The sequence below is a fragment of the Melanerpes formicivorus genome, unplaced genomic scaffold, assembly GCF_026170545.1.
Source record: "Melanerpes formicivorus ecotype bairdi unplaced genomic scaffold, bMelFor1.0.p_v2 SCAF_2, whole genome shotgun sequence".
In the NCBI taxonomy this organism is placed as follows: domain Eukaryota; kingdom Metazoa; phylum Chordata; class Aves; order Piciformes; family Picidae; genus Melanerpes; species Melanerpes formicivorus.
The window spans coordinates 26,993,836-27,065,924 of record NW_027142354.1 but is presented as its reverse complement, the minus strand read 5'-3'; the positions used below and the strand labels follow the sequence as shown (position 1 = coordinate 27,065,924).

The window sequence follows — 72,089 nt, the reverse complement described above, 5'->3', positions numbered from 1 at the left end:
CAGCGCTAGTTTGGGCAACTGAGGCAAAGTTGTCTGGCTGCCAACCAGGGGGGACAGGTTCCTCTCTCAGGCAAATTACTCAATGATATTTTTAGCTGCAAATGCACTGTCTGATGCATTTAGCATTCAGCTTGTGGGGCCGCAGGACACATCACTGAAGCTCCTGCTAGGAGAAGTGACAGACGTGTAGGGTGACTGCTAAGTGTGAGCTCCCTTCTTGGGCAGCTGGCTGGGAGCAGATGAGGAGCCTGGCATTGCCAGGAACATTGCTTTCAAGTCTGGAAGCAGAGAGCCATGCAGGCAGACTTGCAGCACTAGTCCCCATAGCTGGTTTTGTGTATGTCACAGGATAAATAATTAGTTCCTTTGTTGGTAATAACATGATAATGAAAACTACGTCAGCTGCTGTTAACTACAAAAGGAGCCTTTCCAATCCCAAACCAAATGCCAAGCTGAGATGCCCCAGCCTTTCCTTCAGGCACAGGTTACCATGATGGGGTACAATCCATCTCTGTCACGCAGGTTGTCCAAGTTTACATTGTGACTTCAGCAATAGTGAGAGGAGCATGGACTATTCACCCAGCAATGTGGTGACCGAGGCAGTGGAAAGGTGGTCACTGGCCTTGGGAGGTACCAGAAAGATGCAAAATCACTTGCTCCATCCCCCTCATCCCACATAGAACTGAAACTTGCACTTCTGCAGGGCCATGCTCTGATCTCTGATTTCTTGTACTGAGCCTTCAGGCAGACTGCAGCTTCCCTCTCAGCAGGAATGAACAGGTGGTGAGAAAGCACGGGAACAAGACTTTAAATAAATGTCAAATAGGTGGTGGTATTTGTTGCACCTTTAACACAGCAGGAAGATAGAAAGCAGATGCTAACAGACCGGGTGACAAGATACCGATACCTGAATTACTCCTTACAAGGTTTCTGGTCTGTTAGAGCAACAGACCCAAGATCTTAAAATCCAGGCGAGACTATCAAGATAACCTAGTCAGTTCATCTATGTAACACAGCCCAGTAATTTCACTTCAGTTTTCATTCCACTAGCCTAAGTAATGTGTAGCTTAATTTTAGTAATCACAGAATCACAGATTTAGATCTGCTCCTGAATTACACAGGCTTCAAGTTATGGCAACTTTGCACCATCCTTCAGCAAATGCTTACAGCAGTTATCCCAGCTGTTAAAAACTTGCACCTCACTTCCTGTTCATACTTTGCTATTCCAAATTAAAACTTCTGGCTTGCCAAGCACTCTGTAACCTCCTGGGGAATTAAAAGTTCTGGGAAAGACCAAAATGCTCTCCTGTGAGTGTTCCAGCAACCATCGGAAGCCACGTCAGTGGCTGCTGGCCCCAGGGAAAGAGGTGGGGTGCAGCCTTGCAGAAACCTGCCACACTTGCTGCAGTGGGCTCTACAGGACTGCATGGGCTGGGTGCCGCTTCCTGCTCCTTATCAGAGCTTCTTTTAGTGTAGATCGGTATAGTTTAGGTCTCCTGCAGGAAAAGAAAGCTATTATAGTAACCTGACTGACCTGATAAAGATCCTTAGCAAATATTTCAGCAATGAGGTAGTCAAGTAAGATTGCTTCTTATTGCTGTGCCCTTACCTACACATATAAATATGTATGTTTATATGGACCCTTAACAAACAGTTTAGAGGTAAGGTGGCAGACTGGTTCTTACTACTGTGCACATACCTACATATGTAAATATATATATGTTTATGAGATGTGGTCATTCTGCCACTCCTTTCAAAGTTTTAAAAATCCTTTCCAGAGGGCTGGAGGAAGCTGTCCTGTTTCTAACATGCTGCAAATCTGCATTTCCTATTCATCTTATCTACTGTGCTGTACCGAAGCAGTCTCTGTTTCACATGCTAGCCCCCAGGGCCTCCATCCTCATTAGAAATCCTTTCCCAGGAGACTGGAGATGCAACAGCTGATCACAGATCCAGTAGCAACAGCCAGTGACCAAAGTCTCTGAGACCCTGAAACAAAAGCAAGAAACAATACAATGCAAAAGCTACCTTACAAGCAGGTTTCCTAATGCCTCAGTCCTGTTTGTCAGCCATGACAGTCACCACCCCTCTCAAACAGCTCGCAGGCATTAACTGCTGAAGAAAATAGTGGATGCTTATCATTGAAAAAAAAATCAGGCTTTGGGGATTCATCGGTAAGCAGTTTCCTCCTCAAGGAGCTATGCTGGCCCCAGAAGTTGCTAAAGTGTTTGGTTAACGCAGCCTGTCCTCAGAGCACAGCATCTGCCAGGCCCAGGTGATGCCTGGGGACAGGTGACAGCTGCGGGCAAGCTGGGGCATGGCAGGCTCTGCAGCAGTCCTGGCTCTGTCCCCAGCTTTCTAGTAGAGCATGCTGATCACCCAGGGACTTAAATCAGGGAAGGTTGTAAGGACTGTGGGTGTGGTAGGGTAGAAGGATCCCCTAACCCAAGGAAGGTGGTAAATTAATTTCCTGAGGCATGTAATTTTCTTGCAAGAGCACAGCTAGCTTGTCTGTGCCTTTCTGGTTTTATGAGAGGTAAATCAGCAGTCAGCACCCTCCAGGACCACCACCTGTCTGGTGGGTGGAGCTGCTGCACTCCAGTGCTTCAAACCATGAAAAGGAACAAGGAGCTCACTCCAGAGACAGTGACATTGTCAGCAGCCTGACTGCAGGTGCACTGCCTCAAGTGCTTCATCTCAGCAGGGCTGATGTGCCCTTGACGCCCAGCTGGTTGGGGCTAGCTCTCAGGGTGCCAGTGATGCCCTGCGCAGAGATGCCAGTGCTGTCCCATGCCAGGGTCTGCCTCAAGATTTCCCACACTCTCATGGCACCACCAAAACCTCACTAGCCCATGCTGCTCCTTGCTGCCTCAGTGCTCCTCACACACAGGAGCACAGGTAGATGAAACCTTCTTTTTTAAAAAATATGGGCATTAGGGAGTGTGCCTGCCGCTCATATGGTCCAAAAACCTGATTTATCCCGCTTCTTTATTTCTGATGGTGCCTGTGGGCAAACCCCACTGTCCCAGCAGCAAACCCCTCACAGCTCCCAACACCCTACAGCCCATGGGTAGTGAGAAACCAAAGGGCCTAAGCTTGTGCAAGAAGGTGCAGTTACAGCAACAAAACCACAGCTTATTTGATCTAAAAATTTTGGTGCCTCAGGAATTTAGCTGATTTGCCTGGGCTTTTTCAGCTATTTCTTTTTTGCCCCTGAATGCTTTCTAAGCACTGCCTGAAGTTTCTGGTTTGGTTTTTTTTTTTTTTGTTTTTTTTTTTTTGTTTTTTTTTTTTTTGCCATGCTACCTTCTGATAGTATTATGGAAATAATTTCTGGGCTGCATCAATGACCTATAATTTTTCTTGGGTTAAGCCTCATGTGAATGGCTTTCCTAGCTACAAATCTTAACTGTGCTCCTTACTAGGGTATTAAAACCTGTGCTGAAATCAGTGGTATCCTAAATTTATTTGTCCTATGGTTGCAATAAGCTGTGGAGCCTTGTACTTGTACTGTGCCTAACTCAATAGGACCTTGGCTGAAAACTGGGGATCTACCAAGTCCAATAAAAATAATACATAAAAATTTCATTTTGTATCAGGAATAGCAAAGCATTAAACTTGTATCCTTTTTAATATGCAACACATGTGAAAATCAGCTACAGGAGCAGAAACAGCTTTTCTGAGTTGTACTTTTCTATGTGGAGTTACTGCTTACCCTTCTTCTCACAGCAGGCAGAGGAACCTCAAAGAAGCAGGTCTTCTTCATGGATGAGACAAGTCCCCAGTCAGTGCTTTTAGTCTGTTTGAAACACACCACCACTAATCTTCAGTGGGGTCTGCTCAGCTGAGAAAACATTCTTCTTTTTGAGGATTAGGTCCAAATTCACATGAAGGTTTGTGGCTCTGTTATAAAAAGAAAGATGAATTAACTCCACCACCCCCCCACCCCCCAAAAAAAAAACCCCGACAACACAAACAACCACCAAACAACCCAAAACTAACAAACAATAGCATGGATTAATTTCTGTTTGGAGAAACAGATTGTAAGCTTTCCCTCAATATAAGGCTGGGCAGAGCTCAAAATTATACATCCCTAGAAACTTTCATTCATAGATGTCATGACTCTTTATTGAAGGGAATATGGTGAAATATTGTAGCTTCCATGAGATGAGGGAAAGCTTCCTGGAGATCAAACTCAGCACTGGTTAGGCCACACCTTGAGTACTGTGTCCAATTCTGGGCCCCTCAGTTTAAGAAGGACATTGAGACACTTGAACATGTCCAGAGGAGGGCAACAAGGCTGGTGAGAGGGCTCGAGCACAAGTCCTATGAGGAGAGGCCGAAGGAGCTGGGCTTGTTTAGCCTGGAGAAGAGGAGGCTCAGGGGAGACCTTATTGCCCTCTACAACTACCTGAAAGGAGGTTGTAGCCAGGTGGGGATTGGTCTCTTCTCCCAGGCAACCAGCACCAGAACAAGAGGACACAGTCTCAAGCTGTGCCAGGGGAAGTTTAGGCTCGAGGTGAGGAAAAAGTTCTTCACCGAGAGAGTTGTTAGCCATTGGAATGTGCTGCCCAGGGAGGTGGTGGAGCCCCCATCCCTGGAGGTGTTCAAGAGGGGATTGGACGTGGCACTTAGAGCCATGGTTTAGTAGTCATGAGGTGTTGGGTGACAGGTTGGACTTGATGATCTTTGAGGTCTTTTCCAACCTTGTTGATTCTGTGATTCTATGATTCTATGAAAGAGGCTCAGATAGCTTAAACGATTTCCTAAGGTTGTGGAAAAAGTACTGCACACACCCAGGATCTGAACTGACTCCCAGCCTTGGTAGGTCTGCTTATGAGCAAAGCTGTCCATCTCCTGGTACTCATGAAAACAGAGTGGGAAGCATTATCAAGAAGCTCATTAGAGAAGCTATTTTATATTCTCTTGTGTCTGTCCATCTCTTCAGCCCCATAAAAAAAACACAGGAAAGGTAGAATTCAAGCATGGGCTATATGAAAAGAGGAGGAGGAATTCAACTTCATACTAGGAAAAAATTTTGAGCAAAGGTTTAGAGTAGCTCTCGTTTACCCCCTTCCACTAGATCCTGGTCACTCTGAAAGGACTGGCTTGAATTAAACAGTTCTGGGGCTGTCCCCTGCACACAGTTTTTTACATTCCATTTCCTCCTTGCAGGACAGTGAGGGCTGTGACTGGCACCACAGGGAGTATGTGGCTGGAAAGCTAACAATGCAAGCTGCCGCTATCTCCATTTTTACTACATCCGATTAAGCAATAAATGGTTTTGGGGGAGGTGTGGAGGCACACAGATTATTATGCAAATCAGGTGGCTTTGCTAGCAGTGGGCTCCTACACTGGCTGAAATAGCACCGGTAGGATATTAGTGCAAATGTCACCTTTTTCCTCCATTAGTTATTGCCTCCCATCTCACTCATTGTGTAGTTTCCCATAGCTCAAAGCCGTGATTTCTCACAGACTCAGGAGTGCAAATGGATTTTAAAGAGGAATTTTAACAAAGCTTGAGTCAAAAACATGCTAACACATCTGGCGCTGGTGGCCAGGGAGCTTGATATATGGATAAACCCACTTAAAGGAGCCACCTTGACTTCTTCATCAAGAAATTTGTGCAGTCAAGACATAAACTAGTTCATGGAAATGCTCCAGACTAGAAAAGACTCCTACTTTTTGTAAGATGGCAGGCAGAGCTATCTAGAAGCAACAAGCTGAGAGCTCTGCTGGAAATCTGGGCCTTTACTAGCACTTAACTATTGTAAATTGAATGAAGGACTGACACTGAGAATTTTGAAACGCATTATTTCCCAAGTTGTTTTGTCCTCCTTGCTTACCTCAAAAGTGTATCTTCTGCTCCATGTCCTTAAATGAGAGGTGTGATAAGAAGTGTGATATGCTTGCCCCCATCCCTGTCACTAACCGTTGTTAGCAGACAAAAGCTATTGTTTGTTGCCACTGGTTATTGTTTGAGTGGTGGCAGCAGCCCCCAGCACCAGTCCTTGGCTCTGGGCCCTTTTTGTACTCAGCACAGTACTAACAATTGCACAGTCCCTTTCTGTATATGGCTACAATTAAAGACAGACATAGTTTCCTCTGTGTTTTCCCACAAGCCCCAGGAACAGACAAATACACAGGTTTGGCTGCAGGCACTCTGGAGATTGGACATGGCACTTGGACATGGCACTTGATGCCATGGTCTAGTAGTCATAAGGTCTTGGGTGACAGGTTGGACTTGATGATCGTTGAGGTCTTTTCCAACTTTGTTGATTCTATGATTCTATGAGATGTGGGACAGAGAAATTGTGACCCACTCTTATAGTACATAGCCTAGTCCAAGAACACTGCAATCTCTCAGGTGAAAAAAGGGTATTGCTCTGTTGTCTGCACTGGGGTATATCTGCTCCCTCAATTTCCAGATTAAATCCTCTGAGTTCATAGCATAGCTCAGTGAATTTTACTGCAAAGTCCCCATGTCTGCCCACAATACAAAACCAAAATTGATCTAACCTTGTCCAGATTTTGCAAAAGAAACATAACTGTCCTTGCCCAGCAATGCCAAGATCCAATTTCTGTGCACAAAGCTGAATGCAAACAAATCCAGCAAGACATCCTTGATAATAAGCCAGTCCAGGTAATTTGGTGATTTTTTGGAATATCCATAGCATGACTTCAAGATGCATGACGAAATCTGATCAAACTGTGTGGATTTGTTTGAATTTGTCTTAGAGTTTTGGGGGTCTGTTCAAACATGCAACTCAGAAGACAGTGAAGCCTGTGCTCTGAAACAGGGCCAGGAGTGCCACATGTATCTGCAAACCAAAGGTGCTGCTGCTCAGTATCTCTGGGGACAAATTATGTTCACAACTGTGAATAAACCTTCTGCTTTATCCAAAGATTATGCTTTGTTGTGCACCATACTTTGCTTTGCACCAAAACTGCCTAACTCGCCTCAGAGTAAAATAGAGAGAGAGAGGGAGAGAGAGAGAAAGAGGAGAATCTTTTCTTTCTGCAGTCAATAAGGAAGAATTTAATATTTTCCTCATGTGCCTAGGTGGGAGACTAAGGGCTATTTGCCTTTTTAGATTGCAAATTGAACTGGTTTTGGTTTGTCCCTTTGGGAGAAATGGAGTGCAGTGACTTTTTAAAATGTCAGGAGGCTGGTATAGGTGGACAATCCCCTTTGTTAGCAGGACATGATGAGTGGCCTTCACCCCTCACTCCCCATGCCCCCTCAAATCTCCAGCTTGCTATGATCCTCTCAGAACTCTGAGGTAAGAGAGAAATTTTAAAGGAAAATACATGGATTTTAGAGGCTTCTTGATGCTCTGAGAAGTTGTTCATGAAACAACAGCAAGGCAGTTTCAGAGTGTCCTTTCTTTCTCCTATTAAATGCCTTTACCCTCAGCAAGCAGTACAGTCCTCAGGTTCTGTGCAAACTGAAACTGCAATTGATTTGAGAGCCATGTTCAAACATAGTTCATGCTGGAAAGGTGCTATTGAGGAGTCTTCTGTGTAGTCTTACACTACATTAGGGCCATAAAACTGTTCTGAGGATTTGAACAAGTCTTTTGTGGGGGAAGGCTAAAAGAGTTGAGCTTGTCCAGCCTGGAGAAGAGAAGGTTCTGGGAAATCTTAAAGTGGCTTTCCAGTACTTAAAAGGAGCCTACAGGAAAGATGGGGAGGGACTTTTTATCAAAGAGTGTATTGATAGCATGAGGGCTAATAGTTTCAAACGGAAAGAGGGTAAATTTTTATTAGATATTAGGAAGAAATATTTTACTGAGAGGGTGGTGGGACTCTGGAACAGGTTGCCCAGAGGATTTGTGGATTTCCACCCTCTGGAAGTGTTCAAGGCTGGGTGGGATGGGCCTTTGAGCAAGCTGATCTAGTGGAAGGCGTCCCTGCCCATGGCAGGAGGGGTAAAAATAGGTAAAATTTCCTTTCAACACAAACAATTCTGTGATGCTATGATCTTCTGGTTCCACATGCCTGTGGTAGGTGTGTAACAGGCACAGCTCATGAAGGTGATGATGTACTTTGTGGTATCAACCTGCACCCACTACAGCCACCAACCTTGAGGTCCTGGTTACACCTCTGGCTTGACAAGAGTAATTCACTGATCTCCCTCAAGCTCCTGCCAGGGATGGTGGGGCCAATGAGATGATGGCACTGAGACCCCACACTGCTTGTGACTATCTTTTCCATTATCCCTAGGTGCTGTGCTGCTGGCTGGCTTGCTGGCCAGAGTGGAATGGCTTGGTCTTCCAGCTGCAGACCCCAGGGCACACCATTACACCTATCATCACCATTCAGGTGCCTCCGAATGCTATATTTCAGAATTCTGTATTTCACTTGGATGTCAACCAATTTAGCAGGCCTGAGGCAGAGGTCCCTGGTCAGGACCTTCCTCAATAACACAGATGGGCTTGATTGAAGACATGGTCCCAGCCTCAGTTCCCTGTTAGTCTTCTGAGACATGGACTGGGTTTAGTGAGAGAGCACAGTTTTTAGTTCAGTCACTGAGGTCTTCAAACTTCATGACTTGTTAGTACTTACCATCTGGGTCCAGTGAATCACAGTATTTAGTTTATTGATTTGTTTCAGCATCTCCTCTTTTAATATCTTGGATTCTTCTGATGCATAATTTTTATTAGTTGAATGTAGTAAGCCTCTCCAGCATCCTCTGTGGAAAAAAGTAGCGCTTAAAGGGATCAAATATCTCTTCTACTGTAAGATTACTGCTTTGTTTAATTGCTCTTCTTCCTGGTGACTCAGTGGGTAAATTTATTTTCCCATATATTTTAAGGAATAGGTACATATGTGTTTTATGATGATCTTGGTATTAGCACTTCCAATTAGTGTTTCTTACTTTACAGAATTTAAAAAAGACAAATTCTTTTTTCTAAAAATTCTATTTTTTTTTTTTTTTTTTTAATCTAAGAAGTCTAAATTCTTTCCATGTTGTGGGAGCCTCATGCTAAAATAAAAGCTGTGGTAAGCACCATATCTCTTGTACCTCCTGAGGTAGAAATCTTCCTCACCTGGTGATTCTTCATAAAAACCATCCCTCCCTCTCTTCATCCATCCATCCATCCATCCATCCATCCATCCATCCATCCATCCATCCATCCTCTGCCACCTCTGAGAACTCTTGAAACTATGACCCTCCTCTCCCACCTGCTCAGGGTCCTGGGACATCTTGTGTGATCTAGGTGCTGAGTCTAATGGTAATTTCTGGCAAACTACTGCATACCTGTGTATGTGTGTATGCATGTATATATATATATATGTATGTGTGTGTATATATATATATATATATATATATATGAAATCAAATCAAACATAAAACTAGTTAATTATTGGTGTAGTGTGATTTTAAAAGAGCCAGAAGCCAAACTGAAAACAGCTGTCAACCTTCAGTCAATCCCAAATTAATAATACAATGTGAGATGGGCCTCTAAAGGTTTTTTAATGTGTTTATATCTTGGTGTGATAAACATAGTCAAGAGAGACAAGATGGAAGAGGCAGGAAGCTTAACAGAGTTACTTTTCTGTAAAAAACAACTTGTGAAAACATCTGCGTGGCCCACAACTTCCCAGATGTTCTGTTTAACAGAGCACTTAACTTGTTTATATTTTGCCTAACACTGGAATTGTGGCAGATTATTTTTGTTGCAGGGTCTTTGCAACATTTTGTAGGTGGTCTTGTAAAAGAGAGCAGATATTTAACCCCCCCCACCTCCTTCTCCTTTGCCCTGGTTGTTTACACAGTGGAGCTTGGTACCAGTTCCCTCTGATAGTGTGTGCGTGGGGGGCCTGGGGCCTCAGCTATCACTCCACTTTTGCACCAGAGTCACTCTGTTGACTCTGCCATGAGGGCTGGAGGCCAGCTATGGTGCATATGTGAGATGGGATGATTCAGGCATTCGCTTCATCCTGGGATACCTGAAAGATGGCTTGAAATAATTATTTGCTGCCTTTGACTTTTTCACACCAGCAGCAATGGGGCACCATCCCAAACCTGAGTGCCTCATCCCTCTGAAGCCTGTGGGATGTCCTGTGTGAAAAAAAAAGTTCTCACTAAAAAAGGATTTGGCAGTCAAAGCCTGTATATACAGCTAACATCAGTGGGTTTCCTATTTGCATGATCTGAAGAACCATATATGTGTATCTTTCACTATATACAGTCATGGCTTTCAGTTGGGGGTGTTTTATTTCCAACATTTGCATGAAGCATCTGTGATCTTATCAGGTTGAAAATTTCTTGGGAACTGAAGGACTTTACTACCCCCAGAGAAACCCCACATCATCTCAACCCTATGTTATATATGTCACAATTGCAGCTCCACAGGCTTTTGAATGAGGCTGTTTCTTCTGCTTCTGGACAGACTTCTCCAGTTGAGTAAGCTTGGGGTAAACCACAACTGGATCAGTTTTTGGGTGACAGGTTCTCAAAGGAAAACCAAAAGGCTGGAGGAAATGATGTGGGCTGCTTTTTATGCTCACTTTATAGTTCTCACTGGAGCTGATGTTCTTTGTGTCCTACCCTAAAGGGTTATTCCTACAGTAGGAATATATTTACGGAAAGCTGTTAGAGCATGGCCCAAAGCGATGGGCAAAGTGAGGCTGGATATGTCTCTTGGGGAAGACTTGCACAGCTGTAGCTGGGACCTGTGTGCACTGCCCCTAGAAAGGTCAAACAGGATTTACCATAGATGTCGTATTGATCTTAGTGCTTGAACGTGTCTACATGATTGACAGAGTTACATCACATAAACTGAGAACTTGGGAAGTCTTGTATTACTTTAATCCATTTGCTTTCTGAGTGGTTTTGTTTTGTTTGGGGTTTCTTTGGTTTTTGTTGTTGTTTTTTGTGTGGGGTTTGGGTTTTTTTTTAATGTCAATTTATAATTAAGTAATCCTTACTGTACTGGATGAATTTTAATGAAAGATGTTGTAGAGATGTTCTAATTTTCCGATCTGATCTCTGCAAGCTGTGCTGATAATGTTCTACCCCTCTGACAAGACACACAGTTATAAAAAGTCATTTCTCCAGAGCCCTCTGTACTTCAGTGCCTGAATGCTGGAGCACAAGCTGCCCATAGTATACAGGGCTGGGATACAACTTAGCATATTGTCTAATCTACTGTTCACTCATGCTTTAAATTCACTGTATACACTGCAGCGTGTTCAGCCAGCTTTTTACATCAGTGTGCACAATGTTAGCTAAGTCCGCTCATTCTCTTTCTGGATCATTTTTGCAGGCAAGTTTTTGATTCGTTGATTGCTGTTTTTTTTCTTCTTCCTTATTCCCTTTTACAACCACTCCATTTGGTTTTCCCATGTGTGGGAAAAACATTGACTTTCAGTGCAAAAAGCTGCTCTGCAGGGAATGGTGCCTAATGCACCATATGGTGCAGGCAAAACATCTGTGAATCTCTGACACTGCAGTTCTGCTTCATGGGCCCAGGGTGCATTTCACATGCATGCTAAAAGGAAACAAATAGGACATGAACAATTTTCAGGAACCTTGGTGTGTGAGACACAGAATAAATTTGCTAGATGAGACTCTAAAAAAATATCAGATGTTACACTGTACTAAGCCAATTTCCCTAATGGATCTGTGTTGCCCCCATTACACTCCCTATCCCATTAAATTGCAACATCTATTTTCAATTGCCATCATGTATTGCTGAAAATAAATCTTAGCGACTGGAGATGGCTCATCTTACAATCTGTAGAAAGGTTAATTAAATGGTGTGTGGCACTGGCACTTGCTCCCTGTAGCCCAAACCCAGGGGTGACAGATTGCTGGGGGCGTGTGAACAGCTTCCTCACACAACCCACACGTCAGATAGCTGTACCAGGGGCAGTGTCCTGAGGATATGTCCACTTGGTAATAATTCTCCTTCTATGGGTAAAGTTATTGGCATGCACATAGGCTTTCTGGAAAAGAGAGTCCAGGTGTGGCTGTGAATTTCAGGTAACATTTTTGTGGTCTTTTTCTGACTTTTCAGGTGGCTCACTGGCCTGCTTACAAGTGCCTTTTTTTGTGTGTGTACTTGGCATGAAGATCTTTTGCGTGTAATGGTCATGGTAGCACCTTGCAGTGGTAGTGATGTGGATAGGAACTCAAGCTGAGACTACTGTGCACATTTAGCATGATCTCCCCTCTTTGTTTTGCCCACCTAGCAAGCTAGTGCTACATGTTGAGTGCCACTGGTGACATCGAGAACCCAGACACGTCTAAGGGTGACCTCACATTTAGCACATTTCACTGGGAGTGACGAGCCTAAGAATCAGCTGCTGGCTGTGTCACGGGGTGCATGTGCCATACTGTGTGCAGACTTTGTGTGTCAGACCTTGTGCAAGCTGCTGAAGCACATGTCTTGCTGAATGACTGACATCAGTGATCTATGGGGACCACAGAGTTTGTGAAACACTCGTGGTGTTCGCTTACCTCTCAGGGCCATTTGGCTCTGGCAGAGGAGAAGTGATAAGACACTGTAGTACAGGTAGGATTTGGTTTCTGGAAGGACCCCTTCATGGGGAATAAACACTGCAGTGCAGTGTAGGAAAGATCTGATCTCTACGCTTATGTACTGCTGTTCAAACAGGCTTGGCTTGAGGAAAGGAAGTACACCTCTGCTTATTGAGCACCATCACAGCAGAAATGTCACTCCTGCTGCAGATGCTTTTAGGCATGGTGATGTTGGCAAGACCACAACCCCACTGGGAAATGACCACCAGGGTAAATCCTTAAAACTTTATAATAGAGATTTAAAAAAAACAGGATTCAGGTGTTTTCAGACTGGTTAGATATTGAGGACTCTTCCTGAATTTTGCATCCAGGCACCAACACTAGCAAAGCATCCAGAGGCAGAGTCTGAAGTGTACAGGGAAGCCCATTCTTCCTTCCAACCACAATGAAGTGGAGGCTCTTCTGGAAGTACTCTGCAGTGATTGCTTTCCTCAAGAACTGTGATACTTTAAACAAGGAATTCCATTTTTGATCTGACAGACTCTGCTGTGGCTGTGCTTTGAAGGGGCTAGTGACCAAGAACACTGCACTGGAGGCACGCTATACATAACAGTGCAGAGTCAGAAAGAAAATCCAGACATTTCTTAACCGAAAAGTATAATCATAACCTTTAACTATGCAGACAGCAAATACCTGAGCAGACAAAGTAATTTCTACTACTTAGGACTGTAGTCCAGTTCTTGGACTGCCTTGTTGAGCCTTTTGCATTTGCAGCTTCCTCGACCTTTCTTTATTGCTCTGCTCAGCCATGTTTAAACAGGGAATGAATGTGGGAGTGCCTTAGGATTATTAAAGAGATTTAGGAGTAAAACTGTAGCCAAGACAGTGAGACAAACTCTGCTAAGTGACATCAGCCAAATGCCCCATTCCCACAGATACTTAAGCACACACAGGAATAATTGCCCTGCAGCTGGGTAGGCTCAAGGACAGATTCCTGTGTCAGCAGCAGCAGCAGCAATGGGCATCTCAGAGCTGTTGCATGGCTTTTCTCAGTGTTTGCACCCACAGTGAGCTGAAATGCTGTCCCAGAGTCTTTGAACAGCATATACTTCAGTGGAATTTGAATGCTGTGTGGGCCCTGACCTGCAGAGAGAGAAATTTTACCCTTTCTTAAATATGCTGTGCCCTGCCAGGTCCTGCTGTCTGGATGATTCTTGGGAAAAACTGGCCAGGCACAACATTTCCAATACGGATGTGTGGGGTTTGCTCACACTTGGCTTGCACATGGGCCACCCTGATCATAAGATCTCAGATAATTTCTTGAAAGGCAACTGATCAAAAAGCATTGCATGCATTCCCTGAACTCTCACCAGTGGCTGTTGCCTCAACAATCAAGAAGTGGTGTAAGGAGCTAGGAATGGTTGTAAGGCCTGTGAAGACTTGCTGTACATGACCAGGCTGAGACCATGGCCTGATGTTGGAGAGTTCACTACATAAGGCCTCCTGCAACCCAGGTGTACTAAACTTCCTGAGGTTAGTTTGGGGGGCACCAAGTCACTGTCCTCCCAGTCTCTGGTCCAGCACATGCAGCATCAGCCACTGCACACCTAACATCAGCTTTTCTCTCCCCTGGAGAAGAGCTTGAGTCTTGTACCAGGGATGCTGACAGTCCAGGAGTGTAGATGTGCCAGCGTACCATTTGTATTTTCTAGACTGGAGCTGCAGAGTGTGTTTACCTTGACTTAATAACAAGCACATTTAGGTTTCTATCATGGAAGGCTGAGGAGACTGATAAAACCAAGATCTGGTTCTTCCTGGACTGTAACACAAATGTTTCCTTTGGCTTTCTGTTTTATTGGCTCCATTCACAGTAGTCTCTAAGGATCCCATCAGAGGCCTCTGTACTTGTTGCATTCAGAGCAAGCATGGTTTCTACAGACAATTGCCTGCAGCTTGCAGAAGCACATTTGCCAAACCACACGTAATAAATCAAAACACAATTTCCAAGTGCTAGAATGGGCAAAACCTACATCTTACAATGCACTCTTTCCAGGAGAATTTTTTGGTCTTGTGTTTTCAGGAACGTACAATTAGAAGGAAGAAAACAGATAGGTAGTACAGACAATAAATGGTGCAGGTAAGTGGCTCATTGACTTTATCTGGTTAAAAAAAGTAATCATTTTACAATTGCCAGTTACAGTTTTTAGGAGCTGCCTCATACAGTCTTTAGGAGCTGCTTTAGTAGCTGCCTAGCACATGGGAGTTCCCACAAGCAACTAAGCAAATTCAGTTACAATTCCACATCACCTTTCAGAAGTAAATTTCCTTCAGGAAAAACAAAACAAAATAAAACAAAGCCCCAAACTGTCTTCTTTCTAGATACAATCAATCCTCACAGGAAAAAGAAATCAAAGATAAGGTTGGTCATAGTTTTTGTAAGGTTATAATAAATATGGTTTTCTACCTCTTAGGAAGGAAAGACCTCTTAGGTCTCTTTTCATATAATAACAAAACTTCTTATAGCCTGAAAATTGATTTAGCACTGTCTTAATGTTTTTAACATCGTATTGCAGAAGGTACTTACTGAAAAGATCTGAAAGCCAATAGACTGTGTATTTGATTTTTAAAAAATCCTCAAGCATAAAAGCTGGGAGTATTGGAAAAGCCTCCATTTATTACTTTCAGTTCTCTTTTTCAACTGACATCTGAAACTAAGTGATTTCTCCCTCTGTTTTCATCAGAGATTGCAGCAAGATGTTTCCTTTTGCCTGTCACTGCCTGTAACTCTTCAGGGTTAGAATTTTCAATAGGTGATGTAAAGTTATACCATCCTGCAGCATTAATTCTTTAAAACTGCCTTGTATGGCATCTTCTGACAGCTCCACAGCCAGACTTTTTGTTTGCATCTCAGTTGTCCCTTTTCAGGGTGCAGGCTTCTAGAAATTCACATGACACCTCCAGTTGCAATCTGCAGAGCACAGCTCTGGCAACTGATTTGTCACAGGATGTGTGTGAACCAGAAGGTGCCCTGGGTCTATCTGGTCACCACCTTTCATTAAATAAATGTTAACAGGCTGAAATTGGGCCCCCTCTCCCTCATTGTTATAGGCAAGGTTTGCAATGCAGACCTGCACTTTTGTCTTAGGAAGAATCCTCAGTTAAACCCATGTCATCCTTTCCTATCATGAGCATCCTTTTGGTCTGAGTCCTTGGGAATTTCACAGTTTGCATTTTGCAGTCCCAAACCCTGCTGCAATAACACCCTTCTTTCATTTAGGAGGCCAAAAAACATATATCAAATTTAAGCACACAAGTGTGGCAGACATATTCTTCCTTAATTTTCTGAAATAGTTTTCAGGAATTCTCACATTGTTGGTGGGAATGCAGTGTAGAGCCAACTGTCTAGAATTTTAAGTTATCCTGTAGCTGACACTTAATTAATTATTGTGGAATACATATAAATTAGCTATCAAATACCTCATTCATACCTGTTAATTTTCTGCTCTCTCTAAGACATTTAGAATTCCTGTAGATGACAAATGTCCTGCCAGGGCTATGCTGGTACACTCAGCTTCTGCAAGTGGGTCTGTAAAAGGCGGTAGGTTCCCATATACTGAAGCAGGAGATAGGGTCTTGTGCCTGCATCCTCTCCTACAGTACAGCTTCAGGCATATTCCTCTCCAGGGCTTTGGTGTGACTAACTGACAATGGCAGAGAAGATGGGGAATACTGTCTGTAAGGGAGTATTGAAGCATTCCCCTCCTTTGCAAACAAGTCAGAGAAAGTTTTTGCCTTACACAGTGACAAACACCAAAGATAACCCCGCTTGTGATCTTTGTCTCAGACAAGAGTTAGTGTGCAAGAAAATTGAGAAGACAGCAAATTTGCTGGTGCTGCAAAGCTGGCAGGAGCTGAGTGAGCCTAGGAGGCAATAGGCTCTATCCCAGCCTTTCCCTCTCTATCAGATGAGGAGCTGAAAGGGTGTTTCCAGATGTGATCCCTTCAAACAGCCCATCAGATTTCAAAGCTTATTATGTTTTCTTTCCCCTTCTCTCTCTTTCAGTGCCTTTTCCCCACCACCAGATTATCTAACATCTTCCGTTTAAAGTGATTAACAATAATGAGATCCTTGTTGAACTTTTGCTTTTTCCAAGAGAAATTCTGTCTGCCACAGGGTGAGCTGCCTCCCCATAGGGACCATGAAATCTGGTGATGTTACTCTGCCACAGCATGATCCTGGGTCTTTCAATTGCCTCCTGGCATTCCTGAAACCATTGGCCAGAGGAGATAATCTATATTCCTTTCATGGGCTCTTTGGGTTTTCTGGGGGTTTCTTTTTTTCTTTTTTTTTTTTTTTTTTTTTTTCTCCTAGCTGCCAGATGAGTAGGAGAGAGGTGACCTGGCAGAGAGAAGGCAAGGGGACTGACACCACTGGGAGTTTGGCTTGTAGCTGCTGGATGATGCCTGTGGGATCAGTTCTAATATCTGCCATTGGATGCTCCCAGTGCTTGAGGAGGAGCTGGGCATATGGGATGGAGAATGCAAGCCAGAAGATACTCCCTCTGTCCAACAAACAATGTATTTATTTGCTTTTATTATTTTCAAAAAGCCACAATTTCTGGAGTCATCAAAGAATGTGAGGAATGCCCAGTTGAGGCAGGAAAATCTGAAACCCTGAATGCATAGGGTTCAGCCTCTCCTCTTTCCCCCTCCATCCTCTCAAAAGAGAATCAAGGCACGAAACTGGCCAGGGATGCTTGTGCCCTGAGCACGCAAGGCTCTCCTTGTGGCCCTGTTACTACCACTTCCTTGAGGGTATCTCCTAGGTCAGTAGGGGAGGAAGAGAAGGACAGCTGAGGGCCTTGGTTGGGCACTCCTTCTCCAGATTTCTTTCTGGGGTGTCAGAGGACCAGTTTCCCTCTGCCTCCCCCAGCCCTGAGCTCAGATGGCTCTGGATTTAACCCCACACCCTTTGGAGCTGCTCCCCATGATCTGTGTACCTCAAAGTGCCAGGGCAGCCCCCACATCCCTCAGTCCCCATGGCAGGCCTCTCTGCAGCTAATTGCTAACATCTGTCTGGAAGACCATTTCAGCCATCTGCAAAATCCAGGGTGGGGATCTTTAGGTTTCCCTTAAGAAACCAGTTTCTTTCAGGATGGGATTATACATGTCCTTGAGCCATAAGAACATGCAGATATTGCCTGGCCAGACTAGCCCCACCACTCACCAGGGCAAGATCAATTACCTTCTTTTCTCACTTATTTATTATAGGGTGGGGAAGAGTCTGTGTTTCTGCTCTCTCTTTGTATTCACACGCAGGACTCACAGGCAGCAGAAGCAGGAGATCTGCACACTTGCACCAGGTTTCTGATCGCCAAAACCGGACATTTTCCGAGCTGAAGGGCAGGTGCAGACCTCCACCCTCAGACATTAAACCAGAAGCACCTGGTCTTACTTCTGCTTTTTTGCAGCTCTATTACAGAACTATCTGTCTGGAGGTGGTAACAAAATTTGTGCCACAGGGTTATTCTGTAGCCCTTCTCCTGTGCCTCCTGAAGCACTGAATCATGGAAAGAGACCATTGTTGCTGCCTCTGTGGGCAGGGGAAAGCAGGCACAGAGAGGTGCGCAGCTGCCCACAGCAAAAGCAGGAACAGGGTTCACTTGCCTTGGCTCTCAGTCCTGTGAGAACTTCCTTTTTCTTCCCACTCACCTTCACCAACCTATCAGACAGGCATATCCTCTGTTACCTTTCCAGTTATTGTTTTTCTTCCCTCCAGAGACTTGCAGAACTCCATGACCAGGGCTGGAGGTGATGTAAGACAGCTCATAAGACACAAATGGCAGCAAAGCATGCATCTCAGAGTACAGCATTATTCACAGAGCATTGTGAAAGGGAGTATGCTTCACTTTGCCTTGATTTCAGGACTTCAGCATTTCCTTCTGTTCTAGATAGGAATGAGAGGGAAAAAAACACCACCACCCAAATCCAAAAAAGTAGCCCTCCTAAAAAACCAAACAAAAAAAATCCCCACACATCTCCATGATAGATACCAAAAAGCTATTTTAGTTTGACTGAAGTGTTTTGTGTCACTTCTGTCATTTCAGTTAATAACACGGTACAGTAGAGATAATAACTCTTAAAAAGCAGTCACATTACAAAGCTGCTCCTGAGAAATCAAAATAATTTGACTCTGTGACAATATCGAAGCCTTCCATTTTCCCTGCTCTCAATCTTCTCACTGCTCCCGTTTTTCACAGAACACAGTGGGTTTTGTTCAAGAGAGCTGTGCTCCCAGCAGCTCAGCTACAGTTGTCATGCCTGGCTCTAACTGCATATTCATAAAATAAAGATGAAGATTTAAAAGCTTATATGATGTGACATGATCTGGATAGTTTCTCTCTGTTAAAAATCTGTCCTATCCCAAATCCTCCTGTCTCTCAGAGCCTTCCCACATTATTGGTTGTTATTGCATTAGAGTTGTCTCTGATCCTCTGTCTGTATTTATGTCCATATCTATGTCCTCTACATGCCTATTTCTTCCTGAATTTCATCTAGTAAAAAATACTCAGGCGGGGTAGCCTATTCTGGCAGAGCAGCACTTGACTATGCCCTCAGACTTCCCTTGCTATTCACAAAGCGAGAGATGTCTTCTTCAACCTGCATAACTCAACTAATAGCTGGGCTTGTACATTACTGATCAGAAAATCAATGAGGTCTTCTATAGACAACTTGAAGTAGCCTCATGATCACATGCTCTGATCATGTGGGACTTCAGCCAACCTTATATTTGCTGGAAAAACAGCATGGCGAGGCACAAAGAGTCCAGGAGGTTCCTGCAGTGCATTGATGATAACTTTTTGACACAGATAGTGGAGGACCCTACAAGGAGAACAGCACTGCTGGACCTTGTGCTAATGAACAAAGAAGATCTGCTTTGGGATGTAAAGGTTGGAGGCAGTGATGGTGGAGTTCAGAATCACACAAGGATGTATCAGGGTAATAAGCAGGGACTGCAACCCTGGACTTCAGGAGAGAAAACTTTGACCTCTTCAAAGACCTACTTGGAGGAATCCTGTGCGTTAGGACTATAGAATATAGGGGGAACAAAGAGAGCTGGTTAATATTCAAGAACCACTTCCTCCAAGGTCATGAGTGAGGCTGTGCTTGGAGTTTTCTGCCTGCTTGTGGCCCCCCAGTTCAGCAGAAGCAGGAAACTACTGTAAAAAGTCCAACAGATGGCTAGGAAGATGATGAGGGGACTGGATCATCTCTTTTAGAAGGAGAGGCTGAGAGACTTGGTGCTCTTTAGCCTGGAAAGAGAAGACTGAGAAGGCATCTTATAAATGCATATAAATATTTACAAGACTGAGGTCATGAGGATGGGGCTGGCCTCTTTTTAGTGGTGATCAGCGATAGAACAAGAGGCTATGGGCACAAACTAGAACACAGGAGATTTCATTTGAACTTGAGGAGAAACTCCTTTCATTTGAGGGTGATGGAGAACTGGAACAGGCTGCTCAGAGAGATTGTTGAGTCTCCTTCTCTGGAGACTTTCAAAACCATCCTGGATGTGCTTCTGTGCAACCTGGTGTAGGCAAACCTGCACTAGCAGGTGAGCTGGACTAGATGATGTCCAGAAGTCCCATCCAACCCCAACCCTTCTGTGATTCTGTGATTCTGTCACCCATGGTGATGTTCTGAGCCAAGCAGAAACACATCTGAGCTTCATATCTGAACTTTATAGCTTGATATTCAATCTTTGAACTCTCATCAGAGGGCAAAAACTAGTGCTGGGCAAAAGGGATATGGATAACATACTGGTACCAGCCACACCATTAAGAAACTTTTTAGAAGATAAATTCTTTAGAAGAAGACTTTTGAAGATAAATACCTGTTAGTAGCTGCTAGCTGTTGTTGGCTTCTACATAGAGCTCCATGCAAAATTCTGTTGTGTCAAGACCCCAAAGTGGATGCCTTTCTAGAGGCTTAGCGTTAGAAATTTGTACCAGATTCTCATGAATCCTAAGTGTTGGAAGGTGATGGACTTGCCATTGAGTCTTCACAGGCTTTCTGCTTCTCTGCAAAAGGCTCCAGAACTTCTGTCCAAAAGGATATCATGGACTATGCAAAGCACAGAAATACTGCAGTGCTGCAAAAACTGTGGGAAAGAGACTCTCGTTGGACTTTAATCTTCCCTTGACATGTGGCTGACGTGTTCCCTGTTGCCCAAGTCCTTTCCTATGAAAGGATTACTTTATCAAAGAGCTCTTTTCTTCATTAAATTAAAAAAAAAAAAAAAATCAAACCAAACTAACCAAGACCATAGTTTATTTTGTTTCATGCTATGGGTTTATTTTAAATGTATTAGATTTGCTTTTATAAAAAAAAAAAATGCTATAACTGATAACGAGTGCATGTGGATCTTTTCAGTTTAATGATTTGTTTACATTGAGCACTAGTTTGCCTGCAAAGTGTGTGTTTTAAATTACTCTATTTTAAACCAAATATTAACCACTGTGTGTGAGAGAGAGAGAAGGAGAAAAGGAGATGAGAGGGAGCTGGATGATGAGGACCACGTTGTGTGCTGCATTGTTGACACGTACCTCGCCTACTTCTGCTCCTGTACCATTACTGCTGCTCTGCTCCACCACTCTTAAGATGATAGTCTGAATTTGCTGCAACATAACATGAGGTTTGTGCCACAAAATGCACCACCTCTGTAAAAAGGGAGCAAAGAAGAAGCTCTTTTCTCTGTTCGGTCCAGAGGCACTTGGGATAGTGTCTGGAATCTGAATGAGCACTACTGCAGGACCTGGTTACTTGTGACCTGAAGAATGGTAGTGTCACCATATGACGGCAGACATGTAGGCAAGAAAGCTGCTTGTAGTCCTTCACTCTGGTCCAGGACTATTCCAGATGTGATAGGGTCCTTTACTCTGTGGAGGAACCCAATTCAGAAGAATATAGATACACATTAAAAATACTGTTGCAGTCCCATTCCTGGTGAGTTCACTTTTCCCTGGAGCTCGCACTGCTCATTCACCTTCAGTGACTCATGGTGTGTGTGTCCTCACCAGCTCTGTGCCTGGGATCGCAGGTGCAGGACCCTACACTCGCCTTTGTTGAACTTCTTTAGATTCTTGCCCAACTCTCCATCCTATTCAGGTCTTGCTGAATGGCAGCACTGTCTTCTGGTGTGTCAGCCACTTCTTCCAGCTTTGTACCATCAGCAGACTTGCTGAGAATAGACTCTCTTCCTTCATCCAGTTCATTGATGAGTATGTTGTACCAGACTGCAGCCAGTATTGTCCCCTGGGGAACACCTCTAGCTACAGTCATCCAGAGAGGTTGTGCACCATTGATCACAATCCTCTGAGCTCTGTCATCCGGCCAGTTTTCAATCTATCTCACTGTCCACTCATCTAACCCACACTTCCTAAGTTTACCTGTGAGGATGCTATGAAAGACAGAGTCAAAGGTTTTACTGAAGTTGAAAACATTCATTGTTCTCTCCTCATCTACCCATCTACCCCTCATCTCATTCAGCAGCAGGCCCACATTTTCCCCAGTCTTCCTTTTGCTACTGATGTACTTGAAAAAGCTCTTCTTCTTGTGCTTTACGTGCCTTGTAGAATTAATTCCAAGTGTGCTTCAGTCTTTCTGATTTCATCCTTGCATACTCTGATGACATTCTAATAATTCTCAAGTGGCCAGCCCCTTTTCCCACATTCTGTGAACTTTCTGCTTCCAGTTGGGTTTTTCTAGAAGCTCCTTGCTCATCCATGCAGGTCTCCTGCCTCCCCAGCTGGATTTCTTAGTCATAGGGAAATGTCCATATCCCTATGCCCCTATCCATATATCATGAAATATCCATATCATGAATTTCGATGTGCTACTTCATCTAAAATATTATTTGTCACCAAGTTACCATTTCTGCTATGAATGTGCTGTTCACATCTCTGATGGGAACAGGTGAAAAAATGCTTTCACCTTTGGGGCTGCGGTAGGGGAGGGGGCAGAGGCAGTGTTGTAGTTCTCAGTCCAGGAGCAGAGTTTGAAGGGATTGTCAGATCCTGCTGCACTAGATCTTCATCCAGAAGCAGATATAAATTTATCCTACAGTTACAGAACTGTGGGTGCCTGGCAAGGTCCTTTTCAGAGCCAAAGCATGCTTGAAGCAGCCTGTCTCATAGAGGAGAAGCTGTTCCTGGTCTTTCCTTAAACACATGACAGTAATACAAAGCCCCAAAATGGCTTTCCAGCCTGCATCCAAAGGTTTTTCTTGCTTAAGCTGAAACGACTTCAAAGGCAGCAAATCCAAGACATTTCTAAATCTCCTCAGTCTCTTTCTAAACACAAACCTGACATGTTACAGAATGTTTCCTGTCTGTTGGACACATACCCCCAGTGTTAAGTGAACACTAATATCACAAATTGAATCCCCTGGAACATCTCCAGGCTGCCTAGAAAACATGACCTGGACTTGAATTGCATCCTTTAAAACCAGAAACAATGCCTCTTGCAAGCACAAATAACATGGGTTTTAGTGTCTTCCAAAAGGAATCTCAGCTCTAGTCTAGAGCTAGCCTTACACATCATTTCATGTCCACAGCATAAACTTCTCTGGCTGTTACTACTTCACCACTTGGCAATAAATTCAGCCTTATAAAGTACATGTTGTCCATCAGAGGAAACTTATGAAACTAAGTGACTTCTGAAGGGAAAGGTAGAAGCAGAACAGAGCCCATGTTTACAGGTCCAGGCAGACCTTGATATAAAATAATTCCTTTTTTGTTAATGCTGCCACACAGATCCTAGTCTATGTCTTTGGCTCATTATTCTTCTGTTTATCATCAGATGCGTCAACTGAATTTAGCATCACTGTGTGCTTTATTATTGTCATAACACTAATTCCAGCCATGGCTCCATTGTGTTGAGTACAGCAGAAGAAGGTTGTCTTTGCCCCAGGGAGCCTTGTTACTCAAATGCAAGACAAGAGGAAGTAGATAGTCATAGGCATATTACTACAAGTGGACAGAAGCAAACACTGGTTTGTGGTGTCTACAGACCAGACATGCCATTCTACAACCCTTGGTCTAGTAGCAATGCTCTGTTCAAACCTTTCGCAGCAATGGGTGAAAATGTATTGCAGTCTTCTAGTTTTTAGCAAGGTAAATTAATGGAGAATGTGCTGGCAAGGAGGGACAGAGCACAGAGAAGTTTTGTGTTCCTAATTGCTGCCAAACATACAAGGCCGGTGCTGAGGTGTCATGACCCCCACCAGCGTCCTTGTGCTACTTCAGGAGAGGGTGCCCACCAGCCTGCTCACCCACACATCCTGCAAAGGTGGCAGAGGCATAAGAAGGAGTGAAGACTTCAACAAGGAGGGAAAGTCATCTCTTTGCTGGGACACTGAGCAGAACTGTGGGAAATTACTGGTCTGCAGCTCCCTGTACTTGGCACTACTATGTGTTTGCTTTTCCTCCATGCGGTGAGTGGGTTTCTCACCAGCTGGAGCAGTGAGGTGAGCAGAGGACTTGAAGTTTTCACCACTGTCCCTCAAAAATAAAAAATCTCTTTGAGATTTTGGAACAAGCCAAACCTTGCTATTTCTTTAAAGGGTCCTCATACTGCTTCCATTTCCAACAGACTCTATATAAAAATAACAGCATAATGAACACAGTGGGGCACTCTGGCAGACCAACTCCATGGCTGCTTTGCTATGCCCAACAAGGGAGTTTCAGGGAAGCTCTGCTCCCACCACAGGATGAACTCTCCAGAATGTTCAGCATCCAGCAGCTCCTGGGATGCTGCTTCTGGCCCATTTTTAGGAAACACGGGTGCTCTTTTACAACCCTAGCCTCTAGTTTTGGGCTTGTGGTGGGAAAGGATGACATTTTTTGCAAATCATTTCTTGCAGAGGTGAATCATAAGGGAAGGTGTTTGGAAGGTTTCAGGGAGCAATCATAGTGCAGTTGCTTGTTTCACAGCCTCTTTTATTCCCTCCCTTTCATCCTTCTTAGCACAGTTACCTGATGTCTATTAGAGCTGAGTTTATCAACCTTTCACCTGGGGCAATATTGGCAGGATTTTTTTCCATTGCTTAGTAGCTTATGTTCACGACCTGGAAGAAAAAGAATAGCTTCTATACTTCCACCATCCTGTAAGAATGGTTGAAACTGGCCAGTAAGGGGAAAAGATATTGGCAGCAGATAGTGGCAGATGAACTTACAAAGCCATAGCCTGAAGGTCATAGTATATCCACCCAGGATAAGCCTTTTCAGTTCTGGCAGCAACCAATTCATCCACTCAAGATTGAAAGTAATGCTTCCTGCTCCATCTGCAGCAATTAGGAGGCAGGATGTGTTGACAAAGTTTTCAAGACTTTTTCAAAGCTGTTGAAGTGGACCCTACAATGATAACACCATCTTTTACCATTCTGCAGCCAGTCCTGCAAGCAGTGACAGGCATTTGCAAGGCCCTGCTGGGTGGATCTGCCTGGAAAGGCTGGCAGGTTTTTCTGGGGCTATTGAAAAATAAATGGGCTGGATGATCTGGAAGAGAGGAGGCTTCCCTTGTAAGGGAGACTGGCCACAGGTGCAGAGGCACCACATGCTTGTGACTTAAGGACCAGCATACATTATTATTTATGGTTAAATGTCCATCTGTCAAATTAAAATACCTTGGTTTGAAGTTATATGTCACAGAAGAACAAGAGCAAAGCTACAGTCATCTCTGTACTTTTGTGTGTGTGTGTGTGTGTGTGTGTCCCCATCATTCTCTGAAACCTATTGAAGCAGAAAACACATTTGCATTACAAAGGATGCAGTGTCTTTATGTGTCAGTGTACTGTCTCAGACCTGAGCAACCTTCCTTTGTAACAATGGTCCAGTAAAAACCCTGGTCCAAATTAACCTGTGCTGTGAATCCTGCTACTTCAGAGGAGTTACAGCTGTAATGAAGGTACCCCACTAATCTCTTCCTTCTGACAGGGTTCGTCCTTTCCTTGTAGGTTAGCTACAGAGGAGACATTGGCAGAGTCCTGAGGGCCCTAATTCTTCTCATCCTCCTAGTGGTACACGTAAGACTTGACATGACTCAGGTGAATTCAGATAATGTAAAACTTGGGGTAAAAGAAAAGCAAAACCATGGAGTTTTTACTCATCAAGCTTCCCTCCAGTGCATTGATCTAGAGGCTCAAGCATGTTCATCTGCTGTTCCAGTATTAAAAACCCAAAGAAATGTGAAAAGTCCAGCCCCACTTGTTTCTAAAGAAAAAGAAAAATTAAGGGATTATGTTTTCCAAACCTTTGGGGTGACCACTTACAAAAGCATGGGTGGGTCTAAGTCAGGGGTCTCAAATGCAAGCTTGGTTTTCTTGCTTTCTTGTTCTCTAAGGCAGTCTAATGAAGGCAAGGCTGCCTAATGAAGACAAGGCTGCACTCCTTGGCTTTCTCTTCTCCTGCTGGTGAGATCTTGCCACTTTCCTATTAAGAACTGCTCTCTCCTCTCCTGCCTCCTGTGGCACAGACCCCAGTGAAAAGCCTTCACTGCAAGGAGACCACAAAGTTACAAGTGTCTGCACTGATGCCTCCGAGTGATTGAACAATTAAAGTGCTCCTTGCTAGAAAAGAGCTTCTGCAGACAGTTGCTGACTGCGGACCCATTTTCTGACAGCAGCAGCTGATACACAATGCTTCCATTCAGCCACTGACAGGTCCTCCACGCTCAAAGGACATGCTGGCCATCAGCTTAATTCAGTGTGTAATGGTTAAATCACATGGAGGTTTTGCTCCCTATGCTCAACTGCAAGAGGGAGCACAGCACTGGGAAGTCTTAGCAGCCTTTTCCATGTTTTCATCCCCTGCCCCAAGTTTTAGAGAAGCCTATTTCACCAGCCATAGTTTATATCTGTCTTTCCTTGAAGTCTTGAGTCTCTTTTCTACTGGTTTAATCAGATTTTCTTGTTCACAGTTTCTTCCTCCACTCATTGTTGAGTGGCTCCCACAGCTCCTGCTCCTGAGCAGTGTAGCATTCTCCCTTGCTGTGGTATCCTGTTGCTGCTCCTCTGTGGTATCTGAGCATCACTGCCAGCACTGTACAGCATGACAGAGAGCAAGGAGGGCACTGGGAAGGATCTTGCTCTACCCATTCAACTTACAAAGTGAGCTGGAGGTTGGGGACTTGATTTGGATTTAATCAGGTGTGATTTCTGTTTGGAAGATAAAGGATGGAAAAATAGGTCAGTTAGTGAAAGCAGGAGATTGCGGTTTAGGAGGGTATAGTGTATGACTGGGAAGGAGAGGGTAGTTTGGAGGCAGTCAGAATAGAAAGTAGAGTGATGATGTCTAAATGCTTCTTCTTACCCTCTTGAAAGTTTTCTGAGCCAGTTTGCTCAGGAATGTACTAAGAAAATCATGCTTGTACTTGCAGCAGTATTGGCTTGCCTGCTGGGTAGGCACAGAGGGAAAGTGGGGCTCTCAATATGTGATGCAGAGCTGCCTGAAACATTGCAGGCAAAGGTGACTCTGTGGGAAATAAAAACCATGACCTAAAAACTCTTAAAAGACCTTGTAGATCAAGCTTGGCTCAAGGAGTTTGAAATCTCATCAATGAATGAGGCTTAGTTTATGGGTTTAGATAGAAATCAAATAAATGTGTAGAGTTCTGGCTAAGAAACACATTTGGGATTAATGGCTTGTAGGGTTTAAAAATAGCTGTATCATTTTAATTAGTTTGGAGGTCCTTTGGTGGTCCTGTGTTGTCCATATGACATATGAATATCTTTCCCATAGAGGATTATGTGAGATGCAGTTCTGCCCATAACGTCTCTTCATGTCAGTCAGATGAGTAAGAGCAAACAACTCTCTAAGTTGAAAGTTAGAAGCCTGACTCTGGATTTCATCTAGGTTTGGATATTATTTCTTTGCTGACACTGTCACCCCCAGTTATGTGGCTGCTGGGGAGCTCTGGTAATGCATTTATGGGGGCAGTCAAGGCATCTGTAATTCTGTCTCATGCCTGGAACAGCCTGGAACAGCCTGCAACACTGTCAGGTGAGTGGTGCAACTCCACGCTGCAACCCTCTCTGTGCAGTTCTCTTCGTGATGGATGTGAGCTGTGGGGATAAGGGGAGACAGTTGCACACCTTGGAAAGATAGAGGAGGAACTAGACAGAACCTGGTGGTTAGATCCCACCCAGGACCCCAAGACTACATGGCACTACAGCAAGGCAGGAGTCAGCCAAGTGACACTTTGCAATGCACAAGATCTCACAGGTCCACATCAGCCATTCCAGTCCAGCAGGTCCTAGGTGATCTGGCTCAGGCTTTGCAAACATCTTTTCCTGAGTGAACTTGATCCATGATTTGGAGTGATCCTCTCATCTTTCAACCAGGAGCTGAAGAAACATCCAGGGCTGGTGCCTGGCAAGATCTACCCAGCTGTGGACAAGCCCATACCAGAAGCTGCTCTGCTTGTTTTGGATGGTGAAGAATTCTTCATTCTTCTGCTACTGCTCAGTGAAAGTCTGAAAAATCAGTCTCTACACACGCTGCCAACCATGCAAAAAGCCAGTATTTCAGCACCCTGGCTCTCTGTGCTTCACCTTGCACAATTCATGTGTAAATGTCCAGGACTAGCAAATCCCAGCCCCAGCTTGCAAAATAAAGGGAGCAAGCAGGAGAGAAAGGGGAGGAGGGAAGGGAGCAGGCTGCTGTGGGTACAGTGTGGAGGGAACAATAGCTGCTGCATATGGGACAGGTCAATAGGCTGCCATATGCTGGCCCCCTCAGTGCTCTGCTCCTTAATCCCCACTTTCAATATCATTATCAATGTTGGCTGCTCACCCTTTCTGCAGAAATGTGGTTCCTACTCTGATGTTTAATGCATTCTTATTTTTAAGTTTAGAAGTACATTTGCTTTATTGTACCTCTATTAAGGACAGAATAACAGGGAAAGGTTATCTCTCTGACAGGCCCACAATGAGTCTACAGTCAGCCTATGAAAAGCATGAAATCCATCTTTTCTTAGCAAAAGGCTTCAGTCATGAAGTTCAGTTTGTGGCATTCACTCTGCAAGCAGTGGGGCTGTTAGGAAGGAGTACAGAAAGAGCTTTGTTCGTGCTTCCTTGGCTTGATTTATATGATGCAGTGGTTCTTTCTCCGCATAATATTTCATCTCTGCGTGAAGTTGTGATACTGATGGAGCATGAAATTCCCTAGTGATCAGAAATGAGCTTCCCACTCTGTGACTCCTAATTCTGCATCCTCCCCAGATCCTTATTCTCCATCCATTCTCAGCAGCACACAGTGCCTGGCAACTCCCCAGCCAGCAAAGTGAACATGGGGTGCTTATGTGGACCCTGACAGGTCCTCATGCTCTTTTAAGTGTGGTAGAGGTGAGGATATCTCTTTCTGATTACAAATACATGGTAAGGGTAGCTAGCTTTCCTCCTTAGAGCAGGCTGTCTTTGCAGCCAGATTTCAGGGCACCTATGTGGAAGGGGGCACTGAGGGGGAGAATCCTGATCCCTGGGGCATCCCAATCCCAAACCACACAGGATAAGACAACTTCCCTGTGGGCAGGATGCTCACTAGCCTGCTTTTCAGTGACAGCAGATACCTCCCAGAGTGGGTTGGCCTGCATGGCAGCGGCTGCAGAGGGCAGCAGGCTTGCTGTGAGAGTGCAGAGGGGGTTAGAGGAGCCGGGAGCTCAAAGAGCTGTGTTGGCTCAGGTGAAAGGCTATCTGGAACTGGGCAGGGGACCAAGCTTTCAGGCGCCAGCAGTCCAGCCACTGTGGGGGTGTTTGCTGCTCTGGCACAACACCCTCACTGGCAGGGCTAGAGGGTTTCCCCAGCATCGTGGCTGGCACGGCACAGCAGTGGGATGCTCCTGGTTTCCCCCCACCTCTGACTGGCCTGAGGAGGTCCCCGCAGCCACCCCTGCCTGCTGCTTACAGTCACCGTCCCCTCCAGCAGGGTAAGGCGGGTTCCTCCTCCTGCCCCTCCAGATGATGCCCGGTCCTTACCATGTCGCCGTGCTTACCGCACATCTCTCTCGTGGTCCCTCTGGCAACCCTTTCATCTTCTCTAGAGCAGCATGCTACAGTCTCGCATTGCTCCAGCACTCTCCTTCTACTTCCCTACAGGCGACTGTGGTGTGGACATCTTGAGGGGAGTTTTGTTGCTGCTGGTTTTGACTCGAGTTATGAACCGAGGCAGGACTGCTTGGTCTTCTTGCCTTCTGGATGGGAAAGCATCTAGCACAATCCAGATCTCCAGATCTTTAATTCTGAACATCGTTTTGGGAATATATCTGAGATTACTAGTACATATGTCCCCACTGAAGATGTTTATGCTGGTGGGTTTGAAAAATGCTCTGTCAGGTTAGATTGTTCCTCAGGGAGATATAACAGGCAGCCCTTTTCTGAAAGTGAAACTCCAAGCAGGAGCTCTGTGGTGAATTAATTAGTATGTGATGGCTGGGGATTTGATGAGCTGCTGCTTAAAATTACAGCCTGTCTCTCTGCTTGTGGGACACTTAAGCAATGGTTTTCAAAAACATGAGTGGGCTTGAGTGTCTTAAATTATCAAATAGATTTCTATCAGAGAATGAGGCTCCACTATAACTCTGGATGGATATTTCACTCCAAACAGCAGCAAACCACCCTATAATCACAGATCCTGCCAACCAGATATGGCAGTTGTCAAAACATGAGGAACTCTGACATGACCAGGGAGAGGCACAAAAATTTTAACTGTACATTTGAAATGGGTTTTGAGCTGAAAATTTGCTTTTGTCCACTTCTAATCCTTAGTAATTATTAAAATTTTCTTTTTCTCCCTTAATGTGTGAATTGATGTCACTAGTTAATGGAGCAAGGAACCTGGGAACAGTGAGCCTCAATATTACATATGTGCATGTCTACCATCATGCTGTGCTTGACTATAAAATTATATAAGCAAAGCTGAAATGGCTTGTGGTAGCATCAGATGCCCCAGGACAACCTGACTCATCTGATTTTTCATTCTCTTTGGTTATAGATTCTATTACGCCACAAAACAATTAACCACAAAAAAATTTCCTTACAGATCACTGTCATTCTTTCTTCATTTTCACTGGGTTTTTGTATGTGTTGCTGCATTTGCTGCCCACCACTGTAAGCTGAAAATGTTCTCCATCACACATAATTTGCACACTGCATGTGATCTGACAGAAAGCAGCAAAACACCTGCAATGCCATCATTAGGGGAATCACAGGACTCCTGTTGCTTACCTGCAGCTATGGTACGAAAGCATTGCCATTTGATGGCTTCATAATGATCCCCAGGCTCAATACCTCCCTCAAGAGAGCTGCTCTTCAGTTGCTGTTTCACATCAGTACTTTTTGTTTGACATTATGAGCTAAGGCACAGGGAAAGCTACTCTGTAGCCAAGTGCTAGAGGCAGTGATGGGTGCTTGTACCACTGCGGGAATGAGTTCCTCCATTCCTGGGCAAAATACCTCCAGGGGTGTTAGGGACTGTGCCAGGGACAGAGTGAGCACAAGGCTCTTAATCCAGGAGCTTGCACAGCCCCCACATGCTGCTGCTGCACACATTCCCCTCCCCCTCCATGCTGAAGGGCTGCACCAGTGCTGTTAGGGTCATGCAGAAGGGGAATTTCCTCTTACCAGTCAGACTTTTCTCTAACTATTACCTTCTTTTTTTTTTTTTTTTTTTTTTTTTTTTTTTTCTTTTTTTCTTTTTTTCTTTTTTTCTTTTCAATTCAAATTCAGTGCTTCAAGGATAGGTCTGGCAGAGATGCCATGGAGAGAGGAAGATTGCCACTTGTCATGAAAGGATCCAGTGCCTCGTGAGTGGGTGGGTGTCACTGTAGGAACCTTCCTACTTGTTTCTTAAACTTGTATGATAAACCTCCCAGGCTTACCTAGGGATTAACACAGAGGGTTTGTTAAGCAATCAGGAGAATGCCATGTATGCTCTGGTGCTTACCTTCTGTGAATGAAAGCAGTCATTAAAAGACTACAGAAGGTGAGTCTAGTGCATGTCAGTCACAGCACTGGACTTGAAAACATTTTATTAAAATCTTACATGCCTCCTTATTCTGATCCTTCCTATTTATTAAAATAAAAAGTAACCCAGATAGGTAAGTAACTGAAGTCACTGTGAGGTGATGTAAGAGAGCCATGGAAAGGTTATTGTGTTCTTTCAAGTGGAAAGGCAAGCTCAGAGAGGCTGAGAGACTGATTAGGGCTAGTCTGCCCCCCTACAAGCTTAACCCATCTGGCACACGGACTGGCAAAATTCATCTGATGAGTGTCTGCCCACTGGCTAGAGAAGCATTTTGACTGATTTTTGTTATATGGAACCCTCAAACAATGTGAGTCAAACGAGCAAAGGATGCTTTTAACACTGAAAATCACATCTGTACTAAAATATCCAGCTTGTTTCATAAGCAAGAATCTACTTTTATTAATAAATGAAGACTTCCTCCTTTTTATCTCCCAGGTAAACACTTCTATTTACATTCCTTCTTTCTACATCCCTGATTAGTGGCTGCCTTAATTTTTTTTGTTGTTGCTTTGTTTTCTTTTTGGTTTTTTTTTTTTTCATTCTGTTTTGTTTTCAGTTTATTTCATTTGCAAATAAACTTATTGAAAAGAAGCCTTACGTGATATGTATATAGCCATGTTAGGAAAAAAAATCAAACCATATGAAAAAGATGACTGCTGCAAGCAATCAAAATGGTCCTTCTTCCACAGAAATTGTCTTGTGTGTGTGTGTGTGTGTGTGTGTGTGTGTAGAACTGGCTGTCTAAATGCATGGGTCATATTATGGTTTTGCTTGACTTTACTAGCACAACTGGCAAGACTGCAGCGAGGCTCCTACTGTTCCTATTGACTAGAAAATAAAGAGTTTAGTACTATCATGTTGTCCTGGGAGAGCAGGACAACATGGATGGTTCCATCTGAGGAGATCTGAGTTTTAGTGTACAGTAGGCAAATTGGAAATTCCTGCCTCTGGGATGAGTTTCTAAAGACCACTGGTGTGTGAGGGCAGCTGCGCACCCAGTGCCCTAGCAGGTATCTTGGTAGGGGGCTTCAGCCTTTCCTGTCTTCAAAATCAGCACCTTTTCCAGTGGTGGATAGAAAGGGATATTCTCTCTGCCTAGCATAAGTGAGAAATGCTTCAGAAGGATTTACTTAATTTATGTCTGATTAGTTCACTCCAAATCAAGAGGTTAGCACAAACGAGAACTCCATAAACCACTGTCCCTTTGTGACAGATATAGAAGGAGCTGTGAGTAAATCATCTAAAATCCTAGCAACCTGATGCCAGACCCTGGGAAAGATTGGTCCTGGAAACAAAACATGCAGAGCACTTCATTGGCCTCCTGTTACATGCCCATACTCACTGATTGGAGTGATGGTAGAGTCAATTTCCAGGTAAAAAACAAACAGAAAAGCTGTGGCTTTGCACTCAAAGCCTGTAAAACTAGTAGCACAGCTTTGTAACATGGTAAGGCTAGGCTGTATTTTTCTTGAGAACATTCAAGAAAAAATTCTTCTTTGTTATCTAGATTTTAATCTGAAACTCCAAGTGACAAGAAGGAACATTGCTACTGGTATGACCCACTTTCAAAATAAGGCAAATTTCCATCAGGAGCCCTGAAGACAAGCAAGTCTTGTAGAGCCTTACAGATCTCAAAGCAAAGGTAAAGTGATGACAAATTCAGCTAATAGTGTTCTTCCACTTTTAATCTGCTATGACAGAGAAGACCTTCATGAGCTTGATGAAATGTCTCAACATAAAAGTGACTTAAAATATCCCCTGTTCATGAAGAATTTCACAGAAATTGTGACCTTAAAGAAAATTCAGGAAAGAAAGACAGGTGCTACCTATAGAATTTCTTCAGACATTTGCTTGTATTTTCACAAACAGGGAGTGCTAATAATCAAACAAAATAATAATCTAACAATTAACTAATAATGAAACTCATAAACAAAAAAGCAGTATTAGACCAGTCCATTTCAAAATGCATAATTTTGGTTTCTTTTTATGTGAACTTTCTTTCATTTTGACGACGGAACACTGAAGCCACTTCCCAACTACCTCTTCTGGTGACTGAACTTTTAAAAATTAGCCATTAGCAGCAGCAGTGCCCAGGCTCAGGCACTTTATCCCATGCCTTGTTTGTGGGAGACTGCTGCAACCACGTTTGTCCATGCCGTTCTGTTGACTGGGAAAGCAGGAAGTATTATTTGCAGGTTTTCTTATGCTCCCAGCTGTGGGGTGCCTTGGGGTAGCTGTGGCAGGGTGCCAGCTTGTTGTCAGTGAGGCCTGTTAGATCATTATCTGGCATCATAGTGTATCACAGAGCTGTGCACTGCTCCTAAAGTGATAAAATCCTTGTTCCCTGGTGAATTTTTGAGAAGTGTTTATATTGATACTTGTTAAAGTTAAATGTCTATTAATGATCCTACTGCAATCCTTCTTTTCCTTTTCTTTTTCTTTTTCTTTTTCTTTTTCTTTTTCTTTTTCTTTTTCTTTTTCTTTTTCTTTTTCTTTTTCTTTTTCTTTTTCTTTTTCTTTTTCTTTTTCTTTTTCTTTTTCTTTTTCTTTTTTCTTTTTCTTTTTCTTTCTCTTTTTCTTTCTCTTTCTCTTTTTCTTTCTCTTTCCCTTTTTCTTTTTCTTTTCCTTTTTCTTTCCCTTTTTCTTTTCGTTTTTATTTTTCTTTCCCTTTTTCTTTTCCTTTTTATTTTTCTTTCCCCTATTTATTTTCCTTTTTATTTTTCTTTTCCCTTTTCTTTTTCTTTTCTTTCTTCTTTTTCTTCTTCTTCTTCTTCATCTTCTTCTTTTTCCTTTTCCTTTTCTTTTTCTGTTGTACTCAGTTACTTAATCTCTTTCTGGTTACAAAGCTGGTGTTTGGGGAAAGCCTGTATGTTTGTAATTATTGTATCTTTATTTTGAAATAAAATGCTCTGATTTTTTTTTTTCCTCCAAAAGAAGTGAGCACAGGAAAAGCTACAAGGATATGTTTTCATTATTGGCTTTGCATTCTTTTAAAAGCTACAGGTTTTGGAAAGCATTTCCCTGCCCTGTAAACTGATGAATTTCTGTGTTTATATCAACCACAACAAAAAAAAAATCACAAATTACTAGAAAAGTAAGTCTTTATCAGGTTTTACTCAAACAGAGCAATTGGTAGCTGTAGAGCTGGTAGGAAAGGGGAAGAAATATGTGGTATGGGGAGGTTTCACTCCTGTTAGCTCTAAGTTATTAAAGTTACAGACTTTTCATACTCTATTGTTTTTATCTTTCTTACCATCAACTCTGCATTTTACCTTGGGCTCTAGTCTTGCCACCACTAAAGCATATGCTTAATGTAACAGTCTAGTAATTCCCATGGCTTTTCACTGAATTCCCAACTTTTCAGCATCTTCCTGATTCCCAGACCCATTGAGCAGGCACAGTGCTCCTGCAGAGGCTGAGACAGTGATTCCCTCTCACCTAGTAGTTCTCTGGTCTGCAATGCAGGGCAGCACTGACTTCCACAGCTGTAGCATGATGCTCAGATCTGCCTTTCTGTTGGCCACACAGCTGCACCTCCTGCTTTTCTGCAGTTTTGGAGAGGAACCAATTCCCCCTGCACTCTCTGACCCACTGTCTTGTTTGCTGGTGTTGTGTTCCCAAGGAACCAAATAACTCCAAATCACTAACATACCTAATTTAATGCTTATCACTGTCTTTTGATCATCTGTAGTCTTTGCCAGTGGTGTATCTTCCAGGTCACTCACAGACATATTATGTAAGTCCCCTGCCACTCTTCTCAATCAGAATTGCACCACTTTGTAATGCTGGCACATTTACACTTCTGCACCCACTACTTCATTTCAAGAGCTCTCATTTACCCTGCTTCCAAGTCAGTCAGTAAGTATCACGCTGATTTTCTTTGCTGCTCACATTTCTTAACCAAAATGATGTGCATCATCAAGTAAGAAGTTGTGTGGGTGCCAAAGTAGTAGATTAAGCTGCTGTCTCTGCCAGTCACACCATCAATCCCAATGGGAAAAAAAATCTGATTAGTTTAGTGAAGTTTTTTATCTTAATTCATAATAATCATAGGAAATGTTGGATGTTAGGAAATAGCTCTCTACTGAAAGGGTTACCAAACATTGGAATGGTCTGCCCAGGGCAGTGGTGGAGTCACCATACCTGGACACAGTATAGTGTTGACCCTTCAGTGCTGGGCCAAAGGTTGAACTGAATGATCTTGAAGGTGTCTTCCAACAAGATATATTCTGTAATTCTATGATATTTGACAGAGAGGTTCTTATTACATCACACTCTGTCTGCAAGGACAGCCACATATCATTCATCAAAACCACAGATGATTATGTTTGTGGTTTTGTTTCTTCACATGCCTCCTCCCATGCTTCTCTGAGCAGCAGGCTCTTGCTAGGATCTGGCATGTCAACCAAGTTTGTTGATGTGAGGGGCAGCTTCCCTTTCCTGCTGCAGGTTTTCTCAACCAGCTTCTCTGCATTGCTGTGTACCAACCAGGCAAACTGGCAATGCTGAAACGAGGGATATTGTTTATCATCCCAAACTGCTGAGGGGCAGCTCCAGGTCTCTCAGATCCTATGCAAGAAAGATGGGGAGGTTTACTGCCTCAAGGCACCAGATTGTGATCTGTCCTCCATCGTCCCAAATCTGGAATAACTCCATTGCTATCTATGCTCCAGGCAAGCAGATAGCCCTTCAGAACTGTAGCTCACTGAATAGACCAAAGCAGATTACACTAAAAGCTGGACCAGACATTAAACCTAACTTAGGACCAAGTAGAGCAAACCTGTAAGAAGTGCTAAGTAGAGCAAACCTGTAAGAAGTGTGAGAGAAACACCCTTTGCACTTGTGTGCTGGGTTGAGGCAGCCCCCTTCCCCATGCCTGGCAACAATAAAACACTCAGACAAACGGATTGCAAAAGTGATGGAAAGTTTAAATAGAAAGCAGTGAACTTCTACAGAAAAGCAAAAGCACAGTGATAAAGAAAAATCCCACAGCAGACCCAGAGAGATCCCATCCCTACCTGAGGGTACACCCAAGACCCCCAGGGCTCCTTCTTTCCCCTCCCACTGCTAGGCTAGTCTCAGCTGGCCAGATCTGAGACTGCCCATCCCCCTGTGGCCTTGGGCCTAGCCAGGCCCAAAGCCAGGAGACATCTCCCACAGTTACCGGCTGACGGAGGAGGAAGAAAAGAGATAGTGCTAGACTCCGCACTGCATCTTATAGTGGTGCAAAGGATTGTGGTATGAAATACTACATAATTTCCTGTGTCCACCCCTGGGCTGGACTTCTGGACACAGGAAGTAAACACTGCTGGGGGGCACCCAGCTCAAACTGTAACAACTTGGGACTGTGAGATCCTGAAGCACTTGGCTTCAACTGGGTATGAAGCACATCATCCCAGCATTCAGTGTTGTTTCTTACAACAGGAAGAGCCAGGGTACACAGATGACTGACCTCTCTCCTTTAGACTGGATCTATGACCTGCTGAAATCCAAAGATTCTCCTCCCATCCCTCAACAGGCTTTGCAACTGACCCTGAGTGCGGCACTCTGCTACCCTGCCAGAAACCAACTTTAACACAGCTGAAGGTCTGTGGAAAGCAAATTCCAAAACCCATGGTGGCATCCCACTGTGAAAGCAGACTTAGTACCTCAGCAGAGGAAGAACCTGTGCTAGGTGAGACTATGCTATCACTTGGCCTGGGGACAGTGAATTATAAATAGCACTATCCTATAAGTTCTGACAACTATGTTTAAGAAACAGCATCAAAATTTGAGCACTGTGAGCAGGGCAGGGGAGAGGTTTGAAATGATGATAGGACTTAGCTGCAGTAAGAGCACATCAGAAAAGATTTTGAAGCATTAGTCTTGGCCTCTTTGGAGTCATGTCAAGAAGTGTGATGGGTCCATAATCATGACATGTAGTTATGAACCTACAGCACCATCCTGCTCTTGGCTGAAGAACAGAGTGTTGCCATGGCATTGCTTGCCCATTGTGATATGCTCAGTGTGCTACTTGCCAGTTGTTTCTTTCTTACTGGAAGCAAATTGGATCTGTACCACTTTTGTTGTCTTTGAAATATTAAGTTGTTTATGTCCAACAGAGCTGTGCACTTAACTTTAGGGGGTTCTGCTTGGCTTGCTGCCCAGCCTGATGAATCCCCAGGGAAGATCTTTAAAGGCTGCCTGAAAGAAAACATCTTTAATGACATAATAAATAAGTACACTCACACCATGAGGAAATGGCACGGCTCTTGGAAAAGCGACATCCATAAGGAGTTCACCAGCTGGATTATTTCCAAGGATGACCTCTTCAGGCTTCTACTGATTGCTAGTGGTTTAAAAATACTTGAGATATTTAATGTTTTCTTTTAATTTCTCTCCTCCCACTTCAGGGATGTGATGACTAAGATGTGGAAGGAAAGAACAAAGGCAAGAAGGAAAGGAAGAAAGGAAAAGAGGAAAAGCTTTGAGAAAAAGAAAGAGAGTTCATGAAAGGCAACAGAAATAGTTTTTCATGTAGTCAAGATGTCCCCCAAAGTCCCAAGCTTCTAGAAAGCAGCACCCTAAAATGTGAATTCTGCCAACAACAAAGAGGACCCTTGCTATGAGTCCCCAGCACTGTTTTCCTGCAAGCCTGTATCTCTGCCAGGCTGATCAATGAAAGCAGGAAAAGAGCCTCACCCTAACACAAGGCTTTCTAACCCTGGTGGTAGGAGAGCTGAGGAAGATAAGTGGAATTTACTGATCACAGATAATTTGGTCTGTCTTTTTCCTTCTCCTTGATCTTTTTCCAAATGTTTAAAGGAAGGAGTAAATATTTTTCAGTGTTGCCACCAGCCACAGAAAGGGATGTGCAGGGCAAACACACTCAGCCACAGGAACCAACAGTGAAGCAGTAAAATGACAGCCTGTTTTTCACAGGTGTTGAAAGCACATCACCTTCAACACATCACCTTCAACAGGTTCTAGTACCTAGACCCAAATTTTCTCCAAGGTCTGTAATAAAGTTGGATTCAATACTTTTATTTTCATCACTTTTATAGCCTCAACTGAGAGATGAAGTAGAAGAACTGGACTCACTGCAGCAACGTAGAAACTTAATCACCCATCTTCTTAATCTAATCCACAGGCACATAGATGCCTTATTCACTTCTGAGCATAAGAAACCCCAGATAAGGTACTTCTGCACCTCTTTCCCTGGAGGAAGGAGTGCTGGAGGGACACAGTCGTCCACACTATCTGTGGAAGCCCAGCCACCCACATGTTAAAGAACAGGTAAGGTCTGATTAGCCTCAGAGTGGTGTTTTGTACACCCATTCCAGCTGTAGGCCAGTTCCTGCAATCACATACAAATACACCTGGAGGACATTTTTGCATCATGCTCTGACTTTTTCAGATAGCAGCTGCTCCATTTTTATTATTTATAGGGACATGCTCTATTCTTGAGTCTTGTGGGCTGGTTTTGCCTCTTACAAGCTTGCCAAATGCTTCCCATTCCAGGTGCCTCATTTGTGGCATTTATGAGTGTTGCCAACACTTCACCTTGCAGGCCAAAAATTTACATTCCTGGGGCTTGCCCCAGACTGAATTTTTGGTTTAATGAGTTAGCTGTATTTGAGAAGAATAGAGACTAAAGGCTATGTTGACAAAATCTGGGGCATATTCTTCTAGAAGTCCAAGTGCTCTTGAGGTTTGGAGCAAGGACTTGAAAGCACTCAAAAAATGAGGAAACAAATCAGTAACTGACTGAAAAATAATTGGCTGGAATTACGTGCTTAACATCTTTGAGGTGCTGAGCAGGAAGGACTCCATTAGCCAGAGCAGCACTCAGGCACTCAGCACTCTGACTTTGTATCTTCACTAGATCTCCTCCTACCTCCATCCTTGTTTAATATGTTAAATAACAAGGGGAAAAAAAAAAAAAAAACACTGGCAAAGGAGTTGGAAAGGCTAAGAGAAGCTCCAAGAGAATGTCATGCTGGCATTACTGATGGTGTAATCTGGAAGAGCATTTTGTTTGAAGAAAAGCCAACATAAGCCCTTCTTCTTCCCTAGTCTTCACTCTCATTCTTACCCTTCTACCATCACTCTAGGCTTGGCAATGGACTGCTCTGGGCTAGAAACAAGTATTAGCTTCCACTGAGATATTTTTCATTCATCATCACCTCCACTCTACTGGTCTAGTGGCCATCTAGTGTTGTGCTCCTGCAGCTGCGTGGCAGGAGGGTCTGGGGCTGATACCACCAAAACATTCGTACAGACATGCATGATCACTTTGCTGTGGGAGTGTGTAGTGATGCCTGTGTTTAAGTTCCTGTGGGAGCAGCAGTGGGTTATTGAGGACACCCAAACCCCACGCCCCTGGATTCCCATACACACAGCAAATGGCCTGTGCAGAAACTGCAGCAGCTGCAGAAGCAACATTAATTGTAATGCCTCCTAGCTTTTGAATACTTAACTTTTCAACCTAATATCATGTCTAAGTAAAATTTGAATGGTAAGCCTGTGAGAGTCCTGTTAGCCTCCAAGCAGCCCAAGAAAGGTAAAGAAGGTAGTCAGAAACCTGGTGTTCTTCCGCACCTAGCTTCATACTGGAGCTACTTGTGTCAGACACCAAGTTCAACACCTTGTTGAGGAATTGTATTAGGTTTAGTGAAGTGAGGCCATGATAGATCTGTAGAAAACTCACTGCTGGATCCTTGGCTTCATCACAACCAGTGCCAGTGGCACAGCAGCATTTTCTAATATAGTAAATCCCAATTGGCTCTTTCCACACTAAGTTTGGCATCTTGCTCACTGTTGCAGAGGTGTGATGAAGACTGAAAGTGATGCCTCTGTTGTTGCTGGCTTCCCTTAGCTAAGGGTGCTCCTACTGGCCTGTTAGCACAGGCTGCTGCTTCTCCAGTTTTCTTATGGAAAAAAACAAATGGAGAAACCCCAACAAACCAAAGGAGTGTATTTGCATGCTTGTTTTGAGAACAAACACAGAGTTACGCAGGCTGTGCAGACAGAGCTGACAGAAAAGGCAGGTCATGAGATGAAAGGCTATAAGCCGTAGTGGCATTCCCTGAAGCACACCACAGAGCAAGGTTTTATTTGGCTGAGAATCAAGCCCAGCCAGTCACTGTTCCAGATCATTGCCCCAGTGAGAACAAAGAGCTTCAAGTAGTTTCAGAGCTTGGGATACTAGCTACTCCAGCAGCTATATAATTAGCAGAGGCCATATAACAAAAGGCTTCATCTTCAGCTCATGTACCTCAATGTGGCTCCCTTGGCATCGAGAGAGCAAGGGTAGTGCTGCCTGTTGAGGGCCTGTCTTCTTGTGGCTGAGAATCGCTCTGCTAAAGGCTCTTTCCAAGAAGTGCATTACTTATCCACTCCCACCAGCTGTCCTTCTGCTTGGGTGCCTTCTTTCCCTTCTTGCACATTGGTTTTGCCATTGAAGAGAGAGCCACTGTCTCAGGTGTAAGTCATGAGGCACTTGAGTGAACCCATGATCATTTTAAACTGATATGTGATGGTCCTTTGTGGGTAGTGGTTTTGCAGGTAATACTATCTTCTAAGCATTCGGCTCTAGCTCAGCAATGTGTGGTGTACAGGCATGCACACAGTACAAGAGACAACTTTATTGATGGAAGCAGTGATGTTCAGGACATACAGGTCTTACATTCCTCTTACTCCCATTTGCTTTCTGCTAATTCCTTTTTTTTTACTGGGCAGCAGCTAACAACTCATGTGAAGAGCATAGCTTATCCTATTGACTGCATGGCCATGTCAAAAAGTATGAAGTTTGAGTTTACAGTCATCCTCTTGTATAGGGAAATGGGGGTTTACATCAAAGAGAGCTTCAGAATACAAAAAGACTGATGCACAGTTTCAGGCTGGACATAATTAGCTCAGCGTGTAATTTCTGCCAATGAACAGTAGCAGGTACCTGGAAAACCAAAAGCAGTAAGAGAAAGGAAGGATCCTCTCTTCAAACTTTCTGGTTTCAGGCTTGAATTCACAAAATCTGAGGGTCTGGGTTGGGTTCCTGCTCCTGAGGAGGTCTGTGGAGAGCAGCATCTAGATTGGGCCATCCAGGCATCTGTCAAATCCAGTCACTGATATTTCCAGTAAAGGGAAGTCCAGTTCCTCCAGTTCCTGGCCCAACCTCCCAACCCTCCTAGGGCTCTCTGTGTGTTGACTCTCCCTTCTGGCCATTTGTACTGTCCTCTTTAACCACTGCCTGTGGGTCAGTCTTTGCCAGGTTAGGCTCATCTCTCTTGCTGAGCTTGGTTAAACATTTGCCTTTGCAGCTTTCTCTGGCAGTGAGTTCCACAGTTTTAGCTAAGTATTGTGCAAAAGCAGTACCTCCTTTAGCCCAATCCTTTCATTGGAGACCCTCATCCCTGTATTGTGAGAAGTGGTGAATAATTGGAGAAGTCCTGTGTTAGATTTTAACAATTCTGATGCCAGAAAATTATTCAGTTTAAAGATTTATCAACTTAAAAATAAATTACAGCCCAAAGACTGAATGTCTTCATAACTCAGCCTGCAATCTCAGTGTAACTGAAGTCTGCAAGGAGAACTCTGTGTTCTCACTCTTAAAGCTCATACTTCATCCATTTGAGACTTCATATATGTTTGTTGCCAGACTTCTGCTTTACAAGCAGTTGGAGGAGTGCAAACTGTTTCAAGATAAAACAAGGAGGGTTAGGAGGGATGAGGGAAAGAGGAAAAGGGACTGTGTAGTCCAAAGCCATCATGTCCTTTCAGGCATAACAAATATCCTCAACTCCACAAGCTCTTCAGTGCAGGGAGGGGAAAAGGCAGATCCCACTGGTTTTATAAGGAAGCAGATGACATTATAAAAGCCAGGGCTGCTAGGATCTTATTTCTAGCAATACCACCCTGGTTGTCTGGTGGGATTTGGTTTTCACTGTAATTGTGCTTTTCCAGAGGTTGCTTAATGACAGCGGAATAGTAGTGGCTCATGAGTAAATGCAAACCAATGGAATTCACAAAAACCTATCGAATTATCAACTCCTGGACGGTTTTACCAAGCCAGTGTCACTTGCTTACTAATTCCTTCATCTTCTTTTCCTTTTTAACCATCTCATACCCAAGGAAAACATTAGATGGCTTGCTGAAGACCTGAACTCTAACAGCTGAGGTGATTCTCTTGTCCTTTTTCTCCTTTCCAGCTTGTAAGTAAAGGTATTTCCACGGGGATGTCAGAGGTAAAATGTGACTCCCAGTGTTGGGAGTCACAGTGCTGCTTTCTCCAGGCAAGAGCAAGCACGTGAGATTAGCACCTTTGAGGGTGAGTACAGCCGAGTGCTGTACCTTTTCTTCATACCACGCCTAGGTAAGCTGGTCACCTCTTGTCACTGCATGACAATGTACCTCCATTCTGGCACATAGTGACCTTGTTAATTCAGCCCTAAGCAAAGGCTTCAAACTGGGCTTTTTCCAGAGTTCTGTCAGAGGACTAAACAAAGCTGCAGACGAATGTTGATGAATATCAAAAGCAGGGAGTGATTTTGCAAAGAGGGAGAAACCAGTCACACAAAGCATAGCTAAGTACTATGTGTGGGATGAGAGTCTCAAAATGAGAAAGAGATTGGGACACAGAAATCTAATTGATTTTCAGAGGAGATATATGCCCAGTGCTTTTCATTTTTTAAACAGATTTCCTTCTTTGGAGGATATGAGATGTATTTGGGGTTCTCTTTTGAGCAGCAGAAAACTCAGGCTGCCTAAGAGATACACAAAGAAAAAACTCCTTGTTAATTTTTCCTTTTTCTTGACAAGGTTTCATCTCACTGTGGACAGCAGTATCTTAACCCTATGGGAACAAAGTGACTGGTGTGGCCCTTTCTGTCTCATTCATGGTCAGCAGCTTTGCAAACATGACTGCATAGCTCTTTCACAGAAATCAGCACGGCCTTCAGAGACATGCTTCAGCAGAAAGTATGATGACAAAATCTCAGCTCACAGTCCACATATCTCTATGTACTTCCTCTTCAACATATTCGTTGATGATCTGGATGAAGGGGTAGAGTCAGTCATCAGCGAGTTTGCAGATGACACAAAGTTAGGGGCAGATGTTAGTCAGTTAGAGGGTAGAAAGGCTCTGCAGAGGGACCTCGACCGACTGGACAGATGGGCAGAGTCCAATGGGATGGCATTCAACAAGTCCAAGTGCCGAGTGCTGCACTTTGGCTACGGCAATCCCATGCAGAGCTACAGGCTGGGGTCGGAGTGGCTGGAGAGCTCCCAAACAGAGAGGGACCTGGGTGTGCTGATCGACAGCCACCTGAATATGAGCCAGCAGTGTGCCCAGGTGGCCAGGAGGGCCAATAGCATCCTGGCCTGCATTAGGAATAGTGTGGCCAGCAGGAGCAGGGAGGTCATAGTGCCCCTGTACTCTGCTCTGGTTAGGCCGCACCTTGAGTACTGTGTCCAGTTCTGGGCCCCTCAGTTTAAGAAGGACATCGAAACACTTGAGCGTGTCCAGAGAAGGGCAACAAGGCTGGGGAGAGGCCTTGAACACAAGCCCTATGAGGAGAGGCTGAGGGAGCTGGGATTGTTTAGCCTGGAGAAGAGGAGGCTCAGGGGTGACCTCATTGCCCTCTACAACTACCTGAAGGGTGGTTGTAGCCAGGAGGGGGTTGGCCTCTTCTCCCAGGCAACCAGCACCAGAACAAGGGGACACAGTCTCAAGCTGCGCCAGGGGAGGTTCAGACTTGAGGTGAGGAGGAAGTTCTTCACCGAGCGAGTCATTCGGCATTGGAAGCGGTTGCCCAGGGAGGTGGTTGAGTCATCGACCCTGGAGGCGTTCAAGGGGAGATTGGACGTGGCACTTGGTGCCATGGTCTAGTCATGGGGTCTGTGTTGATAGGTTGGACTCGATGATCCCCGAGGTCCTTTCCAACCTAAGTGATACTGTGATACTGTGTGATACTGTGATACAATAGCTTTGAAAATCAAAGCCAGTTTCTGTTCACACAGATTCACTAAAAATTATACTTTTGCAGGTACCATCTCAATGATTCTGTAGATAGCACCAGACCCATGTGCACTATAAAAATGATGAAGAAAATCAGCTAGCTTCCTTACCTGAGCTGCTTAGAGACCATTAAGGACAGAAGATCCACATGGATCAATACTCATGTTTACTTTGGTCCACACAGAATCATAGAATTGTTAGCGTTGGAAAGGACCTCAAAAATCATCTAGTTCCAACCCCCTTGCCATGGGCAGGGACACCTCACACTAGATCAGGTTTCTCAGAGCCACATCCAGCCTGGCCTTAAAAACCTCCAGGGATGAGGTGTCTATGACTTCCCTGGGCAACCTGTTCCAGTGTCTCACCACCCTCATGGTGAAAAACTTCTTCCTAACATCCCTTCTGAATCTATTTTTGTTCTATTTCTATTTTTGTTCCATTCCTCCTAGTCCTATCATTACCTGACACCATAAAAAGTCCCTCACCATCTTTCTTGTAGGCCCCCTTAAGAAACTGGAAGGCCACAATAAGGTCTCCTCTGAGCCTTCTCTTCTCCAGACTGAACAGCCCCAACTCTCTCAGCCTATCCTCACAGGACAGGTGCACCAGCCTTCTAATCATCCTTGCGGCCCTTCTCTGGACACGCTTCAGCACGTCCAGATCCTTCCTGTAACAAGGGCTCCAGAACTGGATGCAGTACTCCAAGTGGGGTCTCACCAGAGCAGAGTAGAGGGGGACATGGCACAGGCACTCTGAATATTAAGCTCCAGAATCATTTAGGTTTTACCCAGTCACTAAAACAATTGGCACCAAAGGCAGACAAAAGATGCATAGGGACTCTGCTAGAGATAACAGCATGAGGTCATCCCACAAGATTTCTTGCATATCACAAGATATGACTTCCCCAGTACTGCACCCAATAAACAGGGTCATCTCAATGCAGTAGTTTGGAATCCCATGTGTCTCAGCCTTTAATCCTTCTACTCTCCAGAATATTAGGAGTTCATTACCAACACACCACAGGTGGATCCCAGATGAGCACGTGTAACAGTGAGACTGTGAAAGGGAATGGTGACATTTCAGCAGGTGTATCACATCCACACCAATGAACATAGGTAGGAAGGGAAAAGTTAAATTAGCCACATGGAGTGGGGGAGGAAAGCCACATCAGAGGAGCAGGGTCTTACTGCAGAAATAAATTATTTGCCCAAGAAAAAACTAGAGGCCCCATTGCTTGAGGTTTCTGAGAGGAAATTAGATGAGACATATAGACAAATACAACTGAAGGACTCCTGCTTGATTGTGAAGTAGACAAAGTAGATGCCCCTTTTACTGCTACTGTAGTTAAATAGGTGAATATCTGTTGTCCACCTGAACCACCACAAAGCCACAACTGTCAGGAGCAGGACACCACTGCTGTGATCAAGGGGTAAAGTCTGCATATTGTGAAGCTTGAAGGTTTTATTTTGCATCTCTCCATCCCATTAACAAGCAGCTTAGTGCATTCACAACAGGCTCACCCAAACCAAACAGCACTTGAATGCCTGACAAAAACAACTGGCATCAATTCTTGAACATATGTGGGATAAATTATACTTTCTGTTGTTAACTGCACTGAGTTCTCACTTCAGGGTCTGTATATGACACAGCTTTTGGTAAGTTTGTGTGTCATCCCAGTGACTGCTACTGCTCTGCTGTGTAACTGTGAGCAAGGCATGCTGCTTCACTGAGCTTAAGCTTATTCACCCCTTATATGGCAACAACAATGTTCCTCTTTCATTGTAAAGAGTTCTGAGAACCACAGGGAAAAACCAATCCATTATTGTAAGTCAGGAACACAAATGCAGGGTAGGACTGCATATCTCAGCTCTCTTCTAGTTAATGATTAGACATCAGTTGGGAGCTTCTCTACAGGATACAGAAAAACTCTTTAAGGAATCTGGACATGATGTTGATTACAACAGTGTGAGCCATAGGAATCTTTCAAGGCTGACTCCACTGTAACAGGAAGTAGTAAGTAAATGGCTGTAAGTGATAATAAACAGAGTAGCATAATACTGTCTAGTGATACTCATCATGCAGTGAAGCAAGGCTCCACCACAGTGTTATTAGCATGTATTATTTATGTTACAATGGTGCCAAAGAGACTTGACCTAGGTAGGGCTTACTGAGCTGAGTCTTGTACAACTGCATAGTAAATGGCTATTGCTTCCATAAAGCGCACTCTGTAGCAAAGACATGATAAAGTGGTGAAAAAAACCAAAAGGCTGAATTGAGGGTGAGGATTCAAGGAGTAGGGTGTGCAGAGATCCTAGGATGCTCTGCAAGGAAACACGTCATGAAGAGAGTGTGTCCTGTATTGCTCAGAGGGTGGCGATGAAGGCCATGTCGCCACTGTATAAAAGATGGGGGCAGCTTCCAAGCTGCAATGACTTATTGCTGAGTGCTGTATCGCTGAAGACTGAAGCACACAATGGAAAGTAGAATTCCCTTACTGCTTCAAATTAGCGAGGAGCTTCAGTTGATGTCCTGAAAACAGTTTTGTTTAGCATATATCTATGCATATGAAACCATCTTGGCTCTGGTAGGATGCAGTCTAGCAAGGACTTCTCCAGCTCACCAAGGCTTGCTAGGAGTGCTGGTGGGCATCAGCTGCCCAGTAACCACTAGACCTGCCCATATCTTGCTTCCTGGGGCCAGCTCCTGGCTGAGCTCTGTGCACAGCCATCCCTCTTCCCATGTGGTTTTCAGGCAGATGCCAAAAGTTGAAGCAAAAGCTCATAACATGCCAATTACCCTGGCCTCAAAACCACAAATGATTGTATACAGCTGTTGGCAAATGAAACATTGTTCCAAACATTTAATACGTAATTGAATAAACTTGTGGAGCCCAGCTCTGGGTTCCACTGCCCTTTTGTCAACTCTCCAGCCCACTCTCAGTCCCTGTGTGTTCCAGTGTGAGGGAAGGAGGCTTGCCTTCCAGCTTTCCATCATTTTACACACACACACACACACACACACACACACACATATACATATATATATATATATATAATTCTGTCACAACATAGTTTCAGATCTATCAATTTTCTGTTGGAGCACTCAGAGAGTTAATTGTAAAACCCATTTCCTCTCTTTTCCCCTGCACCAGATTTCTGCTAATGGACAAATAAACCAATTCATAGCAGCTTTTGATTCTCCAGTAAAAATGCAACAAGCACTTTATTTAGATGTGGTGAATGGTAATTGCGTTTGATGGGAAGAGTGGGCAATTTTTCCTTTTGTTTGGCAAATGCCTTGGGTAAATTGTTTTTGTGATCTTATCTAGAACACAAAGGTCTAGTCACTACTTAAAATTATAAGGTAATTCATGAAATACGCTCCTGGATCAGACAAAGACAACAAAAGTGACTTTGCCAACAGTAACTTACACTGCCCAGCAGGTTGAAAAAGGTTAGCATTGTCTTTTTCGAAATAATAATAATACCCTAAATTAAATGTACCATGTTTAATTTTTAAAAATCCAGAGATTGTATGGTTTACTTCTAAAGAAACAGTACTGTTCTGCAACATGTGTAACGCTTCAAAGGTTATGAGAAACATATGCCACTACTCCATCCTTTATGAACAACAGTTGAAGTTATACGTAATTTTCTCCAAATTGCCTTTTAACGTTTGATTGCCTCAAACCCAACTAACTGAGCTGTGCTGTGTGATATGCAAATTGCAAGCTTGCTACCGCAATCAACATCTCCCAGGGAGGGAAATATTTCTGATCCAGCAAATCAATTTGACCCATCAGTAATGAACCATGTTGCGAAGAGTTGTTTTTCTGCTCCTTGGTTTGGGGGTTTTCTGCTTTAGATTGATAAATTTACTGGCTTAGGAGTGAAGAAGGGGTTGTGTTAAATCTCCCAAAGGGAATTAATTTTTTCAGTGCTAGCCTGATGTCTCTGGTCCAGAAAGTCAGTATTCTGACAGAAAGTAGTTCAGATTATAATCCAAATAATAGATCCCAAGAGGAGCTTCCTCTCTTTAGTGAAGACATCAAGAGAGGGAAAAAAGTAAGGCATTTTATCACCATCTAAACTCACTTTCTGCTTCTCCAGTGGAATTGTTGCCTAACAGACACCTCTGCTAACACTCTATATAACTTTCCATTGGAAAGACATTAAAAGTTTTGTATTCAGCATAAAATGTACAATTCAAATAGTGATGCTGATTCTTGGATTAATTGAAAAGAATTCATTAACCACAAAACCAAAACAAAACAAAGCAAAAAGGAAAAGTACAATCATCTTTCTTCAGTTCCTTTGCATACAGAATTCTGCAATGTCTGGGAACTGGGGGAATAAGGGATTTGACTGGAAGTATGCAAGGGGCAAGATTTTGTCCGGGTGGGCTTCTTCTCTAATTCTAATGCAATGTGAGGAATTCATACAAAGACCTCCTCAGCAAGGTCCATGAAGGCTTGATGTGCAGTGTATCAAGCCCTTAAACCCGCCAAATGTCTCAGTAAACTGTAACTCATTTGTTCCCCTGTAACCTGCCATTGCATGGGCACCCAGGACACAGCAGAGTGGGGTTCACTTAGTCATGCAGCCTGACCATGGCTCCTAACCTCAAGGATGTAGGGCACCTTTAAGGGACTATTGTCAGCCAAGGGAGCTGCACAAAAGCCCTTTTACACAGTCATCTCAGGATGGAGATCAGCCAAGAGCCACCAATGCCCTCTGCCCACCAACCCTGGGGTGACCAGCACTGCCAAGTCATGGTACTGTGCAGAGGCCAAAGCACCTACAGGAGGTCAAAGCAAAGCCAGGCTTCTCCTCTCCAGTACAAGCACTTGTAGAGGTGACAAATCAGACTGGCTGCATCTGGATGCCTGCTAGGACAGGCACAAGAGAAGCCTGGGCTTGTGTGCAAGCCAGGAGATGGGCCTGAATACTAGAGCAACTGCTGGGATAGAGTCATCTTGGGAATGAGATGGAATTAATGCTTGAGCTTCAGCTCTGGGCAGGCACATAAACCTGTGGTTCTTAACACTCCAGTTAACTTCACCGATTTTTGCGGGACTGCTTACATGTTAAAGAAACGCACATCTTTAAGTACTTAGCGCGGGTTAGAAGTTTAGCCTGGTGCCATTGAACAAAGGGACAACGTGGAGCTCTAGTGCTTTGGTAACTGCACAGGCAGGACAGAGAGATTGTACATTGGAAGAGAAACAAGAATGGTCTGGGAAGGGCTCTTCATCCTGAAAAAATCAAGAGATCACAGAGAGAGTAAAACAGGAGATGTGGGCAAAAGCAGAATGTGTGATGCAAATGATGGAGAGGAAGGGAAAGAAAAAAGAGCACAACTGGGGAAGTGGCAAATGGAAAGATAATGGGAAGCTTGAAAGAGAAAGCTGGAGAAACACTCGAGTCTTTCCATCTGGAGGTTAATCAGTGACGTGGGCTTTTTATTAGCCTCTGTTAGGATAACTATTTTTTTCTGTCTTGTTTATTCCTCCTTTTAAGATCTGTACCATGTTTGCATTCCCTGCCTCCTCTCCCTTTACCATGGCTGTTCAAATCTAATTACCAGAGGTTCATTATATTAGTTTACTTCATTCCCTCAAAACCCTGGGCTGCATGTCATCTGGATCTGATTATGTATGGTGCATTTCATTTTCCCAGCTATTCCCCTACCTGCTTTTAATCAGCATGAGATTTTTCATTTAAATGTCATTAGATTTTTTGAATAAATACATAAAGAACATTATAAATAAATATAAAAGCTTCAAAGTCAGGCACAGGGAAAGCTATGCCCAAGACCACCCATTGTTGTGCCCTTCTCTGAGGAGGCTATACCAGATATGCCCAGAGGTGTTAATATAGCCTGCCACATTTTTTTTAGAAGAGCATTTTGTTAAGCAGCAGACTTTTACTAGCACCTTGAACACTCCTCTGAGATTCTGTATGAAGAATATATGAAGCTCAACATTTGGCAATGCATTTGTGCCTTTCATTTCTGTATGAGTTCAGTGACATTTCCACAAGTGATTTGCCTTGTGGCTTCAAGGCAGCTAACCAGACACACTCACCTGATGGTGTTTGTCAGCTCATGGCCTTCAGCTCCTTTCCTCACAAGTGAGGATTTATTATGCATGAAGAGGGTATCTAATTAACAGAAATAATTGAACTGTACTCTTTGTAGTGAAGTTAATCATTGTTATATGCCTAATTCTCCTTCCATGACTTGATGGCTCTGCTTGCCTCAGTGAGGTTAAGTATTAGCCAAGTTCTCCAAAGAGCGAAGGTTTCACAGTAGGAGCCTAATGGACCAGAAGTACAAATAAAACATACAACCTTTGGGATGGGTTCAAAAGAGGATTCAGCATCTTTGAGAGAGATTTCTCAGTCACACATCTGACAAAGTCTCTGTGATCATACTCCATGAACCTTTAAAGAAGCAGCTTACTGTTTCAGCCAGGTTTTATTCTCATAAAATGTTATCCTTCACCTGCTTCTTCAGGCACTTTTGTATTGCCAGTATCTGTAAAGCCTGGACTTATTTTTCTCAAACATTTACAATATATTATTTTGCTCTACTCATTCTTTTGCCTTCTACAGAGTGTCCGACATCTTCAGTTCTCCTCTGCACAATTATAGTACGCAGGTCCTTTGCCATTAGACCGCAGTTTGAGGTTAGTGTCTCTTAAGCTTATTTTGGACTTTTGTTCTGATTCACCCTGAAGTTGGCTTTACCTCTCTCTTTTCACTAAGCAAGATACTTAGCTTTCTATGCCTAAAGTCCTTGTGGAGGAACCCTACCTTGGATTTGGCCACTCCTGTTTACACTGCAGCAGAACTGAGAGAAAGCCTTCTTGTTGTTCATCCAACATCATGCTTGGCAATTACCTAGAAAGATGCTGCATATCAGACAGAACTTGCAGCTCTCTCCTGTGTGCCACTGAGGCTATGCCTATATTTAGGGAAAGATCTAAGTTTAGAGCTCCTTTGAGACACTTGTCTGTAAATATGCCAAAGTGAAACTAGTTAATAGCAGGGGGTGGGAGGGAAGAAAGAAAAGATCCAAGAAGTGCAACTCTTACATAGTATTTTGAGACACACACACAAAATTAAATCTCTGCTAATATGGGTTTAAATACTGCTTCTGTGGCTTCTCGTGAACAGCAATGCACAATCTGAGTGATGTGTCCAGTGACATTACTTTGAGTACCAGTTTATTTCAGCGACTTTCATTCAGTGTTTCATGAATGTTGGTCTGCTTTAGTTGCTCAAATTATTTAACAACTGGTCTCACATAGCAAACTGAGTTTTAAAAGGCTGTGATTTCCTCAAGGACACTTTATGAGGTAAGTTGAATGAATCATAAACACAAAGAATGAATGACATGATTTTCTTGTTTGGCCTCTCATCTATGCGTGTTTTCATTCTCTAACCTCTTTGTGTGGTTGTGCCCTCCCAGAACTGTCTACTAGTTTAGATAAGCCAAATTCAAGGGAGCTTGGGTCAGTATTACAAACTCTCCCACTGTCTTCAAGATTGTAGTTATTTCCTCCCTCTGTATCACTTCATCTAGAATAGTTCCACTTTTTTTTTGACTTAATGCCCATTGTTTCCATGTCATAAAGTAGCCCTATCTGGAATAAAATAATTATTTTGATTTAGCAGATATCTAGGTAACTAAAGTCTCCATGAGTAGAGTATCTCAAGATCCCGAGCTCCATTTAAATGGTTCAGGAGTTTTTCCTTCTTCCTTTTTTTTTTTCTTTTTTGAGATTAGCAACATGCCCCTAGCAGTGATCACTTTTGTCTTTCAAATCATGACTCCTTACTCAAAGCATCTGTGTGCTGGCTTACTGACACTCAAATGCTGTCCCTCCTGGCCGCTTTTTTTCACAGGTAGGAAGCTTTGTTGAGAAAAGTATAGCCACTGTGCACTGACTTCTACAAATGGACTAATTCCTTAGGAAGAGTATGGGGGAAATCAGGCTAATGACACAGTGGTGTTTATTCCTGGCTTTCAAGTAGGCTAGGTAACTCTCAGAGTTGTTTTTTCGGTTGGTTGGACTTCTGGGTGTTTGGATTTGTGGTTGTTGGTTGGTTTGGTTTTGTTTGTTTTGTTGTTGGTTTTGTTGTGGGGTTTTTTTGAGGGGGTGGGGTTCAGGAGGAGACTTGACAGGGTGCTTGGTTACATGGGTTAGTTGATAGGTGGTATTGGATGATAGGTTGGACGCGATGATCTTGAAGGTCTCTTCCAACCTGGTTTATTCTATTCTAAAATGTGAGCAAAGTTGACTTTTTTCTTGGAAAAAAATTCAGTCCAATAGGTGCTTCAATCCTTGCGGATTCAGGAACAGAACAGTTTGCAAAATCCATTATAAGGCTCTTAAGCAAAGAAAACAGAGCCCCAAAGGATCTGTATTTGCTGCAGTTTTACAGAAATGAAACAAACTTCATAGGAAGTAAATGATTATGAAATATTCACCAATCAGGTGTTCAGTAGTCTTACAACATCACAAAATCTATGCATTTAACTGTAAAACTTCCTCCACATTTTGCAGTTTCTTCCTTACAACTGATCTGTCATGGTAGAACCTCACCTAGGTCTGAATCTTAACTTTCTGAGAGAAAATTCAGATTCAGGTCCAAATCCAAACCCAAACTGGGATAACTCATGTGTATCCTCAGAGTTTGACATCAAAGCAGAAGGATAACTGTCCTGACCTTTCCATGAACCAATGCATGAGTGTCAAACTGTCTGCTTTTAATCTCTATTACACTGATACAGACTGAGAACCACCCTATGGTATCAGTGAAAAACAGGTCCATATAATTAAGTGAAGTAGCTTTGATTTTACTACAAGCAAGTGACTGAGGAGAAAATCCAACCTGCTGTTTTCAGAGGGTTAATTGACACACAAAAAGGCAGTCTTTAAACTAAGTTCCCCATGCCTCTAGAAAAAGTGGAACTTTCCTGTGAGGAAAGAAGGAAGCCTTAAGATGGAAGCACTCTCTTCTGCAGATAGAAACTGAGGGGAAGGAATTACTGAGTAGAGAATTATACAGCTCTTTGCAGCCCTGAGGAGTGAACATGGAGGCCAAACCTGGAGGTCAGCAGTTCAGGCACAGATTCCTTGGACTGTCACCTCTGCTTATATAGATTCAAGATGGAAAAAAAAAAAGGGGGGGGGGGGGGGAAGCAAGTAAGAGGGCTTTTGTGAGGAAAGGCAGCAAAGTGCTTTGTGAGGAAAAGCAGCAAAATGCTTTGTAAGGAAAGCTGAAACTGAAGCTGAAGCTTCTTCCTTGTAATGAGAAGCTATAATTCAAAGCAAGGTTTCCAAGGCACCATCATGTGTTTGTGCTCATGAAGACTCACTTCAGTAAAGAAGAAAATAGGAGCACAAAAGAATGATTTTCCTTGCTTTAATGAAGCTAATGGCCCTTTAGTCTCCATGGAGTACTGGAGGATGTGACCATTAATTTCTTATTTGCAATTTGTATGCACCTTGCCACACTCAGATCTTTTTATAGTAGTAACCTCATTGCAATACTTGGGATGGAAGGAAAAGCAGCATGTAGGATCCTCTTGGTGGGAAAAGATGAACTATGTGGCCTGTCTCCCTAGCTACCCTGGCTAAGCTGCAGAAGTTATGTGCTGTGCTCCACTTCTGATAGAGCACTGCATGAGGTAAGCTCTTTCAGAATGCCCTTGCAGTTGAAGGAGGAGCAGCTTACCTCAGTGGCGGTGTGAGAATCATCCCTTTTATTCGGGCTGCTTCTTTGCTTCTTTTAGAGAAGCTGTAATTCATGGCATGGAGAGGAAGAAAGACAAAATGTAGGCAAAAAAGGAGGTAACACATCCTGTTCTACATAAAGCAAGGAAGCATCATAAGTATATGACTATTCAGCGTGCATGAAAACCGTATGGTTCTGGCTAATACAATGAAGGCCTTGCAATGAGTGACAAGGCATTATTAGCAACATATCCTACGTGTATGTACATATATATATACACGTGTGTGGGATGGAAGAGAGTGTCAAATGAAAGTCTAACTGTCTCATCAGGCACTGGCAGGTTTTCTTTTCTTTGGTGGCAACAAATCTCAGCACAAAGGCCACAATTCTGACTGATCCACTTTTAGAAGTCAGTAACAGCTGTGGGATAGCTTAATTGAGGACTGGGGTCATGCAGCATGAAGAGCTCCCTATTGTTTTGGAATAAAGATAAAGCTCTTCCAAGTTGTGGTGTGAGAAAGCTATGTCCAATCCAGACCCATCTGGGGAACTCCAGCCCTTATTAAACACAGCCATAGGGGGGATTGCCATTTGCCTTGATGACTCTTGTTAGTTGAGTTGTTGATGACAGTAATAGCTGGAAAATCAATTACCACAGATAGAGAGGTAGGGAAACAGAGAGAAACTGCTCTGAATACAGCCCTTGGTTTCAAGACAACAGGGAAGGAGGGATGAGCTCACTGGTGAAACACAAGGGTGGAATGTGGGAGACCTAAGTCCCAGATATACCGCAGGCTCTCATTGGGAGTTTGTCTGGCAGCAGCCACTGATTTTCTTTTCTGTCATCCTGGGAAATTCAGACTTGGACAATTAAGTGGGGTCTGGAGGACACCCTGAGATGTTTGATTAAAAGGCAGTACTGAAGTTTGGGCCCAGACAGTGGCTGATTTGTTCCAGCAGCCAAAGTGAAAAGTAAAATATTTTTTTTTCTAGATGGGTCAAAAAGAAAAAATAAATTTATTTTTCTTTAACAAAATATTTTGTGTTGGGTCTCAGGCCCTAAAAAAACATTAAATCAAAAGGTATCCCGAGTCTTCTTATGAGCTAAGAGCCAGACTTTCTGACAGGATGAGGACTTACTCCACATGCCTTGTTCACAGACATCTGGAAGTATGTTAGAAATGGGAACAGAGTGAAACTTTCCTGGGTCTTTAGTCTTTCCACCAAAAGGCTTGACAGAAATTATCTCCTGATTTTCGTCTGGTGTTTTCTTCAAGTGTCTTATGTATGTCACTATTTGAGCTAGAGCTATTTATAGCACAGCAGCAGGCAAGGAGGAGAATGTAGCTAAGGCTACAGATTCACCTGTGTTTGTCACTACATCAGTGTCCTGTGGTTTTTGCAGGGACAGTGTGGTCACACACACAGACAATATTCTGCAATATATCTCGATTCTTTCCTCTCTAAAACAACCTCCTCAGTTTTAATGCTAAATGAATAAATACTAACAAGGTGTTAATGGAGCATTAATTATTGCTGAGGTTTTTGTGGAAAGGAATGTGACACCCACATGAATACCAAATTACTTTCTTTATGACTAGAATAATTACAGAGAATATTAAATGAAGCTGAAAGTGATGGGGCTCTTAGCAGTAATTGTTAGAAATTGTTCATACAGCACCCGATTTCCAATACCATATTTACCTAAATTGGCTAAGAAAAGCACACAAGGTATGTAAAGCACAATGAATCACTCCAGTTTACATCTCTAGCTTGAGAAATTGCTTCCTCATTGCCCACAGGAGAATAATAAGCATGGCCATTTGGGTCTGGTTTAAACCTGAGACTGGCAAAATCTGTCAGAAAAACAGAGCGCTGGTTTCCTTTTCTGCTTGGAAAGGTGTGGGGTTTTTCCTTATCAGGAGTAATAGCAAACATGATTTAATGAATAAAGGTGAGGAGGGGAACTGAACTTCACCCACTCATTTTCATAGTGGTGGGAAGTCAGAGTTTTACAGCCAGGGAGGGTTATGGGTGAGCAGCTGATAAGTTTTGAGGTTTTGTTTGTATTTGTGTGAAAGGAGCTGTAGGAAAGTGGGTTCAGGGACATGCAAAGGACCAAGTCCTGGTGCTTGAAGCACCTGAAAGATACTGATTATTATGTGCTTTTATTTAAGGAAAGAGTCCAGCCCTAAAAACAAGGCCAGCATCCACCAGAGTCAATTGAAACAATGTTCCTGTGTTTACCTTTGAAACTGGAAATGGATTTAGTTCCTAAGAAAACATACACAGTGTTTACCCATGGGTGAGACAGCTGTAGGGTTGGGGCTTCCCTGTGTCCCCACCCTGTCAAAGGAGGGCTGGCAGCTCTAGAGGCAAAGAGGTTCCATGCCAGGAGAGTCCAAACTACAGAAATACCCAAAGTAGGGTTGCAGTTCTGGAGCTTTGAATTGGATGCAGGTAGGAGTCTTGGGGGAGAGAGGGACTCTGGTGCCCATGAGAGGTCCTGAGGTGTTTTTTCAGGATGTGCCCTATTGTACAGCCCCTCAACACCACACTGGATTTAATTATCTGAGGCAAAGAATTGACCCAGGAGCACGAAAGCAGAATAAAAAGGCTTACCACTACCTGTGAGAAAATATCCTCGCTTGTGAACTTTGAGTTTACTTGAAACTGAAACTTGAGCCTGGATTTCAGCATTAGGATTGACTGCTGAGTGTTCCCAGTGAGTATCCTTTGATGAGCTGCTCTGGCTTTTCCACATGGCTGATCTCCTAACTCACTGGCATTTCTACAGTACATGACTGACTGCCTCAGAAACTGGCTGCCCTCTGCCTAAACTGACTTTAGCTAACTTGCCAACTTTGGGGTTAAACAAGTTCTAGATGTGTCTGAAATGTTCCTGCATGTAGAAAACCCCCTGTGAAAGGGCATGTGAAAGTTGAGCAAGATGTGGAGGAAACCTGTATTTCATTCATACTTTCTTCTCTAATCAGAAATTTGAGTCCATTGCTGTGTTTCTTTGATCTATTTCATAGGCTCTTTGGAAGCCCTGTTGTCTTAGTGTGCCTATTAGTTCCCTCAGTAGACTAATTCAGGTTGCTCTGCTGAAGCAGAGCATTGTGTTAATTACGTTTCAGTTTGCTCCTATTCCTAAATGATGTGATCTCTTTTATGTGTGCATGCACATACTGGTCTGGCACTTGGCTCAAGATCCTGACTGGAGCTTTGGAAGACTGACATTTGCAAGTGACTCCTAAGGAGGAAGAAAGTAAATAGGGCCCAAACCTTTTGAAACTCTGAATTGTTTCTGCAATTAAACTACTTAGGTGTTGTCTCAGTCCAGAGAGGGAAAGAGACTCAGTTCTTTTGAATATTCCCATGTTATTAAATTAGAGGCACAAACGAGGCCAAAATATCAACAGTGAGGCTATTTATTAACAGAATAAAGTGGATGGATCAGAAGGAGAGAGAGAAAATAGTGAGAGAGAGAGAAGAGGAAAGGAATTATATTACCACACCCTTCACCCCCCAAGACAGTTTGGGTCTGTGGAGGAAGGGTACTGCAGCTTTGGCTATAGGGGAGGGATCATACTTGTTGGCTGTGCTGTCCTCTGAGCAGCCTCTTCAGCTCCATGAGTTGTAGCAGGCAGAATTTAGGACATGGGGAGAGGGTTCCTCTTGGTCTGCTTCTTCCAGGCTCCTGGTATTCTCTGCATTTTTCTTCAGAGCAGCATTGCCCCGGTCTTTTCCTTCTCTAGTGTTTTCCTTCTCAGCAGCGTTGCCTGGTCTTTCCCTTCTGTGTTTTCCTTCTCCTGAGCCAGTAGTTCCTCACATCTTTTATACGGTTTGTAGGTATGTATAATCCAGAGAGTATCGATAGCAGTGGCCTCTGCCCATTATTATTTCCAGGGCAGCTGCAGTCTGGTGAGCAAGCTTTAGCTATGCACCTTCCAAAGAGTCGTTCCAGTGGTGTCTGCCCAATACACATCAGCTATTGTCTGGGCAAGCAGTAAAGGTGATTTTATCTTTGTTGAGTCACATCAAGAGACACAAGATTTAGTCTCTCACAGGTGTCTATGCCTGTGAGCATTTGATTGGAATGGAATGGAATGGAATGGAATGGAATGGAATGGAATGGAATAGAATAGAATAGAATAGAATAGAATAGAATAGAATAGAATAGAATAGAATAGAATAGAATAGAATAGAGTCAGAAATGGTTAGGCTATAGCAGCTAAATGAGCTCTGACAAGGGACAGAGGCATTTGCACAAGATGCCATCACCACGTATTTTCTCGATGCTTGCCATTACATCCTTCCTTTAGCTGCCTGTTTGGGACAAAGTAGGGCCAAATAAGTGCCTGCATCTCATGTAAATGTCTGCCTTTCTGCTGAGTGAATCTAGTGAGAATGTTTAATTGTCCTGGATGTGCCTTCGTACTGGTTGTGTCCAAGGTAGGTATTTAGTGTCACAGCTGCTTCCTCTCCATCAGCCCACAGAAGGCCCAATGGAGGCCACAGAAGAACCTGTCACAACTTAATTAACTGTGTACTCACTTGGAAAGAAAATTTAAAATTAATCAAACTGTGAGAAAATAATGTTACCTGGCCAAACTCATGGAAATACAGAGCCAGACTTTGTCTTAGTTCAACTTGGTTGGTAGCTATGTAGTTACATCCAGGATAAATTTGCTTTGAGTGATGCAATCACCCGGCAATTCCTCTTTGGACAATGTGACCTAACTGCAGCCTGTGGCTGAACACAGAGAGGATGCCTCAGGTGACATTTCAAAGCCCTCTGACCCAGCCTCCAGAAACATGACTATCCCCCAGAGAATGTACTCCTGCTATCATGAAATGGATTTCATGAATAAAATGAAAGTAAGTGCTGTGAGCAATGTATGCCACAAACCTCAGAGGTGACATGCCTGAGAGGCAAACAGCTTGTTGTCGTGTGCACAGAGAACATGAAGAATAAACTCACTTGTATCCAGAATTCCAGAGTTATTTCACAATATTCCACATACTCCCCTTCACTTGCTTGTCTAGGATGTGTGTAAAGCAGACATGGAAATCTGCTTCACGAAGCTTGGTTCTTTGTTTTTAATGAAGGAACTTATGCAAGTGTTCAACTCCTAAAACTTGCCGACACCTGGGCAGATAGATCTGGTTCCTTCATGTTCATTTTTGGTAACTGGTCTATACTTCAGCTTACAGAAGGGGCCTTTTCTTTCTTCTTGCTGTTCTCAAACACTTACTTCGCAAATATTTCACTGATCTCAGTGGGAGCAAGTCAGTTTTACTTTCAAGACTTCAACATATCATTGACAGAACAGTTCCAAATACAGATTTTTTTTTTTTCAAGAAAGGAGAAATGGGGATAAGAGACTTAAATAAAAAGCAAGTACAAAATAAATTATGCACAAAACACTATGCATGAAACACTATGTTCTTAACAATGAAATAGATCAGGATGGATTTTTCAGTAAATTAATGTGTTAGCTCATGCACTGAAGCATCTGTGCAAGCAAAGTCCTGCTGTATGTAAATTGAATGCCTAACAATATGTGTGTCTAGGCAAATAAGCCAGATCACAGGATCACAGGATGTTAGGGGTTGGAAGGGACCTCCAGAGATCTTCAAGTCCAACCCCCATAGGACCACAGAATCCAGCACAGGTCACACAGGAACACATCCAGATAGGTCTTGAAAGTCTCCAGAGAAGGAGACTCCACAACCTCCTTGGGCAGCCTGTTGCAGTGCTCTGTGACCCTCACAGTGAAGAAGATCCTCCTCATGTTGAGGTGGAGCCTCCTGTGCTGTAGTTGCTGCTGTGCTGTCTTGTCACAGGGTGCAACTGATCAGAGTCTGTGCCCTCCTTCTTGACCCCCATCCCTCAGGTATTTATAAACACTTATTAAATGCCCTCTCAATCTTCTCTTCCCCAGACTAAAAAGTCCCAGGGCTCTCAGCCTCTCCTCACAGAGCACATGCTTCCGTCCCTCAATCATCCTGGTGTTTTCTGCTGGTATCCAGGGAGAAAATTCACTCCTGGAGAACTTTTTTTTTTGGGTGGTTGTTGCTAAAACTTGTTATTTTGATCTGAAAAGCACAGATTTTCCTGCCAAGCAAAATGATACTTATGGAAAGGTTTCATTGTACTAGCCACCATTGTGCTTTATTTTATGAAATATTGATGGGTTTGTTCTTTTTGCATGGAGGCAAAGCAAACCATGAACTGCAGTTGTGTATTATGGAAGATTTGTGGAAAATAAAGTTATTTTTCAATTCCCTCCTTTCATCATTATCACCACCACCTCCCCTTTCCCACCATATCTGCCCCTTTTCCACCCCACCCATCCCAATTTACCCCCGTGTTCCCCTCAAATCCCAGAGCACCTGTGCTTTGTTGGAGTTGCCTCCCAGCCCAGGTGTGGCCACTTTGCCCTCCTCACGCACTCCCCTTTTTAATCCTCCCCAGGAAAGGCAGAAGACCCAAGCTGAGCCCATCTGGGCTGGGGGGGGATTCTCCTCTTATCACTGGTGAGTCCTCATGGTGTACACTGGGTGATGGTGGTGGTGTCAACAAAGGCCGGGGGGCCTGGTGGCCCCCCGGCTAGGTAGGAAGTATGTTTATGCCTCCTCCAATAGCAGCCACTGGTGCTGGATGGGCCTCCTTGCTGGGGCTGAGCTCCTCTGTGTTATATCTTGGGTGGCTGAGGGTCTTGCCCCAGGCTCTAGGATGGGTGCAAAAATGGTGGTGGTGAAGCAGGAGTTGTTTAGAGAGGATGGTGGATGGGAGGGAGCAGGAGCTGCTTGGGGAAGATGAAAGAGGGTGGTGGGGGGGATCTAGTAGTATTAACACTGGGTTTGCCCGAGATTCTGCATTGAACAGAATTCTACAGAAATGGTGAGGTTGGAAGACCCCTTTGAGATCATGTCTAGCTGCTTGCATTTAGCTCATAATCCCGCTACTACTGGTAAACTATTACCACTAAACCACATCCCTAACACCTACATGCCTTGCTCCAGACTGCAGCAAGGTCTCTTACTGCATCTCTGTGTTTATTCTTACAGAATACAGAATTAACCAGTTTGGAAAAGACCCTCAAGATCATCAAGTCCAACTTATCACCCAACACCATTTAATCAACTAAACCATGGCACTAAGTGCCTCATCCAGTCTTTCTTTAAACACCTCCAGTGATGGTGACTCTACTACCTCAGTTGTATTCTTACCTTCTGAATTCACAATTAAATCATGCTCCTGGGTAAAATTGAATCCTTCATGAAATACAGCGCTTGTATAAGTCTTCTCTTTATCCTGAAAAGTGTTAACTTTAGAATGATTCAGACATCTGAAATTTTATGTGTAATTAATATTAAATTAAATCTAACATACAAGTCATAGTCAAGAAATTAGCCATCAATTGACATTCATTAACTGGCATCTGAAGACTGAAAGGGAGGTAAATATTACTTTAATTGTGTGTAAAAGGGATGAGGACTGAGGGGAAAACTAGGAAATGGCAAGTCTGACATCTCTGCCAGGCAAATTAGCTCATACTGTGATACAGGACAGAGTGGACACCTGAACAGTCAGCCTGGCTTCTCAAAGGGAAGTTCTGCCTAACAAACTTCTAGGAGCATTTTGCTGAAGTCAGCTAGAATGTGATGCTGGTGATACTGCCTCACTGGTTTTCAAACAATCTTGCCATTAAGATTTTTATGGGAACTATGTGACCAGGGGACAAGAGGTAAAGTCCTAGTCTACATTATGTTATTGGCTAAATGTTAGAAAACTACAGATGGAAGTACACGATCAGTTTCCTCTGTGGAGGGAAGTCATCGAGGGAATTGTGCAAGTCTCTTTTGTCTGTGCTAGTAATCTGTGCCAGGCCTGGGTTGTTTGATATGCTCACAAAAGGGAACTATGAGTTAATATTTGTTGGTTATACATTTATTCAAGGTATTGAAATGAAGATGGACTGTCTGGAATTGCAAGAAGACCTAATGAGACTGACAACAGAAAGGCAAATCAAATTATTGTAGATAAATGACTTGCATGTGAATCAAACTGTTTCCATCAGTGTATGAAATGGTATAAGAGGCGGAAAACCCCCAATCTGTGTGTATGTTGATGGTCTCAGCAGATAGGAACATGAAAAAGAGCAGCTCCATACACAGTTAAACTAACAGTGCTGCTGCTAGTATAGAGGGTCTGACTCCTCCCTGTGCAACTTTAGGCCCCTCTCTGCAAACAGTTTCAGAGGAAGGGAACAAGCAGAGCCAAAGGTATTCATACAAGGAATAACCGAGTTGGTTAGGACCATTAAGCCTCAAAATGGTAGCATTTAAGAGGCTATAAGAGAGATTTGGCAAGTTGTGTTTTGGGGCTGGGAATCAACACCTCACTGTCTCTTCTGCTGAAAGTCTTAGGACCGTGCAAGCACTGTTGAGTGGAGCCAGTGAGACAAAGGCAACATAGCCGATCACTTCTTTGTCTACTGCTAATTCACATGCAAATATATTGGCTGTTGAGACTCAGTAGTTCACGGGGACTCTTGATAATTTTACCCATCTGGCTTAAACTACAACTGTAAGGTCTGGTTTTGGGCTTGCCTGGTGTAGCTGGACAGAGCTTGCAGGGAGAATGGAAACAGGAGTGCTCTTATTAAAATATCTGACCAGTGGCAAATTAAGGGCCAGACTCACAAGAAAGCTGCTCAGACACCATTCGCTCCTGTCATAGCAGTGCCAAAATAGAAAAAAATGGAAGGAGGGAATGTGTTTTCCACGCCAATTGAACAATTTCCAACAATCATTAAAATGCTTTAATCATTTAGTTATTGCATTTTTTTTTTAACATAGAGCAGAATCAAGGACAGTTTGCAAGGCAGATTACTTTTCACAAGTTTGAATTTCACAAGTGGAAAATAACTTCAAATCGTCGTAGTGTTGAATTCTAAGCAGATGGTTTTACTCTTAAATAACAGGTATGCCATCCACTTTGAGTGGATTCTAATGTAGTTTTCCTACTTTTGAGGGAAGACAGTCATAAAGATTTTGGCATTTTGCCTGTATACACTAGTTTAGCAAAAGTGAGAGGCATGTCTTAGCTTGCCTGATTTGCAGGTCTGCTTATTGTGGTGACTGCTGAGCTTGCACATGGTCCTGGAATGGCAGCTCTCCCATTCAGAGCAGGAACAGCTGATGAATGGAGGGTTATGTCTTTTATACCCATATGCCCACATGCATCATCCATGAAGAGCAGAAGCTGAACACCCCAAGCAGCAGATCAGCTGAGCTGCACACACAGTCTGGATCATGTTGCCAAGGCTGGATGGCATCTTGGGTTGGTGATGCAGCAGCTCCTGTGCAAGCAGCTGCCTCCTGCTGAGGCTGCCAACAATACTCTAATGCTTGTGCCTGTGAGCATCCCTGCTGACTCTGAGGGGCAGAGGAGTGGAACAGCTACGTTCCTCCCTCACAGCTGCTGAAGCCCCTCTGACTGCTGTCCTCCAAAGGATGCTTGTGCCAGAGCTGCCACTTGCCTGGGCGTTTAATGAATTTGCTTTTTGTTCTATTTTTCCCCCCGTGCATAAATTTTGTCAGCTTCAACCTAATTGCATCCTTTTCCGACAGACTGTCTCAGAAGCAATGCAAATGAGCTTTGAAAAGTGAAGAACTGGTTTATATTTGTCAGTTAATTGCTTGAGTGGCACAGACATCTAGAAATGGCACCTGCCTCTTTGCATTAAGATGTACCTTTGATTTCAAACCCAATGTCACTTACAGAAGATGACCTCCTGATGGAGGAGGAGGAAGTGTTCATCGAGCAATATCGTGCTCTAGGTGACAATGACCTAAGTTCCTTGAACTGAATCTCTTTTACACTGCAAGTACTGATCACACAATTTTTGCCCTCATGCAAGGCAGTATGGATTTGTTAATTACTGTGTTAGCTGGCCCAGTCTTCACTCAGTGAAATCTCAGCCTTCTTGTGCATCTGTTTCTACCCACATTGCGTGACCATAAACATCCATGGTAAACATGCATGCTGACTCACTGCTCCCTGAGATTGAGCTCTGCAGTGCTTATGGACACAAACAGGAGAAGCAGAAAAAGCACCTTCCCTAGTAGATTGTCCTCTCTATTCAGATGCTGGAAATTCACAGGACATTCTGTTCTTTGTGCCTTTTAGCTTAAAAAAATCCCTAACAATGAAACATTAGGGCCTGAAACCCAGCCTGTATTTCTTTTGCACTTCATTTCATCCTCTTGTCCAAATTTCTTCATTCAAAGCTATGTCAGCTTTATCCAAATTCCTGGCAACACATGAATAAAAACAACTAAGTACAGAGCTGGCTCTCGTAGCAAATGTCTGAAATCAGCCCTGTTTTCTTTCCCACATGCTTCCATCTTTTTCACTCTCTCCTGTTTGTTTGTTTAAATAACAAGATGGCAATCAGATGAACAGCAACAGATTTTCTGAGAAATTCTAATGAAGACCATAACAATTAATATCAGTTTATTGGGCTGTGTAAGATCTGGTTTCCCTTCAGATAAGCCTTTCTGCTCCTGCTGCCTTTTTGCCAGGGACTCTCGCAGCAGCAGATCAAATTGACTATCTGGATACCCTGCAGAATGCAGTACTAAAAGCAATACATGCTTGTAACTCCACAACAACCCTAGTCCCAGCTCTGACACTTACCAGCTCATCCCAATGCAGAACACAGCAGAAACACATTGAAAACACTTAATGTCTTCCACTGACACAAATGTCATGGTAACTCCTTGCTGTGCGGCAGGTACATTAGAAATGCATAAACTAATTTATCTGTACTATGGTAGGATCTGAAGTGGGTGACTTCAAGGCTAGAAGCAGTTGTTAGCATAGGTCTGTACAGTGTAAACTCACTGACCTGTTTGCTGGCTCTCTGGTTAAATTACCCAAACGCTGAAGAAAATGTGAAGGTGTAGAGATTCAGTGCATCTCTGAAGCTTAATTCCAGGTGGTCTATCATCTTTCCCGTGGAGGCAAAAGGCAAGGGACATTAGGAGAGGGCAGAAAGATTCAGCACAAAAATACATGTACCTGTATGGGATCAAGAGCTTAAATCTCCATGAAATGGAGAGAACAGCATCTTGCTGTTGCTAGGGAGCTGGGACCATCAGGCAGGAACTGTAACAATCTGCAAGAAGGTGGCACTGGAAGGGATGTGCCTTCACAGAGAATTTGCTTTTCTTTAAGAATCTGTTGAGGACTATTACATGCGAAGACAAATCTTATGTGGAAAAATTGAACCACAAAGGCACAGGGAGGAGGGGAGAGGGTATTTAGGGCAACTAGCCTAAACACATTTGCCCTGTTCTCATAAGTCCTTATTCTTCTTTTGCAGGTGGAGAAATGCAGCCAGTTAGTGTTAAGGCTAGAAATCACCCCACAGCTAGATTTGGAGCAGTGTGGGTCAGCCAGCTGTGAGAAATAGCTTGCACTTTCACACAGAAGAAACAGAGGGCATTACTAGTTCCTGCACTGTGAGCTGGTTTAAAAACCAACACTGCTAGTGGTTGTCTGCTTCCTTCTCTCAGAAGCAAGCTGATCTCTGCCATTGGCAGGTGGCTCTGTCTAATGCCTGTGGCTTATTTATTGAGATGAACTTATCCTGGCTGTACTTTCACCAGAGTGAGCTGAACAGCACCAGGGATGAATGTGGTGGGCCTTGCAGATTTTCCCACTGTTGCCTTTGGCAGCACTGCAGTTTGAAAGCACGGCTGAGATTCAGCATTGGCAGTTCTTCATACTTTGTTTCTTGTAGAGGATAAATATGTCTTCTGGAGGTCTCTATTTCCCCTATATCCAAGCTCATATTTTGCATAGCCTGTAATTAACAAAATGTCCTGATTAATTAGAAAGGGGAATTTTTAAAATCAACCTTCTGATTCTGCACTTCATCTGCTTATCAACAAACCAATGCATGCTGCCCCAGAGTATTTCCCACAGAATAACAACCAGATGAGTTATTTTGCTTTGGGCTATTAACCTGAGCTGATTTACTTAAACCCTGGCAAAGACTTTTATACTTCAGCCCTTTAATAATGTAAAAAAGTTGCACAGAATATCTTTCTTGTATTCCCCCGATTACTTTTTCAGAAGTATAAGACTGATCAGCCTCTTGATAAACATTTAAAAACATTCATTTGTATATATATGTATGTACACACACACACACACTAATGCTGTGGTCTTGTTTTGGATGCCTAAATGGGGATTTTCTGTGGCTCATTTGCATTGAAATTGACCATTTGCAGTGCTCAATATTCAATTGTGGCATTCCATTTTGCATCATGCTTCTGTCTGTGCTAAGTGCCTACTTTAGGGCTGGAGATTATGCCCCAAGAATACACACTGGAAGTTTGTCATTGTGGGATGGTGACATATAAAGTTCTCTTTGGATCAGTTCCCAGGAAATTACCCACATAAATTTGCATTGGTCTGCCTTGTAACATGAAAAAAAAATCTACTCCCTGATACATTGCTGTGTTGTGTCAGTTACCACAGGCACATTACATAAAACCCTCCAAATCTGCCTAAGACTGTAATGATCATCATGTCAGTTTTATCTGCTGCACAAAGGAGGGGCTATAATAAACATAAAACAAAGAAATGAGGAAATTCTCATTACAAAGCACTTTTGCTAGTATCTTGTACTAATAAACACAGCTGTCTATTTGGAAAGATGCCTTCAATCTGTTGTTTTATTAGATATTAGCAGTGCCATGAGTGCCGCCTTCTCTGCCTTTATAAAATAAGCAGTGGAAAGAGGGCTGCCTCACAGGAGAGCTATGTAAAACTAGCTTGACTTCTTTTGTAAACACTGCTTTGTGCCTGTCATCTGGAAGATTATTCTGAGCAAATGAGAGAGCTCATTGTCTCAGCCTTTCTCTTTGCTTCTTCCAGATCAAATCCTGGTCCAGCTTGAATCCCTGGGAATCTTCTTGATGAGTTCAGTAGCACTAATGCATAGCCAAAACCCTTAGTTGTGATGGGTCACCTGCAGCCTCATGGTCATTGTTGACAAAATGTGTCCATAAATCCAGCCTTGTTGTAGCAGTGGCCAGGGAAAGTCCACAGCCTGTTCCCATCCTGTCAGCAAAGTGGAACCAGGCAAAACACAGTTGGCTGCAGCCATGTTCTCCATACCAGTAACACTCGAACCCAAGGGTTGGCTCACTGGCATGTGGAAAATACAAATGTTTTCAATTTTACTGATTGGTTTTTAAACCTAATCAGATTTAACTCTTGAAATGAGATCATGAGGCAGCTCTGGCAACTGCTTCCTGGCTACATGACTGCTAGGGTGTGAGAAACAGGGCTGGGCTGCTTGTTGAGTATTGCTGTCCACCACTGAGTTCCTGTTCTCTTCATCAGGCAGCTCAGACATGCCTCTCCTTGAAGAAGATGGAGACCTTGCTTCAGATGTGGCACTGTACAAATTTCCCCTTTCTCACAGTTCTTGGCCAGCTTCTTTGGGTTGCTTGCTTTGTACTTTTATACCTCTTTGCTTCAGAGGACGTGAGAACAGCTGTTTATGCTGGTGCTGTGGGGTGTAAGCTGCAGCATCCCAGGAAACGTAATCACCCAGTGAGGACAGAGACTACTCGAGGTGATGCTCGCAAACTCTGCTGGCTCATGTTAGGAAGGACCATACATTTTAAGTGCTAGCTCTAGACATTATCCCATTGTGTTCATAGTCATAGTTCACAGAGAGAAGCAAAAATACAGTGTCTCTTGAAACTTCAGAAGTCAATTGATAAGGAAGAAATCTGTCTAAGTTGGTGGCACAAACACAGACAAATGTGTGTTTGGGAGATCCTTGATCTCCTTGCTGAGGATTGTGTTAATTTATACTGATCTGTGGGTCTGAGCGCAGAGAGCGTATGGGATCTTGTTCTGCAGCTACAGCAGAACTGCTGCAGGCCTCTGTTTGATGATGCCTTTAATTGGGTTCTCTGATGATACCATCACAGCTCCTCACAGACACTATGTTAGTAAACATTATCATCATGGGTGGGAAGCCTAGCTGGATGCAGAGTGCTCCATCTTTAGTACTGACCCACTGAATTTTCCTCACAGTTTCTGTGAGTTTTCCTCACAATTTCCTGTGCCTGTGACTCAGATCTGGAAATTGTTGATAATATCTGGAATCAGAGATTTAGCTTAGTGGGTTAGCCAGGTCTGCTTAAGCCATTAGACACTGTGTGCTACATATATGGAAAAGCAGACCAGGTGGAACCAATGGTTATAGTCCTCCCTAATCCTTTTTCACCATTGTTCTAAATTTTTGTTCAGAAAACCTAAAAACATGGAGGAGGGCACAGATTTCCCTACACAATGATACCTAACCTTCCATTTGTATAATGATTCCTCTGGTGCCGACAACACTCCTTGGACAAAGTTCACTTCTGGGTGCCCAGGCTCGCAGGTGAGTCCACTCCTGAGCATGCCAGCCAAGGCCAAAATGATGTTTCCATTCATCACCTACTCCACTGCAGCACCTGTTCCTGAACCCTCCCAGGTGCCCCTGAAGAATAGATTTGCTGTTCTTGGTGAACATGTTTTCACCAAAAGCAAGGTTCTGCAAGAGAAACCAACAAACAGCAGTTATGAGAGCTTGTCTAGTTTATGTCACTTTTGCTAGGAGGAAGCAAGCCTACTATCAAACCATCTGCAGTTAAGAGGAAAAGACAGGTGCTTGTTATCAGGGACTCACTTCTGAAGGGTGTAGAGGGTCCTATATGCACACCTGATCCACTCCTTAGGGAAGTATGTTGCCTACCTGGGGCCAGGGTTAAGGATGTAGTGAGAAAACTTCCTACCCTGTGTTACAAATAAAGAGGCATAAGGTGGGGAATTAATAAAAAAATATACCTCCCACACAACTATATACAAAAGTTGTTAAATGTTATACAGATTTGGTATGTTTTATTGAGAATATCTTCAGAATATGCAGGATTACAGAATTAACCAGGTTGGAAAAGACCCTCAAGATCATCAAGTCCAGCCTATCACCCAACACCATCTAATCAACTAAACCATGGCACTAAGTGCCTCATCCAGTCTCTTTTTAAACACTTCCAGTAATGATGACTCCTCCACCTCCCTGGGCAGCCCATTCCAATGGCCAATCACTCTCTCTATGAAGAATTTCTTCCTAACATCCAGCCTAAACCTCCCGTCACAGCTTGAGGCTGTGTCCTCTTGTTCTGCCTGAGAAAGCATTAGCTCCTCCAAGCTCAAGAAAAATGTATTCCCTTTAAAAAATAATCAAGTAAGAGAGAAGGAGATCTGCATGGATAAGCAGAGAACTCTTGACAAATATCATAAAGAAAAAGGAGATTTACAATATGTGGAGAAAAGGCCTGGTCAATTGAGAGGATTATAGAAATACTGCCAGAGAATGTATAGATATGACAAGAAAAGCCAAGGCTCTCTTGGAACTAAATCTTGCCAGGGAGGTGAAAGAAAACAAGAAGAGCTCTTTCAAATACAACAATGACAAAAGGAAGAGCAGGGAAAAGGTGGGTCCACTACTGAATGATATGGGAGATACAGTAACAGAGGATGTAGAAATGGTGCAGCTATTGAATGCCTTCTTTGCCTCAGTCTTTACTCCTAAGACCAGCCCTCAGGAACCTCAGTCTCTGGACACAGAACTAACTGGGAAGAGGACACTCCACTAGTCAGTCAGGACTGGATTAGAGATCTCTTGTACCAATTGAAAACACACACCACATCTGGAATACTGTGTCCAGTGTTGGGCTGTCCAGTTCAAGAGAGACAGAGGCCTGTTGGAGAGAGTCCAACAGAGAGTCACTAGGATGATTAGGAGACTTGAGCATCTTCCCTATGAAGAGAGACTGAAAGACCTGGGGCTGTTTAGTCTTGAGAAGACTGAGAAGGAACCTGATCAAGTGTATAAATATCTGAAGGGTGGGTGTCATGTGCAGGGGACCAAGCTCTTTTTGGTGGTGCACAGTAATAAGGCAAGAAACAATGGATACAAACTTGAACAGAGAAGGTTTCACCTCAACATGAGGAGAAATGTCTTTACAGTGAGGTTGACAGAGCACTGGAACAGGCTGCTCAGGGAGGTTGTGGAGTCTCCTTCTCTGGAGATTTTCAAAACCTGCCTGGCTGCATTGCTGTGTGGACTACCCTAGGTGACCCTGCTTTTGGCAGAGGGGTTGGGCTTGATGATCTCTGGACGTTCCTTCCAACCTTTAACATTCTGTGATTCATACAGTAATGGAGCTCTTCACAGTATTTTGTCTATATTGTACTTCTTCATATGGATTTTGTTACTCTTAATTCTTCTCTCCTTGACACATATTACTTGGTGCAAGTTCTCCTTCTGCAATCATGAGTTATTTTCCATATTCAATCATTTCTATTATATATTTCAAAGCATATAAATTTGCAGGTTACAGGGACAGCTTTAAATATTTGAGATACTTTTTAAAATTGTATTATTCAGCTGTGAATGCAACACTTGTGCCCACAGAGGGAATGAAAATCCTAGGGGTCAAATATTGTAGCAGTGCCAGGTTGCAAAGATCAGGGTCTCATTGCAGAAAAAATCCAAAGACCCTGGGAAGCACAACATCAGCTCCTAAGACCACACTGTTTAGATCTGGCAGCTACATTACAGCAGGTGGGAAAGAGCATCAGCAAGGAGGGGAAGTCATATGCTGTTTTCATGTGCTCAGTGGCAGCACCAGGAACAGACCTAAGCATCCCAAAGTCCTTGTAGTATCACCGCAGAGGAGAGCTCATCACCGCAGAACTGCCATGATATCCATTTCCACTGGAAAGCTTCCCACTATCCTGCCCAGGTCTCCAAGGTTTAAAAAAACAAAACAAAAAAAAAAAAAGCTAAAAATCTGCAGTTAAGGCAAAAAGAGCTCCCTTGCCTCTCCTTGAGGGGATTCAGCAGCAATAGATGCATTCAAGATGACAGCAGCAATATGGGAGTGCTTGGAAGAGAGCTTCTGAAAACAGTATTTCTTCACTTTGTAGGAGCAAGGGAGAGAGTGAGAAATTAAGGTGCCAGCTTGCAGCTCACTGACTGTTTTGAAGTTGATCACATTGAAGAGCCAGCAGTGTGCCCAGGTGGCCAAGAAGGCCAATGGCATCCTGGCCTGCATTAGAAATAGTGTGGCCAGCAGGAGCAGGGAAGTCATTGTGCCCCTGTACTCTGCTTTGGTTAGGCCACACCTTGAGTACTGTGTCCACTTCTGGGCCCCTCAGTTTAAGAAGGACATTGAGACACTTGAATGTGTCCAGAGAAGGACAACAAGGCTGCTGAGAGGCCTTGAGCACAAGCCCTATGAGGAGAGGCTGAGGGAGCTGGGATTGTTTAGCCTGGAGAAGGGGAGGCTCAGGGGAGACCTCATTGCCCTCTACAACTACTTCCAAGGTGGTTGTAGCCAGGAAGGGGTTGATCTCTTCTCCCAGGCAACCAGCACCAGAACAAGGGGACACAGTCTCAAGCTGAGCTAGGGGAGGTTTAGACTCGAGGTGAGGAGAAAGTTCTTCACCGAGCGAGTCATTCGTCATTGGAATGTGCTGCCCAGGGAGGTGGTGGAGTCACCGTCCCTGGAGGTGTTCAAGAGGAGACTGGAGATGGCACATGGTGCCATGGTCTAGTCATGAGGTCTGTGTTGACAGGTTGGACTCGATGATCCTCAAGGTCTCTTCCAACCTTAGT

The 72,089-nt window shown here is 43.5% G+C and overlaps 1 long non-coding RNA gene across 1 annotated transcript; it reads left to right on the top strand.

Moving 5' to 3' along the window:
• Positions 1-31,307: 31,307 nt before the first annotated feature.
• On the top strand, positions 31,308-62,056 carry LOC137445680 (uncharacterized). Its single transcript, XR_010988455.1, has 4 exons — positions 31,308-31,359; positions 33,080-33,214; positions 60,797-60,858; positions 61,393-62,056. It is a non-coding gene; the product is annotated as an uncharacterized lncRNA (long non-coding RNA).
• Positions 62,057-72,089: the final 10,033 nt, after the last annotated feature.